This window comes from Physella acuta, unplaced genomic scaffold, assembly GCF_028476545.2.
Source record: "Physella acuta isolate Inbredline_101_S28 unplaced genomic scaffold, ASM2847654v3 ptg000855l, whole genome shotgun sequence".
In the NCBI taxonomy this organism is placed as follows: domain Eukaryota; kingdom Metazoa; phylum Mollusca; class Gastropoda; family Physidae; genus Physella; species Physella acuta.
The window spans coordinates 156,348-220,649 of record NW_026732372.1 but is presented as its reverse complement, the minus strand read 5'-3'; the positions used below and the strand labels follow the sequence as shown (position 1 = coordinate 220,649).

The 64,302-nt window shown below is 35.4% G+C and overlaps 5 protein-coding genes across 10 annotated transcripts in view; 2 read left to right on the top strand and 3 right to left on the bottom strand.

The window, feature by feature from the left end:
- Positions 1–3,628: 3,628 nt before the first annotated feature.
- On the bottom strand, positions 3,629–19,671 carry LOC131952160 (solute carrier family 2, facilitated glucose transporter member 1). The gene is made up of 14 exons (XM_059314706.1): positions 19,459–19,671; positions 18,155–18,373; positions 17,692–17,944; positions 14,710–14,805; positions 13,577–13,737; positions 12,830–12,954; positions 12,035–12,205; positions 11,332–11,439; positions 8,225–8,313; positions 7,000–7,098; positions 6,049–6,261; positions 5,205–5,280; positions 4,608–4,735; positions 3,629–3,946 (listed from the first exon to the last, which is right to left on the bottom strand). Exons 3-14 carry the CDS (start codon positions 17,791–17,793, stop codon positions 3,644–3,646), a joined length of 1,671 nt encoding a protein of 556 aa, XP_059170689.1. The 5' UTR covers positions 17,794–17,944; positions 18,155–18,373; positions 19,459–19,671; the 3' UTR covers positions 3,629–3,643.
- A 6,761-nt stretch (positions 19,672–26,432) lies between these two features.
- LOC131952145 (calumenin-A) lies at positions 26,433–32,915 on the bottom strand. 3 transcript variants are annotated; one of them, XM_059314683.1, is made up of 9 exons: positions 32,734–32,915; positions 31,853–31,972; positions 31,399–31,529; positions 31,106–31,299; positions 30,817–30,983; positions 30,650–30,710; positions 30,233–30,460; positions 29,757–29,965; positions 26,433–29,430 (listed from the first exon to the last, which is right to left on the bottom strand). In XM_059314683.1, exons 2-9 carry the CDS (start codon positions 31,970–31,972, stop codon positions 29,326–29,328), a joined length of 1,215 nt encoding a protein of 404 aa, XP_059170666.1. In that variant the 5' UTR covers positions 32,734–32,915; the 3' UTR covers positions 26,433–29,325. The 3 variants fall into 3 exon arrangements, with proteins under 3 accessions (XP_059170666.1, XP_059170664.1, XP_059170665.1); XM_059314681.1 differs by lacking the exon at positions 29,757–29,965 and having other exon boundaries at positions 30,237–30,460; XM_059314682.1 differs by lacking the exon at positions 30,233–30,460.
- Positions 32,916–37,406: 4,491 nt separating this feature from the next.
- Positions 37,407–40,323, top strand: LOC131952162 (mitochondrial inner membrane protease subunit 1). Of its 2 annotated transcripts, none has more exons than XM_059314712.1 (6): positions 37,407–37,456; positions 38,489–38,627; positions 38,748–38,836; positions 39,146–39,260; positions 39,416–39,526; positions 39,740–40,323. In XM_059314712.1, exons 2-6 carry the CDS (start codon positions 38,526–38,528, stop codon positions 39,812–39,814), a joined length of 492 nt encoding a protein of 163 aa, XP_059170695.1. In that variant the 5' UTR covers positions 37,407–37,456; positions 38,489–38,525; the 3' UTR covers positions 39,815–40,323. The 2 variants fall into 2 exon arrangements, with proteins under 2 accessions (XP_059170695.1, XP_059170694.1); XM_059314711.1 differs by having other exon boundaries at positions 37,417–37,632.
- Positions 40,324–40,340: 17 nt separating this feature from the next.
- On the bottom strand, positions 40,341–45,955 carry LOC131952161 (ethanolamine kinase 1). Of its 3 annotated transcripts, XM_059314710.1 has the most exons (9): positions 45,384–45,445; positions 44,730–44,779; positions 44,350–44,609; positions 43,889–44,041; positions 43,033–43,175; positions 42,719–42,802; positions 42,103–42,266; positions 41,746–41,819; positions 40,341–41,615 (listed from the first exon to the last, which is right to left on the bottom strand). In XM_059314710.1, the coding sequence occupies exons 2-9, from the start codon at positions 44,760–44,762 to the stop codon at positions 41,549–41,551; spliced, it is 978 nt and encodes a 325-aa protein (XP_059170693.1). In that variant the 5' UTR covers positions 44,763–44,779; positions 45,384–45,445; the 3' UTR covers positions 40,341–41,548. The 3 variants fall into 3 exon arrangements, with proteins under 3 accessions (XP_059170693.1, XP_059170691.1, XP_059170690.1); XM_059314708.1 differs by lacking the exon at positions 45,384–45,445 and having other exon boundaries at positions 44,730–44,851; XM_059314707.1 differs by lacking the exons at positions 44,730–44,779; positions 45,384–45,445 and adding an exon at positions 45,753–45,955 and having other exon boundaries at positions 40,343–41,615.
- A 5,011-nt stretch (positions 45,956–50,966) lies between these two features.
- Positions 50,967–64,302, top strand: part of LOC131952140 (importin-7) — a 25,255-nt gene continuing 11,919 nt past the window's right edge. The window contains exons 1-3 of the mRNA XM_059314672.1: positions 50,967–51,156; positions 63,145–63,226; positions 64,078–64,234. Of these exons, the coding sequence (XP_059170655.1) occupies positions 51,073–51,156; positions 63,145–63,226; positions 64,078–64,234 (323 nt within the window). The 5' untranslated portion in view covers positions 50,967–51,072. The remainder of the gene's footprint in view (positions 51,157–63,144; positions 63,227–64,077; positions 64,235–64,302) is intronic.

Sequence of the window (64,302 nt, the reverse complement as noted above, 5' to 3'; positions counted from 1 at the left end):
ACACTAAAAATGCTGCGACTGAAAATACTTTGCTTTAAAACACTATCAGTAACTCATGAAGGGCGATTATTCTCAACCCCCCCCCCCCCCCACCCCCCGTGAGTGAAAGCAGCCGTCTGTTACGACAGTTTACAGACGACAATTAAAAGATCAAGCAGAACTTGTTCCCTCCTCTTAGTTTCAAATCGTTTAACAATATATCTGCCCCTTGATGGCCGTCACTAATTCGACCCGGCTCTACGATTGTAAACATTCGGCGTGAACCACAGCTCACCAGACTGGTGGGGGTGGGAGTGATAACAATATGGTCTGTTGCGCATGCCTGTAGAGCGAGGGAGGGGGCGGGGGAGGGTTAGATAGTCGGCCTGCGTGCTTGGTGGTGTCCAAGTAGAGAATTATGTATATACGAGCCGACCCGCGACGTATCATAAGCCGATATTTAGTTGTTTTATTTTCTACTTTTCAGTAATTCATAATTTGTGAATTCGACAGTACCAATGCTGCCACTGAAAATATTTGCTTTAAAACACTATCAGTGGGTCGTTAAGGACGATACACCCCCCACCCTCCTTTCCCCAACCCTACCCTACCTTCCCTCCCCGTGAAAGCAGCCTCCTCTTAGTTACCTCCCCTAAGTTTAAAATCGTTTCAAACTAAATTATCTGCCCCTAATAGCCGTCACTAAAACCGGCTCAACGATTGTAACATTTAGCGTGAACCACAGCTCACCAGACCATGTGGGGGTGAGGGTGGTAGGAATATGCGTAGAGAGAAAAAGAGAGGGGGCTGCAAGGCGCGCTTACAGCTTGGTGTTTTCTAGCGTCTCCAAGAAGAGAATTACTTTTATATATATATATATATATATATATATATATATATATATATATATATATATTTTATTTATATTTATTTTATATATATATATATACATACATATATATATATATATATATATATATATATATATATATATATATATATATATATATATATATATATATATATATATATATATATATATATATATATATATATATATATAATTTATATATATATATATATATATATATATATATATATATATATATATATATATATATATATATATATATATATATATATATATATATATATATATATATATAATTTTTTTTAAATGTCGAAGGTATGAGGAAGTATAGAGAAACTATTATAGTCGTGCAAAAAATTGAAATCGAGGTTTTTTTTTAAAATATAGACGGAAAACTTTGTTTTGCAATTTGTTTCTGTGAGTGTTTTTATCTGTCTGTCTGTAAACACAATAATTTAAACTCCGTTTGACTAAATATCATATATATTATCAAATTTGTAGTTATAGATTAACTTGCGATTGATTTCCAGTAACCGGAAGTGGTTTTTACTCTATTTCCAGTTTGTGAAAAGCCAATAAATTGATTACCGTCGAATTTCACATATATGGATCTGAAAGATTTCCAGTAAACTGAAGTGGTACTTAACATTATTGCCACGTGAACACACTAACTCGAGTAATGTTTCAATCAGAAAGACGAAATGTTATTATATATAAGTAAAAGATCCGATACTTAGATTACTTTTCATGTTTGAGTAATTTTCCATATGTGATTTTCTATATATATTTTCCATTTCTGGTGTCTTAAATATCAAAAACTTGAAAACCACTTCAGGTAGTTGTATAAAATGTCATACATAGATATTATATCTTATGTTGCCATGGAAACGGCGCCCATCTTGAAAAAAACTACCTATTGAGGAGGTCTCACGGTTAAAAAATTACACATATATTTTGATCATATAATCATTGATCCTTCTTTAACAAACTTTAATAGTGTCAAATTGCTAGATTTTGTAAGAAACAAAAAACCTAGAAATTTATTTCTTTTCAAATTTTCAAAATTGTGTATGGTGAAATACCCGTAAATTTAGCAATCCCTTCCGTATTTGTCAAAATCGTACTTAAGAGACTTATTAATTTTTAACTAGGGGACGGCGTTGCCTAAGGGTAGAACGCTAAACTGTAACCCCGAAACTATCGAGTTCAAATCAGTAGACCACACTATCCCTTCATATGCTGAAGTCACAGAAACAGGTGAACTCTACTTTATTTGCCTCCGTGGACCGTCAAGTTCGAAAAGGGCACTTTACTAGTTCTTTAATAGAACTAAGAAAAAACATCCTTATTATGTATACATTGCAATTTTTGCTTTGATGTCACCCCCGCTGTTGTCCACACCTTTGTTCAGATACTGCTGTTATATAAGAATAAACGAGAAATTTCCCACTTTATTTTCACGTGTAACGCTTCTCTTTTAAACGCAGCGTAAAGATATAGTTGAATAAAATGTGTCGTAAAATGACGTCACTTATTCATTTGAAACATAGGTGTCGGTGTGGTCGAGTCGGTAAAGCTCATGGTTGCTAAACTGAAAAGTATCGAGTTCGAACACTCAGGCAGATGAGGCTCATTAACGAGGGACATCAACTCTTCTTGGAGAGACAACTCCAAAATCAAACAACTGCTGCCTTGTGGTTGGGCAAAGGTTATGGAAGCAAATCCAAAATGAAAAGCAGACTGAAATCGGCGCATAACAGTTGACACGTATACTTAATTGTGCTGGAGGGGGGATCCCTTCCAACACTAATATTAAGAACGAAGAAGAAGAAGAATCCAAAATATCAGAACTTACAGATCTATGAATGCAGCTTTTCTTTTTGTTTTATTTTTAACTACCGGAGTTATTTTTACTCAGACTATTTCATTAAACAATGTCTTGCAGAAACAGAGAGAAAGCTCAATAAAAAGTGTATTATCTCCATTGTTAAAGTGTTTTATTACGACACAACAAGTGGTATTGTTATAGCACATAACAAAAATAGTTTTTTTTTTCAGACGATTTTCTTAGGGGAGGGGGCAACTGAAACTTTCGGAGGTGGGGGGGGGCACGGTTTAAATTTTACTGGCTAGGGGAAAATGATAAAAGTATATATTTTTATGTAAATTATATTTCTCTTTTAGGGAAGGGATGACGAAGGGATGGTAAAAGTAATTTTTTCTACATAAATTTTCTTTCGCGTGTGGGGAAGGGGATTGGGAGGGGGGTAGACGTGCTTTCGGGCGTAGCCTTACCACCAAGCTATGCCTGAAAGAAACTCTGGTAACAAATCGGTCAAGGTTATGATGGAACCGCAGCAATGAGCGGTCAGCTAAATGGGGCACAACAATATGTTGATTAGATATTTGATTGGGTCGTTTACGTCAAACGCATATCTCATAGTCTAAACGTAGCTATTTCTGATGAATGAGAATTACCAGCTGTTAAGCCCTGTATGGGGAAAATCCTAAATCGAGAACTACGTACAAACACACACAGACACACACACACAAGACACACACACACAAGACACACACATATATGTATATATATATATACTTATATATATATATATATATATATATATATATATATATATATATATATATATATATACCTATAATTTTTTACAAAAATTGATATGGAAATTTTACATAAAAATGGTAACAAATATTTAAATAAATTTAAAAAGTACATTAAGTAAGATGAAACAAATAAAAATTATTTTTAAAACAAACAAAATAATACAGTGTTTAATTGATCTGATTTTTCCCATCTCCTATATCTGCTGAAAATGCTTCGTTTGTGCTGCCATACTTGATACTTTTGATTTCCGGTTCACCTTTGACTTTGGTCCCTTTCACATCGTGTATTTTGTTACGGGATAAAGGTTTAGCGTTCGTTTCGTGGCGACTGTCGCAACTGTCATTTCGCCAAAGGGCAGTGACCTCGTCAAATGTTTTCCCTTTTGTCTCCGGGACTTTGTAGAATGTGAAAATAAAGAACAGGACCAATAGCACGGTGAATGGTAGGAAAGTGTAGTCCTTTAGTCCAGCCTGGAATAGTAGGGTTATTGCTTTAAGAATATTATAAAGGTTCTATAAAGCTCGCTGTGACGTCGAGAAAAAAAAAAGTAAATTATGTCCCTTGTACACTACTCTATTAGTCTATACCTAGCCTTCTATGAGCGACTGTTAAACGCAAAACTCCACACGTTTATACTAATAAGCCCCACATACAACACCCCACACGTCACGTTAATAAACCCTCTATACAAACCCTCATCTTCCTCAAATAAGCCCTTAATGCAAAACCTTACCTTGCTCATAAATAAGCCACCACACACAAAATTCCCTCCCATTCCGTTAATAAGCCTTTCATACAAAACCCTACCAACCACACTATTAAGCCATAGTACAAAACATTATACACACATATAGTAATAATAAGCCCTACATACAAACCCCACCTCTATACAAAACCCCAATCACCACACCAATAAGCCCCTCAAACAAAATCCCACCCAACACACGAATAAGGCCCTCACACAAACCCTCCTTCCCCACCCCCACACATGACCACTGTGAGGGTTACCTGGAGACTAGGAAACACGAACCCAACCAGAAAACTGGAAACCCAGTTGACCAACACACAGACGAATAAGGCCCTCACACGAACCCTCCTTCCACCCCCACACATGACCACTGTGAGGGTTACCTGGAGACTAGGAAACACGAACCCAACCAGAAAACTGGAAACCCAGTTGACCAACACACAGACGGACATGGCCGTAGGTCGGGCATCATGGGAGAATAACTCTGAGACGATCAGCCAAGGGATGGAACCTGTACAGAGTAACGACATTTAATACTCAAAATTTGTTTTCATCGCAACATTTAATTTAATTTATAATAGCATTATCGTATTATATTTGAAAACATATGTACATAAACTTAAGATGGAGATTTCATTAATCTTATGCAAACATCGAAAAAAAATTATCAGTATGTGTTTTATGTGAATATATATTGCCACAGTATATATAAAATCTACAAACTAAAAATCTGGCCAGTAACGACAGCTACACATTTTACAGTGCATTCTTTTATATGAATGAAAATTACTAGAAATATTCGAACTAATACACAACAATTATAATTTACCAGTTATATTTGTTCCAAGACTCACATAAACAATAAAAATTACCAGTAATACTCAGAAAAGAAATAAAAATTATAGCCGTAATATGCGTTCTAATACACAACGAATGGGAAAAAAATATCAGATGTATCTATACTAGCTTCTAATACTCACCCGGGCCGAGAGCGAAGAAGACCACATACAACAACATGAGGACAATGCTGGCCACATCAAACCACGACACGGAGCCCTAGATGACACAGAGAAGAAAGCGAGTTAACTCTGAATCATGAGACTACATCGTTGAGTGCAGTTCTTCCCCCATAATCTCCAAAAGTAAGCGGGTTAACCCAGTGGCGTAGCTTGGTCGGGTGTCACTCGATACAGCACTTCTTGTGTGTCACCCCCCCCCCCAACATGAAACAAAGTATATATATATATATATATATATATATATATATATATATATATATATATATATATATATATATATATATATATATATATATATATATATGAGTGTATGTGTGTTTGTGTCGGCCTACATAGACATATACGCCGCATAGTCGTACAAGTATGTATATATGCTTATATGCTTTTTAGCCTTGGTGTCACCTCCCTAAATGGTGTCACTCTGTGCGGTCCGCACTCCGCACTCCCCGCTCCGCCCTCGCTTCGCCTGTGGGTTAACCCTAAACCTTAAGTAGACTACATAGTTGAGTGCAGTAATGCCCACATAATCTCCAAAAAGAAAATGATCCGATCAACCTATTGCGGAAATAAAATAATTGGTGTAGACATTGAGTTTAGCAGTTGTCAACAAGTGTGCGAGAAATGCATTGCTCAATACGGATTTACTCGTATTGGAGAGATAGAGGTAGGGAGAGAACAAGAATGTGTCAGGGAAACAGAAAGAGAGAAAAGAGAAAATGATATAGAAAAGAGAGAGAGAAAGTGGGGAGAAAGAGAATGAGATAAAGGGAGAGACAGATAATCTCGCAGCATCTACACGACCTACCCGTAGAGCCAGGGCGATGGTTATAACAAGGCTAAAGACGGCCATCCCCCCAAGTCCGGTCAGGTGAAGTGTCCTCCTGCCCACCCTGTCCATCAGCGGGATTGTGATGATTGTCATGGCAACCATGATGCCGCCCACGGCACTGGTGATGTATTTGGCGGTTGGCTTGGACAGGCCAGCGTCCTCAAACAGGCTGGTGGAGTAGAAGAAGACCTGCGGGACACATTGGAGTTAAAATGTTTTAATTATTCCATCAGTAAACAGTTGAGTAGGATAAATGTTAATTATTCCATCGAGAAGAAAATGTTTTAATTATTCTTTTAGTAAACATTTTAGTAGAAAATGTTTTAATTATTCTTTCAGTAAACGTGTCAGTAGAACATGTTTTCTATCAGTAAACATTTGAGCAAAAATACTTTAATTATTCTATCAGTAAACGTATCAGTAGAAAATGATTTAATTATTCCATCAGTAAATATGTGAATAATTTTTTTTTTAAATTATTCTATCAGTGAAGATTCGGAATAAAAGTTTTAACTAATAAACAATAATCAATAAGTTTTAATTTTTAATTGCTTGGCAAATTTAATCGAAGATGTGATTTTCAGAAAATTACACATGCATTCATTACACTTAATTATAGGCCTGCATCAGAAAATTCTGGAAAAACAAATTCTAACAGCTCCCGCTAAGCTTAACCCTTTGAGATCCGAGAAATAAACAATGAATTTTTTTAACGTGAAAATCACCATCCGGAAACGTCTCCACAGTTAATGTACGTACTTCGAATTATCTACACCTCCACAATTATTGTGCGTACTTCGAATTATCTACGCCTTCACAATTAATGTGCGTACATTAACATAAAACTTCGACTATTTTTTCACAAATAAAATAAAACGTATAAATTGTGTCCTGTGTATTGCACAGTAGAAAAAAACCAACACCTACACCGTTTATTCCTGATAACTGTTGCGACAACTGCATGACGACACCAATCAACATGGGCGCCCGCAGAGAAGGTGATCTGAACAGTTGTAGGATCGAAACCTGCACAGAAGGTAAATACATTACGTGAACAGCAACACATTTTTTTTTAGAAAAATCATCACCTTCGTTTACGTAAGATGAGTAGAAAAGAAAACTGGACATAGTGCTGATTACTGATTACACTATCCTTTTAGGTTCCCAAAATAAAAATGCGCTAACGGAATATTGCGCAAAGGAAAACTGTGCAAACAGAAAAATGCACAAATACAAATTAATTATACTAATACACTTAAATTATGTCTTATTTCGTGCAAAATGTTATGTTATGTGTTCATTCTTTTTTATGTCTATAAATGCTCGTTATTTTTTTTTAAATGCCTTTGCACTCTTTTGTGCGCACCTTTCCATAACGCAGTTTTCCGTTGCGCAGCTTTCACCTATCCCTTTGCTGAGGTTGGGGAAACGGATGAACTCTACTTCATCTGCCCGTATTTACTGTCACTATTTTTAAAAACAATTTAAACGGGTGTAGTGTACTCGAGATGTAGAGTACTCAATAGGAGACATTTGTCGAGTTCGGCTCCCGGCTCTAAACTATAGGACTACCAACCTACAGAGCTACAATTGGATGTTTTAGACTGCTGGGTACTGTACTAGACCCAATGATAGATTAAGCTGCGGCCAAAATAAACAGAGGATGTGCATAACTCTCCATGAGACAGAGGCGTAGCGAGGGGGGTGGACGGGGGTGCGGACCGCACCGGGTGACACCATTTAGTGGGGTGGCACCAAGGCAAAAAATAGCAAAATATATAGAGAAAAACTTGAGGGGGTGGGTGTGCAAACCGAATGTTTGAGGGGGGATGCAAATCAAAAGTTTGAGGGGGGAGGGGCGCAAATCGAAAGTTTGCGGAGGGCGGTGCATATCGAAAATTTGAAAGTTTGTCCCCGGGAAGGGTCGCTACGCCTCTGGGAGGTGACACCATTAAGTGCCGCACCCGGGTGACACCCGACCTCGCTACGCCACTGCCATGAGACATTCAGTCCCAGCGGACTTCTATTTATTCATATGCGCCAAGTTTCTTTAAAAGCTTGAACCTTTCACCAAGACACATCTATGAGCAAACACCAAAATAACAAATATCTAATAGAACCAAAAACGTAACAACTTTTGAAATACACATACATGGCTGCCGGTTTTACATGACATCATTTCCTGTTTGATTTCATCCATTTCATCTTCAATATCTTCACTACCGCGTAGCTTGACAAGCGCTGTGTAAAAATATCATTATTTATTTTATGTTTATTTTATACATGTCTATATTAATATGCCAAGTTTAATTGGTTATTTAATTAATTATTTATTTACATAAATTGAACCCAAAGGATCACCGCTTAAATTCAAAAGTACTGTGTAAAAAATATCATTATTTATTGTATGTTTATTTTATGCATGTGTATATTAAAATGCCAAGTTTAATTGGTTATTTAATTAACTATTTATTTACATAAATTGAACCCAAAGCATCACGGATTAAATTGAAAAGTGCTGTGTAAAAATGTCAATATTTTAAAAATTTTACTTTATATATGTAGGCCACATAATATAAATATGTCATTTTAATTGTTTAATTAATTAACTATTTGTTTAAATTAATTGAACCCAAAGCATCACCGCTTAATTGAAAAGTGGAGTGTGAAATATTCATTATATATTATATATTTACGAGCCGACCCGCGGCGTATCATACGCCGCTATTTAGTTGTTTTATTTTCTACTTTTCAGTAATGCATAATTTGTGAATACGAATGCTGCCACTGAAAATATGTGCTTTAAAACACTAACCCTCCCCCCCTTTCCCCTAACCCCCACCCTACACCCCCCCCCCCCCCCCCCCCCGTTAAAGCAGCCTCCTCTTAGTTACCTCCTGTAAGTTTCAAATAGTTTCAAACTAAATTATCTGCCCCTAATAGCCGTCACTAAATCCGGCTCTACGATTTGTAAACATTTAGAGTGAACCACAGCTCACCAGATCATGTGGGGGTGGGGTTGGGTGGTAGTGATAGTGATAGTGATAGAGAGGAAGAGAGGGGACTGCAAAGGCGCGCTTGCAGCTTGTTTTCTAACGGCTCCCAGAAGAGAATTATATATATAGATGTTATCCATGTATATATAAATATGCCAAGTTTAATTGTTTATTTAATTAACTATTTATTTATAATTAACTGAGCCCGAAGCACCCACCACACACACACACACACTATGACGCACACAGATATACATAATATATAGATCTATAGTTCTACATACAATCTAGACTACTTCTCGATTGTTTTTAACTTTTAATTCGCTATTCTTACGAGATTACTATATCTATATTTTACTAGGCCTAGATCTAGCGCTGGAGTTTCCCATTTTTTCCTTTCCCATTTTTAGGTCAATCACATGATTTTTTTACTACGTAAACAAACGGCAATTCAGGCCAAAAAAAATGTCTTTTTTTTTCAAGCATAAAATTGGGTGGTTAGGAAATAAACACGTTAGCTAGAAATAGATCTAGGTCGTAGTTATAGGCCATGTGACTAATCAAACGTGACCTATTTTCCGATGTTGACACGGATTTCTACGTGGGCTGAATTTGTTCAAGGCAAATATATTTTAATAATAACTTTTTAATTCGATCTAGGAGTACGTTTATGGGTGTGTTTTATTTTAGTCTTTGATTGTATTCAGGTCTGAAGTACTTGAACTTACCGGAATCACAAAATTATAATCATTCACTAATTAAATTACCGTAGATCGTGTGGCGGCTATTATATTTGCCGAATTTCATCCCTAAATAAGTAAATTCTTAAAATGTGTCAAGGACGTTTAACGCAAATAGATTATTTAATCCAAGGTGAATAACTAGTATGTAAAGGGAAGCGACTCTCAGTCTAATTAAGCTACTGAAAGTTTATCGCGCACTTTAAAAGTGCTACATCATTGATGAAGCGCTTTAAAAATGCTACATCATTGCTGAAGTGGGGTCACGGGGCTAGTTAGGTGAAGGTGGAACGGGCTACGGTGATTTTTTTAAGTGTTTCTCATGCTAGATAATATTATCAGATTTATTCTTTACATCAGTGAATTCTTTATTTTTTTTTTTTTGTAAAAAAAAAAATAGGTGCCGGTACTCAACGATGGATTGCCTAACTTTTAACTACCAGTTTGCACCTCGATGCAAGCTAAATCACAACTGCAAATTAACTAAATAAATAATTAACAAATTAATAATATAATAAATTAATAATAAACATTAAAATACAAGAAAAGTAATAATTTTTCCCCCACATTGAAAAAAGGGCTGGTATGCGGTACCGGTGCGTACCGTCACAAAAAAAGTACTACTTTACATAATTTACAAAGTTTATAAACGTCCTTCAAGTACACAGATCAAATAAAGAAGCCGACGCCCTCTTTTGTCGAGGAAACCAAAACCAAGTAAAATAATTAAAACCACAATTATCTATAAACTGAGGACAATTTTTTCTTCACCGTCATGGTCTCTTTCCACACGTTTATTTTTATTTCTATGACAAAAGAGCTTTTATTTAGGTCGAAGGTAACAGTAGGTGAACCCAAAATAACAGATGTTCATTCTTCCCACAATGTGTAAACTATGCAGTTGTTTTGGTTTAATCCCAGCTTTCTATGTAGATCTAGATCTAGTTTTAATTGACAGAAGATCTAGTCTAACATTTTCATAAACTGCTGTAAACTAATGTGTTGATCCAGCGGAGGTTGGTCTCATTTCATATATTTCGGAAAACGGGTGGATTTTTTAAAAAGAAAGACGAGATTACTAATAAGACAATGTATTTAATTTAGTCGAACACTATGCTGTAATTACCTGAATATTGAATTTAATAGACCACTATTTTGTCATTTTCTAATTAACATCCCCCCCCCCTTAAATCTGCATTATAGATGCACTACTCCTTTCGCCTCCCCCCCCCCCCCCCACCCCATATGTGCTAATGACTAACTAGATATTTTGAAAATATTAGCAATTAGTATTTATAAAAGTAGGCGGTGTTGTTATACACCATTCCCCCCCCCCCCCCCCCAGTAACTTGAAGAAGCTTAGGGACACTATACACACTATTATTTAGCTACCTTGCAGCCAACACACTAGGTCACGTGTGGCCCATAAACCGCCGGGCTTGTTGTTTATGATGAGAGAGAGAAAGAAAAATCAATATTTCTTCTTTGTTGCCGGAAATTACTTTTTAAATTAGCAAATTTACCATCTCGACATTTCTTCTCGTCCTGTTTGGTAATGAGCAAGTACCGGGGACTCTCCGGGCAAAAAGGTAGAATAAGTGCTTGCAGCAGACACGGCCCCACCGACAAACCTGTCAAACAAGTGATTAGGTTGTTGGTTTATGGTCAGTCGTAAATAGAGATCTTAGAGGGAAGCTAATTAGAAGTATCGATTAATTGCGTTTAGTTAAGATGTGGTTTTCAGGACAATCATATCATAAATATGAAGATCAATGATCAATGATTGATGATCAATTACGCCTTTTAAATTATTTTAGGATATATTTTTTTTTTTTTTTTATTTTTCTTCCAACTTTTCCGATAAACTATATTTTCTAAGCAATGGCGTGGTCGACTGTAGAGCGTTTGGCTGCTAGCCCGAAAGTCTAGAGTTCAGATCTCTTATGGCAGATAAAGTAGAGTTGGTCTGTTTGAATTACCTCGGTTTAAGAGGGATAGTGTGGTCAGCACTAAGTTGGCACGAATAAGGTACCCAACATAGCTCGGTGGACTCCGTGACGTACTACAGACTCGAGCCCGGGATCCAAACTGGAGACTTTTAGTGTCTCATTTGGTTATAATGCTGTCATTATCGTGCACTACGTTAATTAAATAAATTGTTACGCCCAAAAATGGCTAGAAATGTTATTTATTTTAGAACAAAAAATTGCCAATGTGGCAACTCACCCAACAAGACATCCCAATTTTCCGGTGTACCTAGCAAATCGGGGAATCCCAGAATTTGTGAAATGAGAATCCCGCTGACAATGGCAAGCTGGTGAAGCACCCCTATACCACCGCGAATATTGGCGGGGCTAATCTCCGACAGATACATTGGACTTATTCCAGTGTAGAGACCTAGGGAGAAATATGCTCAGTCGTGATAATTTTTATCTGGCATCATCTTGAATTTAGACTATCAAGATCTGCTTTTTAAAATACTCCATTAAAACTTTTAAAACAGCTTAATAATTTACTTTTGTGTGAATATTATTTATTTTAAAAAATAACGTCATCAGTAACGTAAAAACAGACAATTAAATTACTCGTTTAAAATTCTAAAAAATATATAGATGGTTGGAAGAACTAAGGACTTTTTTTTTTGAAAACTGTAATCTTTAGCAATGGTGTTTAGCAGTGAAGGTAAATATTACGAGCTCTTCGTTGTTGTTGTTGCTGTTGTTGTTGTTGTTGTGGTTGTTTCTGTTGTTGTTTTTTTAAATATCCATTTATACCGTATTTATAGGGGAACTGTCGTCCTACTGAAAATAATATGCCTATAGATCAGTAGAATGCCAACTAGAGCAGTAAGCGGAGATGACAGTGGATGGGGCGATTCGGATTACATCATCCATCAATGTTTTCAACAGCACACTTGTATTCCCAGTAAAGTTGTGATTGTTAAGAATATTTACCTTCTTTATTTAGTTAAATGCATGATATTTTACCTGCATGATTGCTTTACCTGCCTGATTTCTTTACCTGCATGAAAGCCAATGACGACCCTCCCCACTGTGATCATCTCGTATGAGCCGACACGTCTGCTGGCGAACATGAGGGCCGAGCCGACGACCCCGATAATGACATTGGCCAGTGATCCAAGTTTTCTGGGGAGTAGGTCCATGTCGTGGTCAAACTGTTTCGGACACTGGTCAAACTATCACAGTGCATTTTAAGACACTGGTCACTCTATCATGTGACATTTAAAGACTTTGTAGAAATAATCTAGCAGGAATATTAGAGACGATGGTCAAACTATCATTTTAAAAACTCTGGAAAATAATTAAACAGGAAGTTTTAGGATGGACAAATTATGATGGGAAATTAAGGGACAATAGATAAATTAAGATTTATAATGGATAATGGTCAAATTATACCAGAAAATTAATGGATGATGTAAAAATATAATAGTAACTTTCAAGACGTTGAGCAAATTATAACAGGAATTTTTCGACCATGAACATATTATAACTGGAAATTTTGCGACCATGGACAAATTTCTAACAGGAAATTTCAAGACCAACTGGAAGTTTGGAGACAAATTATAACTGACATTTACTTATGTTTTTAAGTAGATGGTACTACAGTTTACTATTTTAACATTTTTTTAAAAATAATCTGACTTTTTGAAATTATATGTCGCCATGTTAGATACTCCCTATACCATCTCCCCCCCCCCTACACATTACATGAGTAGATAAAGCGTAAATGTTGGATAAGATTAAAGACCTGCCCAGTTTGGTAGCCCACCAGCCGGCCAGGAAACCGCCCAGACAACCGCCGGCTGAGAAGATGGACACCGTCAGAGCCCAGAGATTTCTCGCCGTCTCATCCGTCATGCCGGACCCGTGGCGCCGGTGTTGGGTGACGTTCATGAACTCTTTGATTAGCTGGTGGGAGGATGGGAGGGAAAATGTTCAGTTTTGTGTCACATTTAACATTAGCAGTAAGGCAGGTGTTCATGAACTCTTTGATTAGCTGGTGGGAGGATGGGAGGGAAAATGTTCAGATTGTAGAAGATTTGCAAAACAACCAACAACAACAGTATGTCATGTATTCAGGAACTCTTTAATTAGCTTATGAAAAGATGGGAGGGAAAATGTTCAGATTGTAGATGATGTGTATAACAATTAGATTAGGGTTTTTAATGATTCACATAACGTGTCACCTGTTGTGTCATAAAAAGACCTATTAAGATAACTGGTTAAAGAATTTATGTAATTGAATTAGAGAATAATGATTATTGGGTTCGTTTTGTTTTGTTTTTTTGTTTTTTTAATTTATTTTTTTAAATAGAAAATAATTTTCGTATTTTGTTCGTTTATTGAAACGGAATAGAATTGAATAGGTGTTTAATAATGTACACATCAACCACATTTCAATGATGTATGCAGCAATCACATGTTTAATTCTGTATACAGCAACCACTTTTTTAATTATGTACACAACATCTACATATTTAAATTATCTACACAACATCCACATTTTAATGATGTATACAACGACCACATGTTTAATGATGTATACAACAACCACATTTTAATGATGTATACAACAACCACATTTTAATGATGTATACAACATCCACATTTTAATGATGTATACAACAACCACATTTTAATGATGTATACAACAACAACATTTTAGTGATGTATACAACAAAAATTGGTTTAATTATTTTGACAACAACCACGTGTTTAATTATAAACACAGCAACCAATTGTTAAATACATGTTTAATGATGTACACCACGACTACATGTTTACACAACAAACAAATATCTAATGATGTACACGACCACTACAAGTTTAATTATGTACACATCACACACATGTGTACTGATGTACACGACCCCTACTCACCGACTCTGGCGCATTGATGACACCAACGTTGTAACCAAACTGCAGAGATCCCATGGCTGCCCCAAGGATCGTGAGCACCAGAAAGCACGTCACATTCTAGTTGCCATGGATACAAGGAGCGTATAAATGTGTCATAAAATGAATTATTTATGAATAATGAATTATTAAGTAGGTGATGTAAAAATTAAATCATATTTGTGAATATATAACAGTATTGAGCACGATTAATTGCTAAAATGCGTACACTGTAGTCCCAAAATATGCAGTTTTCTGGATCACGTGATGAGGCGTACTAAAATTAAAAGCTTCCATTAAAATTTCTGTTAAAAATTCCACCTCGTGTCCACGGGAAGTGAGGAGCATATGTAAATCTTTTCGTGTTTGTGCCCAAGACGCATGGGGCAGAGGAAGTAGAGTTAATCTGATACAGTGACATATGAAGGGATTGTTTGGTCACCCTCCTTTATTTACCCTATCTAGTGGACTTGGGATTTTTCTGCTAACTTGAATTCGGATTCGAACTCGAGACTTATACGTAAAACTTACCAATTTTAAAATGTAGAATTGCCTGTTTCTATGTAAAGAAATTATATATGACTTTGTTTACGCAATTTTTTTTACCTTTATTGTTTTTTTCCGCCCTATATTTGGGTTTTTGCAGAGCCCTAAGTTGTTATACCTCCCATTCCATTAAAAATTCCTAACTACATCACAACGAAGGAACATGTTGAGTATAATTTTTTAATGGAAATTCGAAGATATGTGATATTTAAAATCTGATATGTACACTATATCCTTACACATATTTTTTACCGTAAAAATATTAACTGGTTAAAATGATTCATCAAGTACTACTTTTTTTAAAATTCTTTTTCCTTTTTACTTTCTCGTATATACGTAGTATAGAGAAAGTATTGTAATCGTGCAGAAAAAAAAATCGAGATTTTTACAAATCTCGACGTTTTACACCTCACTGATACGGAAAAACATAATTTTGCAATCTTGTCCGTATGTCTGTGTGTGTGTGTGTCTGTCCGTGTGTGTGTCTGTGTGTAAACACGATAACTTGAGTACCGTTACAGCTAGGTTGATGAAATTTCATATATAAGTATTTTATCAAAATCGTAGATCCGTATCAACTTTTGAGCGATTTCCGATAACCGGAAGTGGTACTTTTCCTACTTTGAATTTTTTAAAAGCCTATAACTTGAGTACTATTTCAGATAGATAAATGAAATTTCACATGTAAGTAAAAGATCTAATTCTCTACCTTCTGTTAAATTTTGAGTAATTTCCGTTGACTGGAAGTAGTAATTTACGCTACTTCCGATTTCTCAAAAAACTAATGTAAATTTTAAAAGTACTAATAATATTGCGCACTATTATGCGCTTTTTTTTATTTGCGTTCACTTGGTGTGCAATTAATTTGTCTACGAGATTTTATTCTATTTTTAAAACTTTAAGTATTTAAAATGGATTAAAAATCATGTCTATAGCCCGAGTTCCCATCCCCTGTTATTTTATATAAGAATATTCGAGAAAGTTTAGGGGAGATCACTCCCGGTTTATTTAAATCTGCTAGGGATAGTGAGCGCGGAGTGATACATTTGGCGTGCTAGGGATAGTGAGCGCGGAGTGATACATTTGGCGTGCTAGGGATAGTCAGTGTCTTCCAGGCATCTCTTTCGGGAGCCCCCCCCTCCCTCGTAGGGGGAGGGGTGGGGTCCGTAATTTTGTGACGGCGTGTGATGAGGGGGAGGGGGGGTCAGATGGTGGGACGTCACATTTTTTGCATTAACAAAAAGTAAAGTTGGAAAACGAATTTTAGCCGTTATTTCACGTTTTAGAAAATTGTTTTAATAAATTGTAATAGGAATTGTTGGGAGAGTTCAGACAAGATTTTGGAAAATTATCGATGTTTAAAAAAAATTCAACTGCAATTTTGAGGGGGGGGGGGGTTGTAGACTGAGGTGTGACGTCATTTTAGAGGGGGGGGGTCTGGCTTTTTGTGACGATGTGGGACGGAGGGGAGGGGGGAGGTAAAAATCGTCAAAAAAGCGTGACGTCATTTATGGATGACCCCTTATATAGAAAATATGTTTTTATCAGTGTCCACCCCCCCCCACCCCCCCCCCCCCCACCCGAAAATATCAAGTGTCTCTCTTCCCCCCCCCCCCCCCCCCCCCCCGGAAAAAAATTCTAGAAAAAACACTGGGAATACTGAAGGCGGAGTGATACACTTGGCGTGCTAGGGATAGTGAGGGCGGAGTGATACATTTGGCGTGCTACTGGTGCTACTGGTGCTACTGGTGCTACGAGGTGAGGGCCAACACAGGACCACAGGGCAATCAATTAACCTGCGGTCAGTTAATTTGTTTAATTGAATGCATGACACGTTGTCGTCACACTTAGTTTTAAAGGCAGAGTGTAGTAAGGATGTCTAGACTAATTACCAGCAGTGTTAGATACCAACAGAAGTGTATGACAGACAGACACGTTAGATAGTATAGAGTACACAGCTCCCTACAGTAATGTATAGAGAGCACCTTGACATTAGATATTGAGTATACATTTACCGACAGTTGTGTATAGAAACGCTTTAGACATTAGGTTTATTATATTTTTAAAAGAAGGTAAATATGCTCTTTAAAGTATACTCTTTAACTCAAACTAATTTGCTTACATTGTTCACCGTTTCTTATAATTTAATTTAATTCAATCTTGTAATCCGAATTTTCAATCGAATTAATGGGAAATCTTTAAAATATCTGATTTTTTTTTAAAATTATTATTTTGATTTAAACCAAATTCATAATTTTTAAATTATAATATATTGTATATATTATAGGCCTATATTGCACAACATACACAAAGTAACAATCGTTGCGTGTGTTGTACTAAATTGTGTTCATTGGTTTAGGACTTAATTAAAATAGTTCACGTAACGTAAACAACAATCAATACAGTAAAACACAGTCTTACCTGTCTGGTTGATTTGCGTTTAACTTCAAATGTGAACTTAGCATCTGAACATGGGTTCCCATTGTGAGAGGCTTTAGCCTCGTCTGTAAGTTGCTGATCCATGGCGTTTAAACTCTAAAGAATTTGGTTTCTCTTCATAATATCCAGTGTGTTTTGAACAATGATCCAAGCGAGTGTGTTGGGTTAGGGAAGAAAATCCATAACGTGTATCAGAAATGTTAGGTAATTGTTAAAACGTGAGCAAGTCTAACGACTTAGTTTTTAAGAACGTGAGAAAATTAGGAAATAATTATTAAAACACCGACAGGGCTTGGTCTTTTATAAGAATAAATGTTAGGTAATTATTAAATTTTAGGTTGTTTTTTTTTATACGCTAATATTGCTACCCAAATTACCTAAACCTGACCCTAAGCCTCACTCTAATATTAGCAATTTAAACCCTAATCCATACAAAATACAATACCAGTAGATATAGTCCTGTCGGTGTTTTATAGATACCAAAAGTTTTCAAACAAGAAGTGTTCTTTCAAGCACTTGGTATAATCAACGCTAAAGAGAGTGTAGTATTAAAACAAGTTTTCCTAGAGTGTTTCGTTATTGAAGTAAATCCAGTTTTTTAGAACAACAGCTAGATATCTAGTAACGTTACACTCCTTGTAAATACTTAAGCTGAATCCACATTCTGAAAATTGAAAAAGTGACTTATTAAGCTCAGATATTGATGAAAGGAGATATAAAAATTAAAGAAACTGCAACAGAGCATCATCAATTGAGTTTTTTTTTTCAACTGGTAAACTAATATTTAACACAAATATAACACAAAAATGGTATACCCAAGGGTTGCGAGAATAACTTTTGTCACTGTTTAAGTCTACTTTGTCAACCGCACGATACAGTTGGATCAAATTGTGCCTTTAAAATACGACATCGCTCACTAATTTAAAATTTCAGTGTTCACGTGCCCGTGTGCAGTTGTGTCCCCTTAACACTAAAATAATTTCTCCGACGATTGTTTACCCGTATCAAAATGTCAAATAATGCAAAAACAAAGAGAAACTTTTTTTTTTGTAAAGTGCATTACCTCCCTTGTTGAAATATTTCAGCTCAGCACAACAGGTGGTTTTATTCTAAAACCTCAACATTCTACACAAATTTTTCCCGTTGACATTAGTTTAGTGGGCCGTGGATGAATTTGCAATGTTTATCTTACAAATATTAACTCGTTTTTTAAAACAGAATTGACAAAAAAAATTGGTTTTGATGCTGTGTTTAATAAAATATAACTAGCTGTGCTTTAGATTAACTTGAAATGAGTTAAGTTCAGAACTTAAGGTAGTTGCAACGAGTAAAGGCTAATATCCCCTAAAAGATACCGGTACGACACTGCAGTCGAGTGAAACACGTTTTATAGGTTTCTAACAATGCTGACGACTTTAGAAATTAGCACACAATAACATTGGGTTAACACGCCTCCATTTGAACTCCAGCATAGGCCAGCGTAGGAAAACAAACACTGTGGAAGCATGTGTGTCAGTGAGTGTGTGCGTGAGTACACCACAACTATATCCACGCCACCGCTAGCTGAGCATACATTTACTCACTCGCATTGTCAGAATTGGTGCAAATTAAAAATCCGGCTCGCGTTGAAAAACATTTTCTTGGCATGAAATAATTTAGTCACACTTTTTAATAAATATTTCACAACGAAACAATCAAAAACTAACATCACATCTTCAACTTTGCTTTAAAAAATCAAAACAACGTTACCGGTAAACCTACCCCAAGTAGCTGAAGGCATATCCGTGCAGTGTAAACAAGCCGCGAGAAATAAGACGCGTTAAGGCCGCCACTTGGCCCGGCTGTGGTGTTGTGTTTAGGACAATGCCCGTTACGTCGCCAGTTGGCCAGGTGATTTATGCACCTGGTGGCGGGGCGCTCAGCTGGTGATGTGTGAGGCGTTGTGCGACTGGTGGTAAAGTATGACGAGGCTGTCTTGTCTATTGTGTGTGGTGTGTATTTTGTGAATGGCTCTAGAGAAGGGTGAGGTTGTTTTATACAAACGCATACTATTATTTCAATAAATTATTGTCTCTTCCTAAATATTAGTAAAGATATCCAATAGATAATAATTAATATAGTGACCAACGCCTTTCTTTATAGTTATTAAAATAGTAATGTTTTATTTAAGGAAAATCATTTATTTTCTCATGTTTAGTGCGTACAAGATTGTTATTAAAACGTTATATATATATATATATATATATATATATATATATATATATATATATATATATATATATATATATATATATATATATATATATGGGTGTGTGTGTGTGTGTGTATATAAAGAGAATATTTGGAGTACTATCACATACACATGTATTTTGGTGCCGATTTTCTGCAAGTTAATAGTCACACATCTTAAAAACTGAAGTTGATTTTTTTTTCTAACCTAAACTATTCCGTTTTTCTTTTTTTTAATTCAATAACAATAATTTTCTGCTAAAACATACTTTCTGAACAAACACTCACCCCTCGTCACACATTGTCACTTAAGTCCGACAAACACCCAGCCCCCTCCCTCCTCTTCAGAGTGTGAAGTCCTTTACGGACGAACCCTTTCTATATATAATCGTTAATATTTTCACTTTTTATTCTAAAATACCGAAACCCCTGCTACATTAACAAATTACATTTAACAAAAGTATTGTCTTCCAAATAATCATGTCTGTGAACTGAAATATCTACCTTATATGCAACTACCAATTATTATTAATTGCATTGTTATGAGGAGAATAAAATCAGTGTTAAGACATTCATAGCAATGTTAGACACATTGCTATTTCAACACGACAGAGGTATTTTTAAAAAAAATAGAAATAAAGAATATCATTCCAATACCTCAACTTTACACGGTCAAAAATAGCACGGTGTCGTATATTGCAAATAAGGAGGTGAGGGTTAGGGTTTTTGTGACGATAGGTAAGAGGGGGTAAGAGGGGGGTAAGAAAGTGTGGCGTAACAATTATATATGATTTCTCAAAGACCACAAATGATTGAATTATGGTTATTTCAGAAAGGGGGTTAAGACTTTTTGAGACAACATTTGACGATAGTGGGGTGGATTATAATCGGCTTTTAAAGTACGACGTCATTATTATATGGATAATCCCTTAATGAAATAAAACTATCGGTGACCGGGCGATCTGCAGGCATCAACGGACACCTGCTTTATGACGCCCAGACATGTCGGGGCTGTGCCAGTGACATTAACGTTAGGGTTTCTTTCAGACATTTTTCTCCTGGGGGGGGGGGGGGCGTGAAACTTCCGAGAGGGAGGGGCGGACAGTTTATATTAACTATATATTTTCTATATTTTCCGAAGCTGGTGGTGGGCGTGGTTCCGGAAGGGGTGGAGATTTCCCCACTCTCCCTCTCCCTCCCCCTCCCCCTCCCCACGGGGAGAGATGCCTGAAAGAAATTCCAATAACTGTTACAAACAAGCCAATCAAAGATTTCGTGTTAGCAATATCTGATTCTCATCAGGATTTGAACTCACAGCTCTCGTGTTAGCACTATTTCTTAAATAAGACAGCTCTCGTGTTAGCACTATTTCTTAAATAAGACAGCTCTCGTGTTAGCTTTATTTCTTATATAAGACAGCTCTCGTGTTAGCACTATTTCTTATATAAGACAGCTCTCGTGTTAGCTTTATTTCTTAAATAAGACAGCTCTCGTGTTAGCTTTATTTCTTATATAAGACAGCTCTCGTGTTAGCACTATTTCTTATATAAGACAGCTCTCGTGTTAGCTTTATTTCTTAAATAAGACAGCTCTCGTGTTAGCTTTATTTCTTATATAAGACAGCTCTCGTGTTAGCACTATTTCTTATATAAGACAGCTCTCGTGTTAGCACTATTTCTTATATAAGACAGCTCTCGTGTTAGCTTTATTTCTTATATAAGACAGCTCTCGTGTTAGCACTATTTCTTATATAAGACAGCTCTCGTGTTAGCACTATTTCTTATATAAGACAGCTCTCGTGTTAGCACTATTTCTTATATAAGACAGCTCTCGTGTTAGCACTATTTCTTATATAAGACAGCTCTCGTGTTAGCACTATTTCTTATATAAGACAGCTCTTGTGTTAGCGTTATCTCTTATATAAGACAGCTCTCGTGTTAGCACTATTTCTTTAAAAAGACAGCTCTCGTGTTAGCTTTATTTCTTATATAAGACAGCTCTCGTGTTAGCTTTATTTCTTATATAAGACAGCTCTCGTGTTAGCACTATTTCTTATATAAGACAGCTCTCGTGTTAGCACTATTTCTTATATAAGACAGCTCTTGTGTAGCTTTATTTCTTATATAAGACAGCTCTTGTGTAGCTTTATTTCTTATATAAGACAGCTCTTGTGTAGCTTTATTTCTTATATAAGACAGCTCTTGTGTAGCTTTATTTCTTATATAAGACAGCTCTCGTGTTAGCTTTATTTCTTATATAAGACAGCTCTCATGTTAGCGTTATCTCTTATATAAGGTCAGCCAGCGTCTTTTTTTACAGCTCATTAGTCTAACTTGCTTAACTACATACCACGGCTGTTCAAATATTTAGCATGTTTTGTTATTGTTTATTTTATATATCAGATTGCATGCATGCCGTGTGTGCTATAAAATTGGCTGATTGTTATATATGGCCGTTAACACAGCATAGTCGCTTGTCAACAGCACACCTCTATAAAAATGATTTGTTTTTATAACGTTCCAATGTTTTTCCCCAAGACGGTCGTTAATCTAAATTCGTTCCACTGATTGGGGAAAGGAAGGTGGGGGGGGGGGGGAGTGAGTGTTTCCGAGGATTATGTAAAATAATGTCTGGATTCTGTTGTTTTATTCTTGGATTGTAGGTTACACCGTTACAGAGGCGTAGCGAGGGGGGGGGGGACATATGTCCCCGGGCGCCGACCTTGGGGGGGGGGGCGCCAAAATGGGTTGGAAAAACAAATTGAAGGTTTGAGGGGGGTGCAAATGAAAAGTTCAAGGGGTGGGGGTGCAAATCGAAAGTTTGAGGGGGGGGGGGTGCAAATCGAAAGTTTGTCCCTGGGCGCCGGGAAGGGTCGCTACGCCTCTGCACCGTTATACGACATTGTTACTGTTATCGAATGCTAGCTCTGACTTTGAAGAGCTCCAAGACAATCATGATGAAAGTGCAGACATTCAGCAACAGATGCCTAAGAAATATTTTCCATATCCGTAGGCCAAACAACATACGAAACTCCAACTTCTAGCAAAATTTAAAAACAATATTAAAGGGGCGCTATAAAAACACCAACTCCAGTTTTCTTAAAATAAATCTGGAGAAGGCGACCAGTATTTGTTTTAGGCATCTCTTTGAAGGTGCAGTACTTAGTTTATTTTAGTTTATTTTTCACCCTAATATTTCAATTAACATTTTTTTAGGTAACCTCGTCTTTTTTTATTTTTTATTTTTTTTGTGACCTATTCATCTAATTGAAGCGCAATAGTTGGCTATATTTGCCCATACTAACTCATCTAGCTCGTGAAACAGTGCAGCTCACCTGTTTTACCTGTGTGGTCCCTAGGACCCGGGCCCGGGATCTGATCTCGAGACTTTAGGGTAATCAAGCTTACGAGCCGACCCGCGGCATATCATATGCCGCTATTTAGTTGTTTTATTTTCTACTTTTCAGTAATTCATAATTTGTTAATTCGATAGTACCAATGCTGCCACTGAAAATATTTGCTTTAAAACACTATCAGTAGGTCGTTAAGAACGATACTACCCCCCACCCTCCTTTCCCCCAACCCCTACCCCCACCCTCCTTTCCCCCCAACCCCTACCTTACCCCCCCCCCCCCCCCCCCCGTGAAAGCAGCCTCCTCTTAGTTACCTCCCCTAAGTTTAAAATCGTTTCAAACTAAATTATCTGCCCCTAATAGCCGTCACTAAACCCGGCTCTACGAATGTAAACATTTAGCGTGAACCAAAGCTCACCAGACCATGTAGGGGTGGGGTGGTAGGGAGCGCGCTTACAGCTTGTTTTCTAGCGTCTCCCAGAAGAGAATTATATATATAGATTTGTGCTCTACCATCCAACCCCGCTGTCCCCTCTGGCACCAGTACATCACAATTAATATTTATAATTTTAAAAAATTCTTTTCAATAATATTTCTTAACAGTACAACTATAATCATACTGTCGTTTTTTTTTAATTATTAAAAATAACTGCAGAAACACACGCAGAAAAAAAGCAATGGAAAAAGGTCCATTACCTTGTCAAGGAACAGCCCACTGGATCGACGAATTGGGAATAAATCGCAAAATAAAACCAGTCGAAGACAGGTTAAGTTGACACAACCAAAGACCGTCCCGCAGACGTTAAACTGTCTTTTTTATTATGGCTAACAAGTTCAACGTACACAACCCGCAGTAGTTAATGTCAAGGGCTGGGAGCTTGGTTCGCCAAGTTAAAAAAAAGATAATGTAAAGAGGATTAAGTAGGCGAGATCACTCGTGGTGATATTGTTGCTTCCCTTTATCGGTAAACTAGCGGTCTCGGATTGTTTTTAATTTTAAACTGTTGGAATTGTTTTTAAAAAATAGTTAAATTAGTATAGATTCTAATCTATTACTTTTTCTAAATTAAATAGTTCTCGGTATCGACTTGTAGTAGAATTTATTTACAGGAAAAAAATCTGGACTTTTTCATAAGCTTCTGAGCGAAAACTGCTTTATCAATCATAATTATGCTTACACACTATTGGCCTAACGTGAGTTTCTCTTTCGATAATAACGAAACAATACAGTCGACCATAACAAACGTGATATTCATATAATTCACGATATTATCCTGGACACTTTTTAAAAAAAAAAAAAGCAAAGATATGTTAAGGGATCGAAAAAAAAACCGGGCGTTTTGATATGCTTTCATTGTTTTTGTGTTCAGGGTAACAGAAAAAGTGCCCCCCCCCCCCTAGGAGAAAAAAGTCTGGAAGAAACACTGGTCGTGCTCACTTTATCCATCATAACAAAATATAAAAACACAAACTGTAAACAGACAATTTTATTTTAAATAGAACAAAATATAAGCCTAGTCGAGTTTCCCCTTACGCAAAACCAATAGACTACGCCTTAAGCTTACAATTCCTCCATATTACTTTAACGAAAATAAAAATAACCCATTCACCGTGTATTGTGTTTAAGGATGTAGATGTGGGCCTTTAAACGAGTGTAATGTGAAGCTGCCCGCATCATCACGTCCCGGAACTACTGAATCGTTTCTTGAACTGTGTGGTGATGAAGTGGGAAGGCGATACAAAAAGAAAGAAATATATTTTTGCAGCTGTTGTTGTTTTTTTTTTCAAACTATATCTTACCATTAAAGGGACTGGTGTGGATTTGTAAAATAATTCAGAGACCTCCATTTGGGGGGATGGGGGTGAGGGGGTAATCCATAAATGACGTCACTCTTTTTTGTCAATTTTTACCTCCCTTTGTTGTCATACATCGTCACATTAAATCAGACCCCCCCCCCCCCACCCCCACCCCCAAATGATGGCACACTTCAAAATTGCATTTGAACTTTTTTAAACATCCCCCCCCCCAAATATGACGTCATTTATGGAGTCTCCTGAGTAGATTTGCTAGTTTTTCTTTACTGGATAGACCCTATTTATGTTTTAGAAAACTATAGAAAGCTTAACATTTAAAGACAGCATCCCCAATTTTATATTGTATGCAGTGGCGTAGCGAGGTCGGGTGTCACCCGGTGCGGCAGTAAATGGTGTCACCCCCAAAGGCGTAGCAACCCTTCCCGGGGCAAACTTTCAATTTTCGATTTGCACCCCCCCCCCCTCAAATTTTTCTCTATACATTTTGCTATTTTTTGCCTTGGTGTCACCCCCCTAAATGGTGTCACCCGGTGCGGTCCGAACCCCCCGCCCCCCCCCCCCCCCCCCTCGCTACGCCTCTGATTGTATGGTAGGATTAAGAGCTTCATAACGGCCTCTTGGCAATTTAATAAACGAAAACTTTGATATTACAATTGCGTCACAATGTCTTCAAGACAAGGCTCAGAGTCTACTGTCCGTATAAAGAAAAAGCTTGGTCAAAAGAAACGGGTCAAACTACATCAAAGAAAAATGGACGGGTTAAATGCTAGGTGAGACATTGGAAGAGGAGACAGAGGAATGGAGGCAACTGATCAAAAGTCTACCAGACGACAAGAGATAGACAGAATGTGTTCCCGAATAAGTTTCTGTGTTTGTAGTCTTCTGGTGTATGGTAGCCAGCGACTCATACATAGTGTATCATAGCCACGATTTAGTGGGCAGCAGGTCAAAAGTTTACTATAAAAAGTAAACAATGAAAAAAATTATATTAAAAAAAACTTAAACAGCCTGTTATTTATACCAACACTAGTCTCAGAATGTTGTTCTTTATTATGACACTCTAGCTAAACAGTTGATTAATATTTTTCTTTTACTTGCATTACAAGCAGAATTTCTTCCAGAATCTCTCCAAGTAAACAATGAGGTGAAGAAACCCTTAATGTAGTAGGGTGCAGTTTATAATGACAGGGTGTCAAATCAGTAGCCTTGAAACACCTGGAATTTTAGTCTTCTGTTATCTACACCAGATTAGGTTGTTGAAAGAAAAAAAAGTGACAAAATCAACTGAATTAACAATATGTAACAATTAAGAAAAAACAAGTAAAAATAAAACTTCATACGTCTTTATTCAGAGCTATGCATTCAAATACATCATTTAAAAAAGTAAGAAAACATTTTTTTGATCATTCAGGGTCCATGCCATTAAAGTCCAGGTTTTATTATCTTGTGGCCTATAGCCAGAACACAATGTCGTGTGGTACAATAGAAGACAGTGCTTTTGTTACCATGAACACCATCTCCATAGTGGCACATTGGGTGACATGTGATACACATACAAAAGGTAGAATGTTAGCATGCAACACACAGTTTTATCATGCAGCACAAAGTTACTTGAACCATCTAATTACAATTGGTAAGGGATACAACTCCTGTTATACAATATTCAATTTTTTTAAATGTTTCAAAGAATAATTAATATATATTTTTTAAAAGGTGTAAATGTTATTTTGCCATCATCACCATCTTGTTATTAGTGGTTCTTGTACAGATTCATGAATACATTTTATGTAGACATGCATACATACAAATCTGTAGCAGCTAAAGGGTTAAAAGCATCTTTCAAACTATCATTTGATCATTGGAGGAAGTGAGTAAACTTCTGTTTTGTATATACAATTGACTGACTAGACACATCAACTTGCACACATAATTCATGTTCAATAGAGAATGTACATATGATACACATAAACAGAACACATCATTAGTTAGGTTCAAAACATTTGGCTAACACAATCTCAGGATAAATTAAAAGAATACTGATAGTCATTGTAGGTGGAAATTAAAAACAGTCTTTGTCAAGCAACTGTTATATTTTTTATACAAACAGCACTATCATTTTAGATACTAAACCAGAATATACTAGTGGCAGTGTACAACTGTAAGCTGGGTTATATTGGGTTAAGCTTTGTCTATCTCTTTAATAATCTCTTTAATAAAAGGCTAAAACCAACTAAATAGTTGGCAGCAAATTAGACAACAAAATAGAAGCCTCAATGTTTAGTTTCAATTAACTAATAATGGCACAGATCTTTCTCAGTTGCTTGTAACCAATCTATACAATTTTATATTACAAATGTAGTCACATATCTAAACAATGATTAAAATCATTTCTAAAAATTTTGGTTCTTAATTTTATCCTCACTGCACCTCTTACTAACAAATCAACATTACTGTGTTAAGTAAACAAAAAGGAACATAATATTAAGTGAAACAGTGGGAAGCTTCAGGTTTGGTAAAGTCAAACAACAATAGAGTGGAAGTAAGTCAAAACAGCAGGTACATTGTAGTAGGCAAGCAGCAAATGAGCACCATTGTTAGTGAGTAAAACAATCAAATTGGCTGGCTCAGTCTAAAAACAAAATCAAATGAATCACTGTAAAACATACATCACTTTGGTTTTTTTTACAATAGCCTAGTTGTGGCAACATAAAATTGTTATTGCTCAAGCAAAAAAAAAAATAATTACTTAATATTTTAGCAAATAAAATGATCAAACCATTTTAAAACAACATCTAAAATTCTTTTGTTAAGTTTTTTTCTACATGATTAGGCCTATATATTCACTATCCTAGATATTACATAATTATATGCATTTCTTATGTAATAAATTTGGTTATACGTTTAAGGTATTCTAAGGTAGAAAACTAAGATAATCAAGCATATAAATATCTTGCTTAAATTGAGTAACATAGGTTGATGATACATGAAAAGTTAAGTTTTTTTTTAAATGAATAAAACATTTTATAACTAGGTATACACATGACATAAAGAAGTGCTAAAAAGAAAATTTTGATTCTAAATTAATGTGCAGAATATATGAATTAGTACAATTCCACTTTTTTGTATGGTTAAAAATACACAAGAAATTTGTGTAAATTGTGTGTATAAATTAACAAGAGTGATATTCTAATAATAATACAATTGCTAAGACTATCCTGTTAATCTTTTAACATAAAACAATAATTTCTTATGAATTCGATGAATGATTTATAACTAAATACTGAATGTATAAAAAAAAACATTAAACATTAGCTGCTGACTGAACAAAATGTTACAATCAAGGCAAAAAAATTTGACATCTAGAACCTTTGTTCAGATTATTCAACAAACTTTTTTGTTGCAGCTCTTAAGTGTCACAAATGTATTAAAAAATGAACAATGAGATTTGTTTTTCAGTAATGACAGCAATTAAATTCAACCAAATAGATCAGATGTTTATGACATGATATTTTTAGAAAATCAATTAATTAGGGGATTTAAAATTGGACTGTAACAGAATAATGTTACTTCGGTAATAAAAATTACAAGTACATCTTAAGGACGGATTTCAATTAGTGGTAACCATTTTATATACACTGATTCAAAATGGTACTCTAGGTCAGATTATTTGTATTTAGTTACTGATATGGTTGGTTCATAAACATGTAATGTAATGGTTACCTTGGATATACTAAATTCAAGGATGAACAAAGGTTTTAAAAGAAAATTCTACCAGGGATTGAAATCAAATGCTTTAACTGCAGACATTATAAAAGAATACTTTTTGTTTTTAAAAAAACCATATCGCTATGGTATAATATCAATTGAGTGAAGCTATATACAATATCAGAGAGGTAGTCTGCTCCCTGTGATAATAATTTACGGCATTAGGTATCTCTAAATGCAAAGATAGCAATCTAATAGTTTAAACAAATCAAAATCAATATGGTTTAGTCAAACATCGGTTTGTTGAGAGGGTATCTTATGTGCCAAGTCTAATAAACTACCATCATTTACCTTTTGTAACTAACATATTAATACTAACTGTTCTACTGAGACTCAATGGTTCTAACCATCTCTTTTGTTAAATATGAACTGCTATTTTTTTGTCAAAGTTTATTAACTTCACTATCAGAAATATTTAGGAAATGTTCATTTCTATAAACTAGCAAATACACTGGTTAAAACTCATCATGTTTAGTTAAAGCTTCACCAAAATCTGTAGCTTGGCTTCCTACAAACAAGTCATATTTGTCCAAAATTTCCTCTTTGCTAAGCTTGCCATCCTAGTGAAATATAAAAAAAGATAATTATATTTACACTAATACACATGCAATTATAGCAATAAATTATAATTAATATATAAATTATTTGAAAAAATTATGTAAATAAAAATGTGAGTGACAGAAAACAGAGAAGAAACCTATATAGGTGACAGGTAGTTCTTTAGTTAACTAGAATCATACGGTTTTTCAAAGATATAAGTGGCGAAGTGGATGTTTCCACTTTAAAATTTGAATTAACGAAGTGCAGATACATTTTAAAAAACTGAATAAATTATCGATAATATAATGTCGCCCAAATAGCCATGCCAAATTACTAAAACGTATACCTTATCTGTATCTGATTCAAAAATCAGGTGTATAGCTTCTGCTCGTGAGTGATCATAATCATGGGGGATTATCCACTCCATTACTTCTGCCTTGTCCATTTTCCCATCCTTGTTTTTATCACGGTAATTAGCAAATTGTTCGCGTTCTGATTTAACCCAATCAGGTTCTTCTTTCCCTTCTTCTTCAGGGGTACGAGGCCACATGTCACCTATGGGTAGGCACAGAGTAGGAGTAGAGAAAAGAATGAAAAACAAAAAAGTGAAGAGTGCCACCCATGTCCATCTCTTTACTGTTCATAACTTTGTACTGACAATCTGTAATCCTTAAATCCTACTACTGGGTTTAATACCCCTGGCACTTCATTTAAAAAGAAGTTTGGATTCTGTAAGCTTGTTTTTGGTCTGATTTTTGTACTATGTAAAAGTATACAGCAAATGTAATGGATTGGGTGGCAACACTTTACTCTTATCCAAACCAACCCTATTTTCATCAGAGGATCGAATGAGGTGCTCAGCCTCGGCAGTACTATGATCATAATCTTCTGGAATAATCCATTCCCTTATTTCATGTTTATCAAGTCTCCCATCATGATCTTTGTCACGAAAATTTGCAAACTGTTCCCTTTCTGATTTCACCCAATCTGGTTCGCCTTCATTCTCAGGGTCATTTTCATCATCTTCGTCATCATCACCCCAAATATCATCTATAGCAGTAACCATCTATTTTAGTGTTTGCCATAAATAACAATGTCTTATAACAAAACAATTGTTTATAGTTTTTAAAGCTTCGAATTAAGCTACAAGAGATAGTTTCTAAAAAAAAATTTCTTTCATTTAGTAAAATTATACTGAAGGGTGAGTTAGGTTTTATTGATCAAAAAAAAAAAACTTACCAATATATTCTTGTAAACTTATATAACCATCTCCATCTTTATCAATATCCTCTAGTGTTTCCTAAAATTTATAGTAAGAAAAAAGTCAGTACAATTATTTAATAAAAATTAAATGTTTTACTTAATAGTTTTTTATCTACCCAAATTTCATAATAAAAATTACTTACATCAACAACAATACCCCTCATGTGTTCAGCTTCCTCAGGATGAAGAAAATCTTGGAACTCCTCTTTTGTCATTTTACCATCACCATTTTTATCTGCTTGGTGCCACCTTCTTTTGTCTCTCATGATCATGTCTTTGTATTCATAAGTAGGAGCACCCTCAACTGGTTCTATATTTTTTTAAAAGTGGAAAATAGAAAAGAGAATAAGAATTTGAATGAAAAACTTTTTACATTATCATTCATTATGTAAATTTCAACATAATTCTAAAACAAAAGTAATGCAAGCTTACCATCACTGTAACCAAAAGTACGTTTCTGATAAGATTCCCAAGATAGAGAGTTATCATCATCAGGTGCATGGTCTTTCCACATGCGATCAGTGTCTGTGACAATGTAACGTCTTTGTACATACTGAATCCATTCTTTCAGCTCTGGCTCTGTTACTTCACCATCTTTGTCCTTATCAATCTTGTCTACGATGATACTAAAATACATAAAGTATATCACATTATACACGGCTAAGAAAAAATAGTGGAAATGTGATCAAATATTTCTAAATTTCTAATAAATTGTCCTTTCTTACGCCAATCTTCTCTTGCTTTCTTCTGGTGACAACTGATCAAAAGTCTCTGCTTCTTCATGACCAAGAAAAGCATCATGGTCATAATCATTGTTGTGCTCACCATGAACTTCATGTTCCTCATCACTTAGAGGCTAGAAAATTGAAACAGATAGGTAAATTTTATCAAAAAATTACTCATGTAGCGGTGATTTAATTATAGCTAAGGGATATTTAAGATAATTTGCCTATGTTTGGGTTTAAAACTTATTTCATAACTTTTGATTAAGTGCTATATTTATGATAAATCACAACAGACAGCAGTATACATTTTTTCTAGACACTTTTTAATTAATATAATATATTAATTTTTTGTCAAGCACCATGCAATGAACATCTACAAACATAAACAAGTTGTCATATTAAAACAAAAAAGATTAAATATTTTTCTAAATTTTTAAATTAATATAGATTATACCTTGTCTTGGACTCTCTGTTTCTTTTCGTTTGTAGGAATGGCACTACAGTAAACAGTGGTGATGATAAACAGTACCAAAATGAAAGTATACAGCTTCATAGCTTGCCCTGATTTCTGCATCTGTTTATAAAGGGGAAAAATTAGGCCTAGATCTACTTAAAAATTAAGTAATAGATCAGTCAGGTAAGCTTCAGTTTAGTTCTTTACAAATTTAAAAGCTGTTCATGAAATCTGCTAGATCTAGATGTGGTTATTACTTTTCAGTATTCCTGTCATGCACAGTGTGACAGTAGGTCTCTGCATTTGATCTTGCCGCTTTTCTTTGATTACCATGTTTTTTGCATGCTAATTTAAAATCTTAAGACTAGATTTCACTAGACTAAGATACTAGCACAGTAGTATTTACTAGAATCTAGATCTAGTTAGACTAGTAGTGAATATAGAATAATATTATAATCAATAATCAGAGTTTCTTCCAGGTCTGGCATCTCTTGGGGGAGGGGGGAGGGGCAGAAAATATATACTAAAATTAATTTAAAAAATTATATAGGCCTAGATCTACTTTTTAACTCCCCCCCCCCCCCCCCCCCCCCCCCATTGAACAAATAAAACTCTAGAACTCTAGATCTAGATTCTACTTCTAGATTTAGATCTAGACTAGACTACTACTAGATCTAGATCTAGAAATCTAGATCTAGATTCTAGATCTAGAGATCTAGATCTAGATCTACTCTAGACTCAAGATTTCTAGTCTTAGTATTAGTAGAATAGATATTAAGATAAGATTAAGAATTTAAGAATAAGAAGACTCTTGAGTCACTCTTGACTTATGCTAAGATTGGCTAAGAAGTACTTATTAATTAATTAACTACTTAACTTACCTTAACGTGTAAATGGCTATAGGTAGTGTGAGATCAGTAATCAAAGCTTACGTGATTCAAATTAAGTTATAGATCTAGAATCTAGATCAAGAGCACTGCTAAAAATCGATTAGTTTTAAAGAAAACTTCAATATCACCGCAGCATAGTAAATCTCGTAAGCTAAATAATAAGCTCTTAACTCTATCTTAATTCTAGGAGAGCTCGGGCCAATGAAATTGCAGAAAATGTAACATGTGACGTTGCTGGCCCAATGGCATTGGTGCCAACGTGGCCTATGAATTTAATCAACCAACCAAAGCGAAAAACATTTTGGAGTCTGCTGCGTGGCAGGAAACACAACACTACAAAACTTCGTTCCACGTGGAACATTCCATAGTTGTTGCATACCTGAAATTTTTAACCAACATCATTTTTATTCTAGGAAATATGCAATAGACATATGAATACAAATCACACACTAGACTATTAACTTAATTAAGTTATAAATGGGTTTCTATTTCCTTGGAGGGCCTTTCCGCTGTTGGCACCTAGACATTAGACAACACGATAATGATAAAATCAAGATATAACCTTGATAAATAACAGGTCACATGTGGAATCTTTTTAAAAAAATCTAAACTCTAAGTTTGCGTATAGTGTTATCCCAAGTCCACACTGAAGATCGAGAAAAACTTTTAATGAGGCAAGAAGACCTCAAATGTAGGCCTACTTTTCAACATAGATTTCTTTTTTTAGATTTTGAAAAAAATATTTGATGTTTTATACACGGCACGGCAATGTATAGGAACGTATGAAGCACTGGAGTTTCAGACACATTTATTTCACTTTTTTGCTTAACCCATAACTAGATTCTATATCAGTGAGTGTTAATACCACTACTCAAAATGCAAATTAATACACAATAGCAAATCATCAGAAACATTTAGAAAATCTAAAGTAGGCCTACACATTAGATTGAGACAAGGTATCTGGTTGTGTGAACATGAAACAAACCACAGCAAACAAAGGAACTGCATGAATGTGTGGAATCCAACGGACACAATAAGCTGAAGTTGAATACTTGGATTTCGCAAGGGGGCTCTGCCTTCTAGCAAATAATCAACAACAAATTAAGAAAAAAAAAACTGCTGGTTGAAGAACGATAAAAAAGCAACTTTTTTTTTAAACCAACGTGGAATTCTAGTGCGTTGTCAAGACAAACTAACTCAGGATCTTTAGCACAGAATAGTTTATTTTATAGCCTACTGTATGGCTTGGAGACAGAGGGTAATAGACATGCAGAGTAGAACGAAATAAGAAAAAAAAAAGGGGGGGGGGGGGGGGGGGGGGGGGGGTGTAATGCACTTTCAGAGGCGTAGCGACCCTTCTCGGCGCCCGGGGACAAACTTTTCGATTTGCACCCCCCCCCCCTCAAGATTTCGATTTGCACCCCCCCTCAACCTTTCAATTTATTTTTCCAACCCATTTTGGCGCCCCTCGCTACGCTACTGTGCACGTTGGTCCGTGCAATAGGTGAAGTAGAGTTCACTTGTTTCCATGACCTCCATGCAGGATTAGTGTTGTTACGCCTTGTCGCCTTTATTTTTCCTAACATGAGTCAGGTACCCATCAGAGCTGGGTGGACTCTACTGCTCGAACCTGGGATTCGAACTCGAGACTTTCGGGTTAGCAGTCCGACGAGTTTCTTTTCAACACACACACACACACACATATATATATATATATATATATATATATATATATATATATATATATATATAGGCCTATATATATATATAGGCCTATATATATATATAGGCCTATATATAGTGCGCAGTGGCGTAGCGAGGTCGGGTGTCACCCGGTGCGGCACTTAATAGTGTCACCCCCCCCCCCCAGAGGCGTAGCGACCCTTCCCTAGGACAAACTTTCAACTTTCGATTTGCACCCCCCCCCCCCCCCTCAAACTTTCGATTTGCACCCACCCCTCAAACTTTCCATTTGCACCTTGCACCTCTTAAAAGACTATTTAACACTCGAATTAATCATTTAATTAAGTGGAATTATCATTTTTCTCTATATATTTTGCTATTTACTGCCTTGGTGTCACCCCCATAAATGGTGTCACTCCCATAAATAGTGTTAGCCGGTGCGGTCCGCACCCCCCGCCCCCGCCCCTCCCCCCCCCTCGCTACGCCACTGATAGTGCGCATTGCCCTACTGTCCAAGTCCGAACTCCGAAGAGCTTAAAATTTATTAGATTGGCCGACCAATGCTGTTGAGTTACGGCTAGGGTATAATGGCTTTTTTAATTGATCCTGGCTGCGATTTCATTGTTTATTAGTGTGTTGTTCGCTCATGTTTGTATAACATTGTATATGCAATGCGACATGGACATGGACCAAGAGAGCCGCCAAAGAAAAATTTCACACACAAGTTCGTTTCTAAAGAATAGGAAATGCTTACAAACACTGCACTAATTGAAGCAAAAACTAAACATCGTTGATAAATTGTATAACACGTAAATATGTTATCTTACTCTTATCAGAACCACATTAACATTATTAATATTATTATATAATATATATATTTCAAGACCAGTCAGCCCCATAACAGGCCCTATAATATACAAACCACCCATATGTGTATGATTGTATGTGTATGAGTATGTTTACGTGAGTGTGCATGTGCGTATGCGTTTGTGAGTATGTGTGCATGTTTACGAAAGTGTGTGTATGAGTCATGAGTGTGTGTATTAGTGAGCAAGATTTTTAGCGCAATTTCCATTCTGGAGAATTGCGTTTATTAACTCGTCATTTCTGGGAATGGATGGATGAATGTATGGATGTATGAATGTGTGTCCGGGCTTTAAGTCGTATCTCCTCCTCAACGAAGCAATATCGATGACTAGTTACAAAAGCAATTATGTTAAGCAAGTTACGAGGATGAACATAGGCCATAAAAATTCCGGGTTTCTTTCATGAATTTCCCGAAAAAGCCAAAAAAAACCTCGAAAAAATGCAGTTTTTGGCCCATATCTCGGAAACCAGACCACTTAGCGACTTGAAACATGTACCAATCGATTCCTGCCATAATTAAGAACAATATTGCCGAAGAAAGTTTTTAAAAATATCCTTTCGTTCGGTCACAAAAATTGTTTGAATTAATTAAAATTTGGACCGAATTAGTAGGCATGTTTTTCCAACCACACCACACGCGTCATCACGTTCAATAGCTGCGCCATCACGTTCAATGGCTGCGACATCACGTTCGGTAGCTAGGCGCGCAATGGTTTTTAGTCATGTTACTCTATTGTAAATAAAACATGTAAAATAATGAAATTTTTTTTAATAAAAAACGTTTTAATAACTAACCAATGGTTTTACTAACCCTGCTCTTGATTAACGCTACGACAGAGCTATTTTTAGATAACATAAGGAAATTGCGCTAAAATTGTCACTAGACTTTTTTTAATTACTTGTTTTATGCATAGTGTACTTGAAGTATGCTGGACGTGGATGGCGCACTTGCAAATGTAGAACCAACATTTGATAAGAATCTTATGTTCTCAGATCGTTTTAATTAATTTAATACACCTGTAACACCACTAAAGGAAAAATAAACAATAGCTTTATTATCGTCAAAGGCAAGTGCATGTACTTCCCTTTTTATAGATTACTTTAAACAGACTTGCACGATTACATTACAATACTTTCTCTATACTAATCTATACTTCGTATTTGAGAAAGTAAAAAGCGTGCGGCGTCAAAACGGCCAATGACAAAACAGCCCCGTCAAAACGACCCCGACAAATCGGCCCCGACATAAGAGCACCGTCACATCGACCCCGTCAAAAGGGCCAGCGACATATTGACCCCGTCATATAGGCTACCGACAAATAGGCTCCCGTTATATAGACTCCCGACAAAAGGGCCCCAGTCAATAAGGCTCCCGATATATAGGCTACCGTCATTTAGTTTCTCGACAAAACGGCCCCCGTCATTACGACTTCCGACAAATAGGCTCCCGACATTTAGTTTTTCCACAAAACGGCTCCCGTCATTTCTATTATAAAAAATAAAGCCTGCCGAACAAGAGATGCATCAGTTGTATTACTTAAGAGTGTTGGATGGATAAGCTAACTTATTGATGAAGGGGTCCCACTGGCAGTTGTCAAATTCAACTGTTTTGCCGGGAGACAGTTTCTACGGAAATCATATTGTCATTGGTCCTTTTGTTGGGAGCCAAATTGTCAAGAGCCTATTTGTCGGGAGCCAATATGTCGGGAGTCCATTTGTGGGAGTCTATATGTCGCGAGTCAGTATGACAGGAGCCAATAAGTCGGGGCCCTTTTGACGGGGCTATTTTGACGGGGTCGTTTTGTCGGGGGTAGATTTCAGAGTTTCTTCCAGACATCTCTTCGGGGGGGGGGGGGGGGCGCCCCCCCCCCCCCCCCCCAACGAAATGAAATTTATATAATTTATATAGAAAATATATACTTTTAACAGTGTCCGCCCCCCCCCCCGAAGAAAGTCTACCGCCCCCCTTCCCCCCCCCCCCCCCCCCCGAAAATGTCAAGTGCTTCCCCCCCCCCCCCCCCCTAGATAATCAACTGTGTCTATTATTTGTTTTATGTAGGCCTAATTGTAATGGCATACATTTTAACAAAACTTAAATACAAGTAAAAAGCAATCGATCATTTACGGCTGTTAAAAGCATAACAACACCACTATCAATGTCAGAGTCAGTAGTCAGTTTAGTAGCTATAGATAGGGTCTAAATCTCAGTGATAGCAACACTTGTTTGTGTTAGTGTGTAAATCTATGACTAAAACTAAACAAATCGCGGATTTTTGTTGATAAGCAATGAATTTAAAATATTAACGTGCATCTGCTGAGACAAAACTTTGAAATTTGAAAGTATGATTTTTCTTTAAAAATTTCAAAATTAAATTTAAAATAAAATTTATAAATTTCGTCATTTTCACTTGACACACTGTGACTGTTCACTTAGAATAGATCTAGATCTAGATCTACAACTTGTTACAACTTCACATTGGTGTTAGGCTGTTACTCTGTTAGGCTTCCAATAGAGCTGGGTAGACTCAGACTCCAGAGAACTGCTTCAGGCTTAAAATCAAGTAGAATCTAGATCTAAACAAAACTGAAACCTTTTTGGAGCTAGATTCTAGATCTAGAGTCTAGATCTAGATCTTCTGTATGGTCGAAACTTGGGTCTTGGTGTATGCATTATTTAATTTAATTTAGAGCCAAGCAATTAAGCTAAGGTGTGAAAATGGGATGGTGTCAGTGTAAAATATGCACAGTACAATCTAACTAACTAAAGTAAAAAAAAAACTAGTTGCAAGTTAGGTTGTCATGTAATATGTTATGTAACTAAACTGGCCTCCTTATGCCAGAGTGTTGTGGCACACAGATTGAGGAAGCAATGAGAACAAGTAGCCTCTAAAAAGCATGGTGATTTTGGTCTAAAAATATAGCTGGTCATAGGTTGTGATTACTGGTCTTTGATTAAGCATGGTTAAAATAAAGTATTTAGTATTTAGCATACAACTGTGATTCAAAGCAGCTGTTTTCTTACATGAATACAACACCATGTTTCTGTTATTCCTTGTATTGTAACATTTATTTGCACACAAAAAAAGCATGCTAATTCATAGCAGCAATTTACTTTTGCCCTGAATCATCCATTTCAATTATTGGTTTGATCAACTTTTAATTTTTAACCAATATTTATACTTGTTTTTTTACTCAGCATGCAGTGTATATGATAAAAAACTCTTCATGTGAAAATGGCATCCACTTTTGCATCCGTACGCCGTAAAGTTCCATATGTGGTATCTGGCATTAGTACATGTTACTGCACTTTTAGATTTATATGTGGACTTGGAAAGGTATAGATTTGATTACTAGTCTGTAATAATTAATTTCAAAATGTTCACTATGGTAATATTTTTACATAGTTATGTTGTTTTATGTGAGTTTATATAAATTATATATATATTTATATACAGTGTGAAGATGTTTCCATGGAACCTACAATTCAACATGGTGATTTAGTACTCATATCACCATATTATGTAAATCATCAACTTTTACAAAAGTAAGATTTTTTATTACTCTCTCATGTGTTTAACCGTTTTTATTTTAACTGCTATCTTAAAATCTTGAAAGTAATTATGTAAATTTGTAGTAAGATATTTTCACTTTAAGATAAGTTTATATTTAATTCATCACAGTTGATTTTTTTCTTAAAAGTAAAACAAAATTATTTTAATCAGTAAACACATTTACAAAGCAGAAGATGCAATTTTGTCAATGAACTAAACTATTGTTTAAAATATAAATGGATTTTGTATTAATAATTTGAATTGATATATTATTGATTTTTGTTGACTTTTTGTCTAATCAGAGGAGATGTTGTCTTTTGCCGATCACCAAAGAATCCTAGAGCTATCATTTGTAAACGTCTTGTTGGGATGGAAGGAGACACTGTGTATAATGATGAAAAAGGATTTGAAGAATATGTAATTTTATTTTAAAATAAGAATATTAATAGTTTGTTACATTGAAGTCACATAATTTTCCTTGAAGTATATCAATAAATCTAAATGCATTAATATCAATGTTTCAGCATTGACTGACTTATATACTAGATATTTCTCTCTTTTTTTTAAAAAAGGTTGATAAAGGACAGATATGGTTAGAGGGAGATAACAAATGTTGCAGCATTGACTCTCGTACATTTGGACCTCTTCCTTATGGCCTTCTTATTAGTAAAGTTGCTCTTCGGGCAAGTATTAAGACACAGATAATCAATTCAAGAATTTGTATGATAATTTAAAATATTCCTCCTGCCCTACACACATCTGCTTGTGAGATAAAAAAATATCCCTCCTGCTCTAAGCACATCAAATTTTAGATACAATATCTTTGAAATGTTTTTTAAATGTGACATTAGACCATATTCATTATGTTGATGTCATGGATGTATATCTTGTTACAGCTGTGGCCACCAGAAAGATTTGGATTTCTAGAACTACCTAAGCGGTTTCGGATGCCACCACCTTGTTCAACATGAATTATGTCATTTGATAACTTAACCATCACTCAAAGAATGAAGTGGAAGTTGGATGCTTTTTTAGTTATTTTTTATATTATAAATGAAGAGTATTGAAGTTTTTTTTTTAAGCATAATTTATTCTGTGATGTCTGATGCTTTATGGCAAAAACAGGTCAGGTGTATTAGTTATTTGATAAACCAAGCCTATTCTACCTTTTTTTTTTTGTTACACTTTGGGCTTTGGAATACAACTCAGAAATGGATTATTAGATTATACTTAAACGGTTTGCTCTTTAACAAAATACTTAAAACATTTATATACTGGTATATTAAACTGAATCATAACTAAATACATATAAGTAAAATGATTTGCTTAAAGACTAATGTTTCTGTTACATTATATAAAATGACTACAAGTATTTTGACATGCAACTCCAATGTATATATATATATATATAGCATGTCTTCTGTCTGTGACAGTATAATTATGCCTAGTTTTAAAACTGTTTGATTAAAAAATTTATAACTTATTTATCATTTGTTTTTCTCATTTCTTACAATTTGACAAAGTAAACAAACGCAAACCCAAAACATTTGCTTTGCATATTTAATTCTTTCAGTAAAAACATATGTACATAAATTTGGTGTGTATCATTTAACTTGTCGTAACTCCTTGTAAAAATACAAATTAAAAAAATTTTAGTTGATAAGCAGTCTGATGAATTAAACGTGAAGAGGCAATGGCTTAAAACATAGTATAAATGCAATTTATATTTAGCCGGAGATCAAATGTAGTAACTGCATTTTTAATAAATGTAAATAGGTTGTTTTTTTTTTTTAATAAGAGGTATTTTAGTTCTCAGCAATAAATATGAGTATCTAAGAGGTGATTCTTTTACATTTATTATAAAATACCATTTTTTCATAATTATATAATTTATTACATTTAGTGGTTCAAAGGTATATCATGATTTAGGTTACTACTATTAATTTAAAAACTGTTTATTTATATAAACATTTCTGGAGCCTAACATATAATGTGAGTTTAAAAATTTGTGATTTTCCATATCGTTGTCTGGGATAAAGTAAACTATCACTAGAAATATAAATTTCTTTATACTATTAAATTGACCAATAGTACCAAATTAAGGATTTCTAATAATTCAATGAAACTTGATAATTTAATATCATCAATTAACAATTTCTACAGAAGTATAATTAATGTTTTCAAATCTTTTTCTGGTCTGATTTAGCAAAATTCTTGTCCTGTTAAAATTTACAGTACAATGTTAGCAATTAAAGAAAAATATACTCTCTCCAACACCAAACAATTCTTAAAATGTTAGAAATGAACTTTTCCATTTAACCATAATAAATCTTTTCTGACACATGCATGATGTGAACTGAAATCAGATAAAAATGGATGACATATTTTCATTTTTTTTACATTATATACATTATGGATAAGTCAATCCAGTTTTTAATTAAAACTACATAAAAACGTGTGCTGCTACCTCTAGAAAAAAATATCAAAGGCCTCGATGTATATCTTTGTAAACAATAGAAATTGTCAAAAGTTCTGCAATTATTGTTAAGCCCATTTAATAAAATTTTTAAAACACTACAAATGTACCACAAGAGCAATAATCTCAAAACATTTAAACTACATTTCATTTTAAATTCCTTTCTAAATTCCAGTATCACAAGTAAGCTGGGGTGACAAATAAAAATACTTATTTATTACATCAGTAATTATATTAATAGCGGGAAAAATTCTTTTTTACGTCTGAAATATTCTGTCAGTCGAATGCTTGCATATCTAGTAGGAAAAAATATAATAACATTAATAGGACTTTATAGAGTAATCAAGTAAAGACTATTGTAGTTTAAAAAGTAAATTTGTATAAGTCATTGTGAAAAAAAAAGATTTTTTAAAAATATACACTTACTGCACATAATTAAAATTAATAAGGGAGTGCTCTGCCTGTATAAGGGCCCACACACCCCAAAAAAAATGGGCTGCCTGAAATTGAAGCATTGAACATTTAAATCTACGCCAATATTTTTTCAATAGCCATCATTTAAGTATTTATACTGCAGCTGTACTTTCATAGTCACCAGTTACATAAGCTTACAGCTTGCTAATTGTTAAAATGTGCATTTCTTTAAAAATGAAAACCAAGTTATTTTAAGATTAATCATATTTCTGATGTTTTAACTTCATTCTAATTTAATGTCCTTAGTTTTGATTTTAAATGTTTTATAAAAACTATTTGAAATGTTACATCTTTATTCCAATAACTTACACAAGCACATTTGTTTGTTTGTACATACAACACTTGAACATCTCTGTCTGTAACTGTTGCACTCCCTGATCCTGTTTTACTTGCTTTGACTTCTAGATAATGTCTTAACCATGGCAATTGTTCCTCTTTGCTGGGGTACAGGTCATAGTTTACCTCTTCCATGCCTGAAAAAGATATAAATTTGTAGTTACACTAATATAAAATTTACTATTTTATGTGGTATTAGTTACCATTATATAATTAAACATTTTATTTCAGCCTATAATATTTAATTAAAAGATAATTATATTATACATCTTGGAAAATCTTCAAATTAAGAAAATTGTACCAAAGTTAGTTTTCTGGAGTAGTCTCCCTTCTCTAAAAATAATTTAAATAAAGAGTGTTCCCCCTTTAATAGATGACCCTGCCTAATTTCTACTAATAAAATAACTGAACCAATCAATTACACAGGCCTAACAATTTTAAGATAAATGTGTTTCTTATCTCCATAAACTTTAACCCTTTTAAACTAATTTTAATACTAGGAGATGTCTATTATATTTTTTGAGGTGTTAACAAGGGAGGTTCTATTATTTAAACTTTGTGGACATAATGAATAGATATCCTCTATTACCTGCATACTCAGCAAAATGATTCCCTATATCAAAAGCTTCATAATTATAGAAGGCATATTCATAGTCAATAAAACGAATACTTCCTGTAAAATAAAAAATATTCTTATTCTATTTAAATGACAAAAAAATAATTCTAAAATACAATACAGCATTTGGATGTGATTACTCATATGTAACAAAAATTAACTTTCTAATAATAAACTGGTTTAATTGAATTAGAAAAAGGTAATCAATGGGAAAAACATTGTTATTCAGATCAGTTGAGACTGTACAAGAAAGAAGACAAAGTTAAAAAAGATTATTTTTCAATTACCTTCTTTTTCATTAAATATAATGTTTTTAAGTAGAAGATCATTGTGACTAAACACTGAATTCATATTAAGGGCGTCTAGTGTCTCTGCTATTTCATCAAGCTCTTTTATCAAATCTATTTTTGAAGGAATCTCATTTATAAATCTGTTGGTATAAAACATGTTTTATTTTAATTTTTTTATTTTAAAAAATTGTATAACTTTGAGCAATTATTTAAAAACAAAACAATACTACTAATTACAAAGCAAATTATAAGTGTCTATTACTGACTATGCTTCAGCTAAATACCTATTCAACAAACACCACATTTTAAACTTTTTAGAAAATAATAAAATAACCCTAACCCTTTGTAATTATACTGAGCTTGAAAGTATGGCCTAGAAGTTGAGCCCTAGACTGCCAAATGGAAATTCTCAAGTTTGAATCTAGGTTCAAGTCAGTAAAACATTCCTGATGAGTGCCTAACTAAAACAAACAAAAAATAAAGGCAGCTGGGCATAGTGCTAACTACACTATCCCTTCATAGGCAAAGGTGAAATAAACAGGTGAACTCTACTTCACTTGCCATATTGACTGAAAAGGTTCAAAAAGGGAACCTAACTGTACAGAGCTTATTAAATTTGTGAATTTTCCACAATGAAACACATTTTAATAGGTAATATATACTTGAAGAGGGCAAAAATGCTAGCTTTAACTGTTTTCAAAGATTTATCAATAATGTATCAGGCTTTAAGTTTATATTTGTCACCATGCTTTATGTGAACAAAGGGGAATAATAAAAGAATTAAGCTTAATGAAATGGGTTATAAACAGAACTCTTAGCAGACTATAAACATGTCAAAATGTTATTCACGTACACCTGCTGTTTAACTGGGTCATCAAACCCTGTTGGGGCTGCATTAATCCAAGATAACACACGCTCTTTGTATTGTGATGGGGGAGATCCTTGAAATTTAAGAGCGTAAGAACCTTGAACACTGTGTAACCTAACCAGCTCTTCTGCTATCAGCCTGATCAATATAAAAGAAGAGAAACTTTTTAATTATATGTATTGGTGCTAAGAGTTTTCTGACAAATTAATTTCCCCATTCCCTTCTTGAATAATTTGTCTATGGAAAGTTAAGAAATTAGAAATTCAAAGTAAATGTACTGATTTTACAGCATAGAAGTTTAAATATGCACTTAAATTAATTTACCAGAGATTATATTATTTGATAGGCCTATATATCTTTCTTATTTCAGAAATTATAAATTACTTTTAGAACAGAATACAAAAATCATTTTAGATCTATTTTTTTAATTGATATCAAACGTATACCTTTGAATTTTTGGTTCCCTTACAGTTTTTTCATCTAACGGGACACCAGGAAAAAAGCCATATGCCATTCCATTTTTGAAAACACAATATACTGGGGGCGCACAGTCTGCTTCACTCAACACACGGAAGGCATCCTGCTCTTCAGCCCTGTTAATAATAATATCTGTCCCTTCACCGTTAACCCGCACAAGTACCATGGTGCTTTCATCATCTTCTAAATAGCAGCCCAGTAGTTTATTTGTGATACCATCTGTAAATACCTAAAATTTAATTTTAATAAAATATACATGAAATTGGTACTCAGATAAGTACTAATATAATAGGCCAATCTATTAATAAAACAATAACGCATTAATAACCAAATTTTAATACACTGGTACCTCTTGATATGAATTTAATTCATCCTGTAACATTGCTTGAATGCTTCATTCTTCACATCACAAAGCAATTACATGAAATGTCATTGATCCATTCCAACCCAAAAAGGCCACCCAGATGTATTTGTTATGTATTTTTAATAAAAATATATTTATAAATAACAAAATTACATATAAAGGAGAATGTAAATTGTAAAGAAATAAACTGGTTTTATAAAGTGCCTTTTTATTGGAAATCAGCTGACTTGTAGATCTAGACCATAAAACGAGCTTAACAACTAGATCTAGATTTATTAGAGCACAGTTGATCTAATCTAACTAATAAAAAATATAAGCAGCAGCCAAATAATAATAGTATTTAAGTATTAAAAACTATTAGGCTAAGTTTAGGGCCCACTAGTACTAGATCTAGAACTTATATGTAAACTACCTTGACTACCTTAGGCCTTAGTCACTAAATTAAAAATTAAATCAGCACTGACAGCAGCTTTTGCTAAACTAAAAAGCATTAAAGCTGGTCTAATAAAACAGAATAACTTATGGACTTATGATACTAGATCTAAATTGAACTTTATTGTTGTATCAACCAAACATTTTAAAATAGATTAACTATATTATATTATAACTAATACTAATTTCCTAATTACTAATATAGACCTGTCTTAATTTCTAAAACTATTCTAGAACAGTAGACATATTAATATTATTATCATGATCTAGATCTAGGTTACTCTAGTAATTAATTAGTAATTAAATTATAATCTAGAGTCTAGATCTGGTAGTACTGGTAGCACATCCCCCCCCCCCCTCCCTCCCTTTAGTGTAAAACTTAAACTGGTCTTAAACGTATTAAACAGTAAAGTAGTGTAGGCCTTTAGACTTAGAGTAAGTAGATCTAGAATCTAGGTATTATTAAATAATTATTAATTAATAATAATAATTAAGTACTAGATCTAGATCTAGATCTAGGCTAGGCCTATATAATAATCATAAATAATGCCTATATTAATTATTATATTTTCTTACTTTGAACTTAATTTTGCTGTCTTCCCAATCAGGTCTAATGCGTTTCAAAATTTTCTTTGCATCTTCTTCGAAAAGTGTATAATCGACCGATAAATCAATAAATAAAACTTCACGGCTCATTTTAAAACCTTATTAATTTATTAAAGTCTGATTCTCGATTGTGACATAACCGTGACAAGTTTACATGTGGCAAAACGCAACAACCTTACAGTTTTGCTCTCGCGAAAGACCAATCAGCGACTTGTCGCGAGTGTCAGAGGTTAGATTGCACGGGGGGATAATCTGATTGGATAAAGTAGGGCTAGCCCTATGTCTAGGCCTACCATGCGAAAGAAACTAGGCCCAAGGTCTCGGTAACATTACTATTACTTCTAACTAAACACGACTGCTTGTGCTATATCTAATCTATGTATCTATATGTAATTTAGATCTAGATCTATAGTAGATCTATATATAAATGAAAATACAACGTTCATCCGATCGCCATGAAACTGGAAGTTGTTGAGAAGACTTCTGCGATTAAAAAAAAATTCGGAGTGGCGGCACCCCGACAGTAGAGTGCTGTTTAGCGCGCAGATTTTCTTAGCACCTGTGATCTTCTGATTTGGTCATTCTGTGCAGGTGTTACTTGATTCAGCAGTCAACCTATATCAGGGGCATTAGTGTGACTCTAAGCGCCCCGAAATCCCAAGAGCACTATGGCGCCTACGTTCGTTTTCAAGAGTGCCATACACTGTTGGCTCTTATAATATCTGTAGAGTTGTCTTTTGGCGTCTCGGCGATCGAGTACGGATTGGCGCCTGAGTTTTTCCATGGCTACATGGGGGAAACACAGTTTTTTTTTTTGCCTATATTTATACTTGTGCGTTGTGCTCTTGTATTTTTCAACTCCATGCAGCTTATGAAAATGAAAGTGTTCTCTCATTTGTGCCGGTACTAGACCAGAATTGCTCAACTTGACATAGCAAGTTAATTTAAATTATGCAGTGAGGAGGCTGACTCACATCACGTTCCGTTATACATGTGAATCCATATTGTACATATTAGTGGGACCACTTTATTATTATTTTTTTTGCTCCACATAGTATAAAGGGGTTAAAAGATTAAGAAAGAAATTGCACGACTTATCATCCCGACAGTCACAAGTCGACTACTTGGCAACGTATATACACGATCAGCGCGCGCTTGTATAGGGGTCATCCATAAATGACGTCACGCTTTTTGGACGATTTTTACCTCCTCCCCCCCCCCTCCCCTACGTCACACGTCGTCATAAAAAGCCAGACCCCCCTAAAATGACGACACACCTCAGCCTACACCCCCTCCCCTCAAAATTGCAGTTGAATGTTTTTAAAACATCGATATTTTTCTAAAATCTTGTTTGAACTATGTCAAAATGGAGTATTTTAATCAATTCCTATTACAATTTATTAAAACAGTTTTCTAAAACGCGCATAACGTCTAAAATTCGTTTTCTAACATTGCTTTTTTTTATAATGCAAAAGTGTGACGTCGCACCATCTGAACCCCCTCCCCCTCCCCTCATTACACGCCGACACAAAATTACGTACCCCCTCCCCCTACGAGTGTGACGTCATTTATGGACGACCCCATAGGTGGCGTTGACAAAATTCGTTGCGTGTGTGTCTTGACGTCAATGGTTGCACGTTATTAAACATCATGATACCAATAGGTGTTATCTATGTCGCGCTGTCATATTTGAACGGTCATTGGCCGCGACCGATAGTTCTGTTGTCCACACTGACAAAAATCCGATCGCAAATCATATGAGTAGAATGTGCATCTTGACCTTTACCGAACCCCTAAGATTGACTTACCGAGCCCTTGCACATGGTGTTCGAATGAACCCAAGCTAAGAACCACCGATGTAGACAACCAGCCATGGCCGAAGCCCCGCTGTGAACATAGCAATAGGTTAGGGGTCGGCAACCTTTTGAGACGGAAGAGCCAAAAGTTACAATTTATAAAATGTCCCAGTTTTATAAAGAGCCACATTATTATTTCAATATTAGGGCATTTGAATAGGATTATGTAAATAAATTTGATTCAAAAGCATGGAATCATGGAGTTGTTGCCACGTGGCGGTCTAAAGCACGTCTGTCCACAGCACGGCTGTGGTGCTGGGCGTAGCGACCCTTCCCGGCGTCCAAGGACGAACTTTCGATTTGCACCCACCCCCCTCAAACTTTCGATTTTTGCACCGCCCCCCCCCCCCCTCAAACTTTACATTTGCACCCCCCCCCCCCATCAAACTTTCGATTTGCACACCCCCCCCGAACTTTCAATTTGTTTTTCCAACCCTTTTTGGCGCCCCCTAAGGTCGGCGCCCGGGGACATATGTCCCCCCCCCCCTCACTACGCCTCTGAGCCCAAGCAGCTGTCAGCTGTCTACTCTCTACTCCACCTATTTTTACTGTTCTCTGATGAGTGTTTTTATCTTGTTTAAAGTTGTTTTTCGTTACAGTTTAATATTTTTATGAGTTTTGAAAATGAAATAAAATAACTTAATATTTGTGCAAGGAGCTGGAAAGCCGCATCTTGACATCAAAAGAGCCGCATGCAGCTCGCGAGCCGCAGGTTGCCGACCCCTGCAATCGGTGATCAAATCCTAACGGTAATGTGGACAAACTACATATGGTCAAACGACAGATGGACAAAACAAGTGTGGTCAGTCACTCTATAATGACAGGTTGAGGAGCTAGGGGCATCTATTTAAGTGCTCATCGTCTAAATTCATGATTTTAAAAATAATAATATTTAAGGTGTTGTAAAACAATTTTCATTTTTCAAACTTATAGTGATAATTGTCGGCATGTCCATCAAACAAAATGTTTAAGCAAATTATCACCTTTTACAAAAATTCTAATTGTGTCTGAACTAAAAATTATTTACATATAGTTCTTTAACACTTATTACGTCCCTTGATGAATTAGGAAAACACAATTACTTCCATGTATAAAACCAATACATTAGGGGGAAGGGGGGGGGATTTACTTTTTATTACTTTGTTTTGGTGTTATGAAAAAAAATACATACTTAGCGGAGATTGATCAAGTGCAATGTGGTAGGTATTTAATATACAGCCTTTTATTTATTTCATGCACTGAACGTACTGTTTACTAATTATTTTTTAAAATCATAACGGTTAACAAGCCAGCTCATAAATGTCCTCTATGTTTACTTATTTCCGTTTGCGGTTAAGCTTGGGGTATTATAATTGTTCACTAAATTAAAACAGACCCTGTCAGGGTTCGATTTGGCGCTCTGGTCTTTCCTGTGAGCGCTATGATGCATAATTATTAATTTCGTTTTAAACAGTTTGATAGACTATGGATAAGAAAGGTTACTATAGTCTATAAGTGAATCAAATCCGGCCGTCCTCCGGCGCCCCGTCAGGGTGCTATTTGGCACCCCGGGCCTTACCGTGTTCGCTATGGCGCCTACGTTCGTATAAGTGAGTGAAAAAGACTATGAACAATTTGGGGTACTATAGTCGTTTACTAAGCTGAAAAGGCGGTTCCGCCGGCACCCCAGCATGGTGCAATTTAACAACCCGGGCTAGACTATGAGTACTTTGCGTTTGTGTTTTCTTTGTGTTTGAGTTAGGTTTGCGTTTGTGGTTGGGTTTGCGTTTGGATTATTTTCGTTTGCTTTTTTGTTTGCGGTTGTGTTTGTGTTTTTATTTTCTTTGTGTTTGTGTTTGCGTTTTATGGTTGGGTTTGTGTTTTCGTTTGTGTTTGTATTCGTGTTTGCGTTTGTGTTATGTTTGCGTTTATTTTTGTGTTTTGGTTTTAATTGGTTGTGGTAAAGGTGGGCAATGCCGGGTATATGCTGATTACTAAACATACATGTCATGGTCCTTCACAGATAGGTTTTTCACAGAGGCCAGTGCAGGGCCTGGCCGGGACGGCTAGTATTTTATAAATTAAAGCACTTAGACCCATTACAACACCGGTCCAGACGGCCCATCGGGATTTTTCCTGGCGGCCCACCGGAATTTTGCCCGGCGGCCCAGATCACCCAAGCTGGTGTGTATAGGCTACTAGTGTAGGCTAAGTTGAGAACAAAATCTTCTAGATAAAAATCGTGACTTATTAACATTTAACTAAGCAGCTGTTACAATCTAAATCAATTGATCGCAAAAGATAAATCACGACAAGCTTGTGCATTGTTACAAGGAATGAGTACAGAGTTATTCAGAATAGCTTGAACTAAAAGCGCGTCGGTGTCGCCCAATTGTTTCTAGACTCCGATTCCTTTGTGTGTAGCCTGGTTTGTAATGAAGTGATTTGATAAACATAAGTGATATTTTTCAGTTGGATGCAAGAACAAAAAGACGTAATTAGTATTGTTTGGCGACATGTGTTTTATTTAGTTCTAGTCCACCTTAAACTAACTTAAATTTGATCATTTTTCTTGTTATTTTAATATATATATATATATATATATATATATATATATATATATATATATATATATATATATATATATATATATATATATATATATATATATATAATATCTTAAATGGTAATTTTACTTTGATATATTTTAAGGCCATGTCTTGTAAGTTAAATAATTAATTTTATGGGCTGATACATGTATTCAGAGTTTCTTCCTGGCATCTCTTCGGGAGGGCTCCAACCCCTCCCCCACCCCCTCCCTCCCCCTTGAAAAGAGTCTATCGACCCCCCCCCCCCCCCCCCCCCGAACGAAATGGAATTTATATAGAAAACATACTGTTACCAGTGTCCGCCCCCCGGAAAATGTCCCTCCCCCGCCCGAAAATATCAAGTGCCTCCCCACCCACCCCCTCCCCCGCCAGGAGAAAAATGTCTGGAAGACACACTACTTGTATATTCAAATAAACAGAAAGTGAAATTTCAACGCCAAGGGTAGACAAAGGTACAGAATATTAACATAGTCCCCTCTACATGCTTGTATAGTCAATATATCGGCAAATCCACTGGTATGTTATATATCTAAGGTCACATGATGCTATTAATCTTTTTGCAAGAAGTAACGCCGTACACTTGTGATACGGTGGGCAACTACAATCGATGACTAAAAGTCTAAATCAAAGCAGGGGCGTTTACTAGCGCCCCAGTGGCACAAGACTAAATTATATTTTTAAATATAATTTTACGACATTTAACTATTTTACGACAATGTTCAACCGTCAGTTGTCAAGTGCAAAACTTCTTCCTTTGGCGCTGCACGAGGACTAGAATAGTCATCAACCGCATATTGCGGATTACCTTTCTTAATTTTCTGTGATAATTTCGACTCAGTAATCACAATGGAAGTTGGGAAACTCGTCGAGGTACTCCGAGCTACTCTGGATCCAAATCAGCGTGAGCAAGCCGAGCAACAGCTTACCGAGGTACAAGTTCTGTTGTTACTGTTTTTGGCTAGTCTGTCACTGGTTTAAAAAAAAAAATTTTTAGGCCCTAAATAAAAAAAAATTGACTTGACTAAGCTAATCAATCTCTAATCCAGATCTAGAATAATCTAGTCTAGATCCCAGTAGTGGGTGTGGGGAAATTGCGAGACGCGAAAAGCGAAATGGCGAGGCGGGAAAGTGCGAGAAGGTAATGCGAGACATACCTGCGGAATTAAGGGTAAATAGCGAGACACGGTAAAAGGTAAAATCTTAGTTTAGCGTCGTAAATTCGGCCAAAACTAGTAATGGGGGAGAGAGTGAATTAATGAATATGTCATTAAATAGGTACTAGGATTTGGCTCCCGTTTTACGATGCGCGGCGAGATTTTCCTCCCGTTACCCAAATATCGAGAGTTGGCGGACGCGCGAGTGCGAGTGTTTCGTAATTTTTATTATTCTCCGTTTTTGCCTGGTCAATTTTATTGCGAGGAGTATTATTTTGAAGAAAAATGGACTTAGCGTATTATATATTTTTAAAAAATATTTTCATGGACTATTTTTTATGGAGTGTTTCATTGAAAATAAGGTAAGTTTGACTTATTCCCTAAACTTCTCTATGGGCTCTACTTGAAATTTTATTGCATAATCTCCATTATTATCCATTTTTCTCTATTACTGTAAAAAATCGTAATGATTGGATGTGTCTCTTAGCTGCAAAACGCTTCACAGTTTGGTGTACTGTTTGGGACTTTAACTGTTTACAGACTGGAAGTGAAAGTGAACCGGAAGTTGTCGGGTCTCGCTACTAACACTTGTGTGACTTAGTCTAGCTTATATGCTTGTATTACTGTAATTACGATTGTGGCGAACGCTGTTTTGACTCGGGCGATAGTGGCGAACGCTGTTTTGATTCGGGCGATAGTGGCGAATGCTGTTTTGATTCGGGCAATAGTGACAAACGCTGTTTTGACTCGGGCGATAATGGCGAACGCTGTTTTGACGCCGGCAAAAGTAGCGAACGCCTTTTTTATTCGGGCGTTAGTGGCGAATACTGTTTTGACTCTGGCGCTTACGGCGAACGCTGTTTTGACACTGGTGATAGTACCGAAGGCATTTTTTACTCGGGCGTTGGTGGCGGGCGATGTTTTGACAATAGCGATCGTTGTTTTGACTCTGGCGATAGTGGGAAACGCTGTTTTACGCAGGCGATATTGGCGAGCGCTGTGTTGATGCTGGCGATTATGTCGAGCGTTGTTTTGATGCCGGCGATAGTGGCGAGCGTTGTTTTGACGCCGACGAGCGTAGTTTTGACGCCGGCGATAGTGGCGAACGTTGTTTTGACGCCGACGAGCGTTGTTTTGATAGTGGCGAGCGTTGTTTTGATGCCGGCGATAGTGGCGAGCGTTGTTTTGACGCCGACGAGCGTAGTTTTGACGCCGGCGATAGTGGAGAACGTTGTTTTGACGCCGACGAGCGTTGTTTTGATAGTGGCGAGCGTTGTTTTGATGCCGGCGATAGTGGCGAGCGTTGTTTTGATGCCGGCGATCGTTGTTTTGACGCCGGCGATAGTGGCGAACGTTGTTTTGACGCCGACGAGCGTTGTTTTGATAGTGGCGAACGTTGTTTTGACGCCGGTGATAGTGGCGATCGTTGTTTTGACGCCGGCGATAGTGGCGAGCGTTGTTTTGATATTGACGGTAGTGAAGGGGGGGGGGGGGGGGGAGAAAGGAATGTCTGGTATTAACAATACACATTAAATATTTGGTGTATTCAGAAAACCTTTTTATTTTGATGGGAAGGCAAATAATGTACTTGTACTGTTTACTTTTCCAGGTAGAACCTACACTTCTAAAACCAGCACATCTCTACAATATGATAAGCAGTGATATGGCCTAATGTCAGTTATATGGTCTAATGATGGAACACTATGTAAACGAGAAATTAAAACTATTAAAATAAATAATGTGTTTATCTTTTATTTAGGCAAACTAATTAATTTGTGATATGAACTATTTCCTTTAAAAACCAACCAATGTTGAACTTCTCCTGAAATGTAATATATTAACGAATAAGCAGAAACACATCTTTTTAAATTAAACTATATATATATAAGTATACCAACGTTTATTACATTTATACGAATAAAACACCTTACATTTCTAATAGATATAATTTGCCTTTTTTTTTTAAAATTTAAATATATGCGCTCAGTTTTTCAATGATGTCAGGTGTGTCGATGACTCAGCATTTTACATTTTTACCATCCTTTACCTATTTGTCAACTATTTAGATAGAACCATCAAACACACTTATTTTAGAGCTTCACTCTAGTTAGCTGTTAGCTTTAGATTCAAATAGATTGAGCCTAAACAAATAGTGTATGAACAAATTTCATATTTAAAAATAGGGGGTGTACCCTGTTCCACCCCTTATTTTTTGCCAAACAGATAGATTTAAATACATATTTTGATTGTTTCTGTTTGAGAATAGAGTCATCTAGAGCCAGGCAAATTTTGAGACTTAAGTGCTTAATAACTCAAATTTGCCATCATGTTGCATTTCACATCAACAAGACTTCGGTTTTGTGAAATTGTATAATTTATCAGCTTTGTAGCAGTTAAAACAAAAATCTTTTCAGTTATGAATATTATTTTGATTGTAATAACTGACACATCCATAGCTCATCATTCTCAGCAAGTTTGAGCTTAATTTTTCAAAGTGTTAAAATTTTAACTGAGATTTTATGAATGCACTGTATATGAAAAAATAGGGGGGGTACCCTGTTCTACTTCTGTTTTTGGTTAACTCTGCCCATAAATTTCTAATTTTATTGTTTATTATCCTTGCATATATGATAGATAAAGATATTGCAAAGTTATAACCAATTTGACCATATGGTTTACAAGCTAGGACAATTTTAATAAACGCTTAAAAAAACTCTATCACAGAAATTGGGAAAAAACCTATGTTAAAAAAATCACCTTTTTTAATACGAAAAAAAATCATAACTATTTAACCGTTTGAGCTACATCAAAAAGGAAAACTGTTCTGTTATTGTAATTTTTTGCTCCTTTTAACTGTAGTGGTTGTTTCCCTATTAAACCAATTTTCAAAATTTATCCTAGTACCTAGTCATTAAATATGAGTATATTTTCGTATATTTTGATAAAATATTATAGATAATTGAATAATAGATCACCATTTATGATTAAATCAATTTAAATATCCTGAAATTAATTTTTATCAACCCTGTTCGAGATAGTAAATTTGCTATTAAAAACAGCAACCATCTTAAGAAAATGTTATTGAGAGTAGCTTCCCTTTCATTTCTATTCGTATGAAAATGTATTTAAATATGATCGCCTTGTTGTATAGTCCATATTACAAAGCATTTTTTTTAAATGTGAATTTCCTAACAAACAACTTTATTTATTCTAGAAGCATTGTGAGATGCAACTTGTATCCATGTATTAAATCACGTTTTTTTTTTTACTAATGTTTATTTGATCTTACTATTACTATATATAGTTTGAGCTTTTTCTTATTGTTTGAATGTTCACTATTGTTCACTATTTCATTTCAGGTTTCTTTTCATCAATTAGTAATTCTATCATAACTTATGACATTTTTTTACTTCTCTTTACCTTAATTAAACCCCAACCTCCGTCATATTTTTGTCGTCAATGTCACAAGTCATAATGTAAAAAATTACGCTTCACTCTGCCTTATCTAAGATCTCTAACCATAATTTTGACAGCATTAAATGTTTGTCATCATTTATATATACAGAGAGACAAAATGTATTATCCACCAGCTTCCCTCGTAAAACATCATCTAATACAATGAGCCAGTCCACCCTTAAGTGCGTGTTGTCAATAGTCTCCACCTGCCAGACACATTTTGGTTATCCTTTGTTGTCAAATTGTCAATATCAAGTACCCAAGTGAGTGATATGGGGTTGTCCATAAATGATGTCACATATTATTTGCTACGGGAGTGAGTGAAGATTTGTGACGTCAACTCAGGCGGCTTTGCAATTTATGACGTGTCGGTCTCATGAAAGGGGGTGAACGGGGAAAAATACCTAGATGGTTGATGGAGAACCTCTATAATGCTTTGTGCAATCAAAATAACGATAAATAAGCATTAGTATACGTATACCTTGCTTAAAACGAATCATCACAAATGTTGCAAGCCTGCTAGTTTAAGACATATGGCAAAACGGCCGCAACACATTATCCCCATCAAAAAGGCTTGCCGCCAAATGCATGCCGACGAATAAGCCGCATCTAATGCGGGGCGTTAGGAATACGGCCATTAGCATGGGCCGCGTTAGAGCACCAGTAGGCTATCGCGCTTTGTAAGATGACGGTAAATACTTAAATTCAATTTTGCTAAACTGCGCGAAAATTTAGTAAAGTTCCATTGTTTGAGGACATTTATTTTCTTGGACTTAAATTGAAATATCATGTTGACTGTCTGGCTCTTAATTTCCGAATATCACTTTTAATGTATCAAGATTCAGAACTATAATTTACTTTAATATAAGTGTCATCTTATCGTTTATTGTGCTTTTTATAAAGCGCAGAGCAGCTTCAAAATCGGACGGCCATCCTGTTTTCACCAAGCTTCATTTGGAGCTTAATATGGGTAGTCTAGTTCTATACGGTGAGAGCTTAATACATTTTTAAAGACCGAAAGTCTCAAGACAGCAAGCTTGCAGATATTATAACTACGTACGTTTAAATGGACGAGTGATAGATGTGTTAGCAGTGTTTCTTCCAGACTTTTTTTCTCCGGGGGAGGGGGGGGGGGGGGCGGTAAAAAATTGTCGGGGGAGATGCCTGGAAGAAACTCTGTGTGTTAGGGGCTGTTTAATGAACACCAACTTATGTAATCAAATTTAACGTCGCAAAAGCGTCAAAAAGGCAGTGCTTGTTGTTTTTTTTATAAAATTAGCCTAACGATCGGCGGTACCGGTACATGACGTCACGTGCGAGCGTTAACTCGGTGACGATGTGCTAAGTGGGGGAATGAAAAAGTGGGGTTCAAGAAATGCGAATCAGCATGCTTTTTACATTTTTTGACCCTTCTTAATAGTTCTATCGTCCCCACTGAGAAAATGGATCACCAATGAATGACGCGTCATACTTCTACAGCTGGTCTTTCTCCCACAACCATCCCGTTTTCACGAAAAAAAAAAACCGACCCGTCTCCAAAATCACATCGCTGAGTTCTACTCAACCTCTCCCCACCACAAATCACAATTTCTATTTGAAACAATATGTTCATATGTTTGCTCTGTAATAATGCACGCTGTCATTACTATCTTAAGAGCGACGTCATTTATAAGCGATCTAATATTGATTTGCTTACTGCAAATAAAGTGTTCAAAAGTTCGACCTCCCAACAATTGTTGTGGTCTTGGATGCACACTATTAAGTCTGAAAAGGTCTATTAGTCATTCATGCAAACTATATTTAAAAAAAAGAAAAATTACTATACGGGGGGGGGGGGTCATCCATAAATGACGTCAAGCTTTTTTTGACGATTTTTACCCCCCTCCCCCCTCCGTCGTCATAAAAAGCCAGACCCCCCCCCCTAAAATGACGTCACACCTCAGCCTACAATCCCCCTCAAAATTGCAGTTGAATTGTTTTTAAACAGCTGTATTTTTCCAAAATCTTGTCTGAACTTTGTCAAAATAGAGTATTTTAATCAATTGTTATTACAATGTATTAAAACAGTTTTCTAAAACGCAAAATAACGTCTAAAATTCGTTTTCTAACATTGCTTTTTTAAAATGCAAAAGTGTGACGTCGCACCATCTGAACCCCCCCCCCCCCCCCTCCCCCTCATAACACAACGTCACAAAATTACGGACCCCCCCTCCCCCTACGAGTGTGACGTCATTTATGGACGACCCCCCCCCCAGGCATATATTAAAACAATACAAAACAATCATATTAAACCACAAAATCAACACAAAAGACATGCGAATAGACAATTTATTGTTTTTGAAACATGGCCGCTGCTTGTATTTACTCATTGTTGTCTCGAACGGGGTAGTTTAAAGTTAATTCCAGGATATTTATGACTGGTTTGGTCTTGGATTGTGATTTGTTATTCAATTATCTGTTATATTATGTAAAATATGACATAAATATGGCCAAATGAAAGAAATATTCATTAGTTACCTTCATCGCACATTACTAGCTATGTTGGAATTTACGACGCTAAACTAAGATTTTACCCGGTAAAATCACGATATAGCGTCGGAAATTATTGGGTAATGTTCGTTGAGTTTCGGTAACATTCGTTACTGTAAACCATACTTTATTTGACCGGTGAAAGAAAAATAAAGTCAAGTGCATTAAATTAATGTTTTAACTTAATTTAATGTTTAACTGACGAAAAATTAGCAACAATTAGTAAATCTAAATATTATTAATAAAGTCGAGTGTAGTAATTAATGTTTTTTTTAAGAAACAGAAAAAGCCTGCAGAAGATTTGCGACAACCACCTCTAGTTATGTTAGTAAATAATTAATAAGACGATTAGGCTAGATTAACTAAAGTTAAAAGTAGTAAGAATAACTAGAATAATGTTTAGTAGCAGCAATAATTAGCACATACACTTAAAATAATTAGAAATACAAAATAATTAGCAAAACAGTATTTAAAACGCAACTAAAATCAATCCTTGCACATTTTTAAACATTCATAAATCATTATGTACTAAAAATAATATGGCGGCAAATAAATGATGGTTTACAGTATTTCCGGTGGTTTCCGGAACGGCTCGACAGACTACGCCATGGTTTTACTGTTTTTTACTGCTGTACAGTTCCGGAATAATAACCGACGCTATATCGTGATTTTACCCGAGACACTTTTTGCGAAAAAAGTTTTTTCCTTTTTTTTCCATCTTTATTTATTTAAATTATTTTTTGTTTGTTTTAAAATAAACAAGCATTTAGCCATACCCTTTAACACGAGTGTTGTATGTTGTTATTTTTTATCTAGATACTAAGAAGATAGATAGATCTAGATCTATTTAAAAATCCTAACATCGTTGCTGTGCTACTGTCATCGCCCGCTCTTGTTAGCTAGAGGAAAATCCCGTCTCAGTCGGCATTAATTTAAAAATCTAGCCCGCTCATGTTTATACAAACGTGAGCTGTGTCATTGTGAATTGGTATAATCTTGTCAGCAGGAGAGATATTTTGCAACATCTATTTTTGGATTTTTGTACTTGCAAAAAGTGTAAAAGTATAAACAATTCTAAAAAGTGCAATTTATTTTTTTTATTAAGTAATTTTAATTACAAACAAAATTTACAAACAAAATCTTCTGAAACAGTCCTCAAACACACCTCGTGACACCATCTTTCACACATAGTACACCCAACCCAGTTCATTAGACTCCCATTTATACATTTTTCTTTTGCTACTTCTTCCAATCCACATTCACAACATTTCACATTCTCATCACAGTTGACCTCCTCGTTCATCCCACAAACAACACTGGCACCCATGTTCTCATCATCATCATCCGCACGCTCAACATCTGTTTTCCGTTTTTTATAATTTGTATTTTTTATCATTTCTGTAATTTTGGCAATGTCTTGCTCATTGTTGTCACCAGCAGTTGAGTTTTTTAAAAACATCGATATTTTCTCAAAATCTTGTCTAATTTCGGTCAAAATAGAGTATTTTAATCAATTCCTATAACAATGTATTAAAACAGTTTTCTAAAACGCGAAAAAACGTCTACAATTCTTTTTCTAACATTGCTTTTTTATAGTGTGACTTCACATCTAACCCCCCCCCCCTCCTCCCCCTCATCACACATCGTCATAAAATTACAGACCCCCCCCCCTACGAGTGTGACGTCATTTATGGAAGACCCCAAATAACACCACCACCAAAACCAAAACATTCAGATAAGTTCAACTTGGTTTTAAAAATATTTGAAGTAGGCCCATAGCTTACGATAGAGCACGAGCAACTGATAATATCGTTGACGTCACTTTATTTTGTTGTATCCAAATGATGTAGGCATTTCCTTGTGCTTAGATTTATATGGTAAAAAATGCTAGAAAAAATCGTAGGCGGCAGCTATAACACAAAATTTCTATGCAACAATAGAAAATATGTTTGCGGCGGCAGCGGATCCGGGCACGGCGATCTTCAAAGACGGTAAATCAGGCGGCCTCGGCGTTCCACACAAAAGACAGAAGTTGATCTATCGTCGGCGGTATTTCCGTCGGTTTCGAACAAGGTGGTATTCTAAGTCGACACAAAAGATGGGGGGAGTTGACAAATCATCAGTATGTCTAGCGACGGAAAAATGGGAAGTTTTAACAATGTAAACGAAACGTCTTTGAAGTCTGGACCAAATACCACTGAAAATCGGGTGCGGTAAATTTTTCGCAGAAATCTTCGCATTTCAACACCACCCAGCGTAAGTATCGGCTTGTGGTAAAATGCGAGACAAAAAAGCCACGTGACCGACCGTTTTCGCGCCCTTCTCGCATTTTCCCGCCTCGCCATTTCGCTTTTCGCGTCTCGCAATTTCCCCACACCCCCCAGTAGTTGAGTAGTAATTCTTACAAAATTTCTATTTTTTAAATTCAAATAAAATAGTAAAATATAGGAATGTTGGGATATTTTTCCTAATTATCATAGAATGATAAAATGTACACAGATTAATCCTATAATAAACCCCATTGATAAAAATACCAAATTTATCATTCTAGGCCTAATAGTTTTTTTTATATGAATTTTTAAAGTTATGTATTAAACCTGTTATATAATCACTGTAACATCGGATTTAATTGTGTGATTGGCTTTAGGCTTGCATACCACTGCTGCTATTTGAGATATAATTATAAAACTTTGCACATTAGTGCTAGAGAGTGTGGGCAATAGAAATATGAAAGTAAAATCAAAATTTGATGAAGGATAATTACTACTTAGGCCTAATTAGAACTAATCAGGTCAAATTAAAGTGAGGGGTGCTGTTCTGTATAGGTCAATATGCAGACTGAAAGTCTATGTTTTTTTTTTTAATATTAAAATTGAAACTTTGCTAGAGGGTGGGGGCAATAGAAATATAGAAAAAAATTAGATTAAGTATGACTGCATATAATTAAAAGTCCTATGAAAGGGTGTTGCACCCTTATATAGTAATTATAGTGACTGCAACAGACGCATGTCCAGAATGCTACTATAACAGATAGGATAAATTTGGTGATTGATACTGAAGCATGTAATAAGAAGAATGCTGAAAAATAAAACTAGGGATGGTGTGGTAAAGCACTCAACTACTAACATGCAAGTCTTAAGCTCAGATCTCAGACAAGTCTGTCTGTGCAGCGCGCAGCATCCACCACCAAGCTCAGATGAGTACCTGACACAAGGGAAAGTAAAGATAGCTTAGCAGAGAGCTAACCACACCATCACTTCATGTTCAGTGGTCAAGAAACAGATAAACTCTACTTCAGCTGCTCTATGGATGATGGATTGACAGGTCCAAAAGGGAAACTACTTTAATTATTTAATATACTAGGGTCTTTATCAGGCCCTATTGATATTATTTTGGTACAACTAATCAATAGAAAAACCTTAAATTCTTGTAAAAGTTTATTAAGTGTTGAGTAAGTTGTACCACATCAGAAGTTACAGCTTCCCTGTCTATCTGCTTATATGAATATATTGGCAATATGCTGTGATTTAAATACGTAATGTTTGTTGTATTTGTTTTTTGTTACTTTTTATTATTAAATGTAAAAATTGTATCCTAAATTATTATGAATAATAACTATCATGCCTTTTTCGTGTCATTCTAAATTCACTGCCTTATTAATTAGTATCCCCCCCCCACCCATGTCAATTGCTGCACCTTTTGTTTGTTATTTACTATTTACTAATGTCATAGGCATAATTATCACAAATAATTAATTAAGTTTATCACCAAGCTTCTTTACTTATCATAACCAATAATAGGCCCAGACTTACTTTATCAATCGATACATAATACATATAGCATTAGTTATTCTAAGAAATAGGCCTATAACTTATTTATTATTTATAGTATAAAGTAGCCTATAATTTTAGTATTAACTTAATTAAGTATAAGCCTTAAATCTAAGTACTAAGTAAGTAGGTATGTGTGAAATGCTTGACACTAGTTAATGTAAGCCTAAGCTTCTGGCCAGTCGTTTTTAATAGATAACTTGATCAATGTATTTTATCTAGTTTTAACAGTGCCACCCACAATTTAAATTCCTTCCAACTTCGAAAACTACGTCATTGGCATTAGTGCGCGTATTTTATCGATAATAGGTAATGCGGTGCTAAACCGACGCCATGGCGTTGTCAAGGCCGAAGCGCTAGCTCGGGGATTTGACATGTATGATAACTCGTAAACAGAAGTAGTAAGTGCCATAAAACCGTTATTATAATAATATTTGTTTATTTAATGGACACTTACAACTAATGGCAAGACACTTATAATGTGTTTAATACGTAAACTTATTTAAAATGTGACAGCACCGTACGGGACATGTTCGCGAGATAAACTCATTAGAATCGTGCGATCGATTTCGGCCTTAAGATTGTCATAATGGCGGTAATTTTCTAATTGAAACATATAATACGACTACACTAGAATATCTATATCGAATATTTCTAAAAACTCGATTCCAACAGTCAGATTCGGCATTCTTCGGAAAATGGCGAGTTTTTATAAAAGTCTGCATCAAAAAGTCCGGATGTGGAATACCGAATCGAAACAGCGGAAGTCGGAATGCCTATAAAATACCAATGAAACCTGGAGTAGGCAGTTCGATTCAAAGCTTCTGGATTTGTCATTTTTGTGCCATCTCACTGCTTATGTGCTTACTAAAATGGCGACCTGTTTTGCTTTCACTAAATGGTAGAGGGATAAAACTAATTATTAGAAAGCCATCGTTAATTTTAGAAATCTGAACTATCCGTTTCTATTTCAGTTAGTTAGGAATTGTATGATGTACTTTTGACCTAATTTGAAGTAATTTCTTTGTCTTGCAAGCAGCGCAAGTGAAAATAGCTCTATGTATTCGTGTCTTTCAAATTAAATAACTTAGAAATATCACTTTGCTAATAAATTAGCCTATGTGAATAATAGTTTTAAGCATTAATTTTACACACATTACAATTAGCCTAACTGGTAATAATTTACGAAGTGACTACTCGGAAGATTTTTCTCCCCAACGTCTACACTTAGTCGGCAAAAGATAGCTCTGCGCATGCACAGTGACCTATGGCTCGGGTTAAGGCTAGAATGAGGGTGTTTGGTGAAAATGAGGAGCGGGAAAAAATGTCCCGCGCAAGAATCCAATCATTTGGCTAGATTTATGACTATTTTTTATGGCATAACTAAAAATAGAATGTTTATGCCTTTTTAATTGAATTGATGATCGTTTTTATTATTTTTTAAACTGAAAGTATTGCAGGTCTTGTAACTTGGTAAACAAGTTGCTATAGTATGTCATTGCATAAACTTTGCTGTTTGGGGTTGTCAATGACCTTTTATTTTTCCATAAACCAAATATGTGATTTCGAGAATAAAGCATATGTCACAGAATTGTTGGATAACATTTTTTCCCAAATCAAGTTAAAAAAAAGTGTACTTAGGTTATTTTAAGTTCACATAAGCATAGGTCTAGGTTTATTTTAAGTTCACATAAGCGTAGGTCTACTACCTCATTTGAAGATAAAAAAAGGTAGATATTTCATTAAGTAGGCCTAAACCGTTTAGGCCTAAGTAATAATTTGTAGACTTGTAGCCTACTTTTCAAATGGCATTTTAAAAATATTGCAATTGAAAAGTTTTAAAATTCTCACTTTTTAAAAAGTACATAAAACTATACATTAGGTTAAAAAAAATTTTAAATATTGGTCTCATTAATATTTAAGTACAAGCAGCACTTTTCTCTTTAAAGGTTCATAAGATCATAGGCTTTGCACCTATTCTTTTGCAAGTTGTGATGACAGATCAGGTTGATATGCCGGTTCGACAAGCTGGTAAGACACTTTCTGTTATCTTTGTCACAAGAAAATATTTAAAAAAAAAATTAAATAAAAAGTAGTATGCTGGATAGATACAATGATAATTTCATCAATGATATTGACTTACAATTTATGAGTGTTTTTTAAATAACATTAAAGTAAGTATTAAAAGTGAGCTATGACTAATATGATACCCAAAAAGCAAATAAATAAATGGTGTTAGAATTCGGGTTAGGTTTAGGATTAAAGATAGAGTAAGGAATATGGTTTAGGTTAGTGTTAGGATTGGGGTAAAGGTTAAGCTTATAGTTAGGTTCAAAAGGTTTGGAGCACATTGTATTTATCTCAATCAGCAAATTATCTAAAATAAAATTGCAGATTGTTCTTTCTCTTTCTTCTTCTTCGTTCTTAATTTTTAGTGGTGGGAGGGATCGAGCCTTTTCTGCTAGAGGGTCTGAACTCGAGACTCTTTTCGAGCTTTGCAGACTCGACCATGCTTCCATCACAATTAAGGATTACGTGTCAACTGGTTTTGCGCCAATAAGGCCATTGACTCCGATTTCAGCCTGCTTTTTCTTTTTGGATTTGCTTCCATAGCCTTTGTCCAACCAAAAACAAACTACACGGCAGCAGTTGTTTGATTTTGGAGTTGTCTCTCCTAGAAGAGTGGCTGTCCCCAGCTAAGGATCCTCATCTGCCCGAGGGTTCGAACTCGAGACTTTTCGGTTTAGCAACCATGAGCTTTACCGACTCGACCACGCAGACCCCTGCAAATTGTTAATCTCCATAATTATTTTTAAAAAAAAAAACATACCTGAGAATCAAATCTTTTTGAAATTCAATAAATCTATCTTGTAAACTTTAAGGTGTAATATACCTGAAAAACATGTTAACTCAGTATTGGATGGAACGTGAGCCAGAGAATGTCACAGACAGCATTCCATTTAATATTCATGAACAAGACAGACAACCTATCAGGGACAACATTATTGAAGCCATCATTCATGCTCCAGAGCCAGTTAGGTAGGTACACATTGGAGAATACTGATATACTTTAGAGACTTGACCAAATCTTTTTTTTTTTCTTTAAA

Coding starts and splice junctions, on each gene's coding strand:
- LOC131952160 (XM_059314706.1), bottom strand. CDS start 17,793: ATGGATCAGCAACTTACAGACGAGGCTAAAGCCTCTCACAATGGGAAC. Junction 7,099..8,224: donor CATGTAAAACCGGCAGCCAT/GTATGTGTATTT, acceptor CCTTCTGTGCAG/GTTTCGATCCTACAACTGTT. Junction 5,281..6,048: donor CCATCGCCCTGGCTCTACGG/GTAGGTCGTGTA, acceptor TGTGTCATCTAG/GGCTCCGTGTCGTGGTTTGA.
- LOC131952145 (XM_059314683.1), bottom strand. CDS start 31,972: ATGCAGAAATCAGGGCAAGCTATGAAGCTGTATACTTTCATTTTGGTA. Junction 30,984..31,105: donor TACTTTTGGTTACAGTGATG/GTAAGCTTGCAT, acceptor AAAAAAATATAG/AACCAGTTGAGGGTGCTCCT. Junction 29,966..30,232: donor CTCTGATGAAAATAGGGTTG/GTTTGGATAAGA, acceptor GCCTACCCATAG/GTGACATGTGGCCTCGTACC.
- LOC131952162 (XM_059314712.1), top strand. CDS start 38,526: ATGGCATCCACTTTTGCATCCGTACGCCGTAAAGTTCCATATGTGGTA. Junction 38,628..38,747: donor TTATATGTGGACTTGGAAAG/GTATAGATTTGA, acceptor ATTTATATACAG/TGTGAAGATGTTTCCATGGA. Junction 39,261..39,415: donor AAAAAGGATTTGAAGAATAT/GTAATTTTATTT, acceptor TTTTTAAAAAAG/GTTGATAAAGGACAGATATG.
- LOC131952161 (XM_059314707.1), bottom strand. CDS start 45,872: ATGAGCCGTGAAGTTTTATTTATTGATTTATCGGTCGATTATACACTT. Junction 42,803..43,032: donor TATATTTAATGAAAAAGAAG/GTAATTGAAAAA, acceptor TTTATTTTACAG/GAAGTATTCGTTTTATTGAC. Junction 42,267..42,718: donor TCATTTTGCTGAGTATGCAG/GTAATAGAGGAT, acceptor TATCTTTTTCAG/GCATGGAAGAGGTAAACTAT.